The 72,089-nt window shown below is 41.3% G+C and overlaps 1 protein-coding gene, 1 long non-coding RNA gene and 3 other non-coding genes across 8 annotated transcripts; 2 read left to right on the plus strand and 3 right to left on the minus strand.

Annotated features, from left to right (window-relative positions):
- Window positions 1-2,472: 2,472 nt before the first annotated feature.
- TMPO (thymopoietin) lies at window positions 2,473-26,165 on the minus strand. Of its 4 annotated transcripts, XM_054207109.1 has the most exons (9): window positions 25,720-26,165; window positions 16,046-16,172; window positions 14,260-14,418; window positions 12,653-12,753; window positions 7,900-8,019; window positions 7,701-7,796; window positions 7,033-7,143; window positions 5,650-5,744; window positions 2,473-4,363 (listed from the first exon to the last, which is right to left on the minus strand). In XM_054207109.1, exons 1-9 carry the CDS (start codon window positions 25,960-25,962, stop codon window positions 4,069-4,071), a joined length of 1,347 nt encoding a protein of 448 aa, XP_054063084.1. In that variant the 5' UTR covers window positions 25,963-26,165; the 3' UTR covers window positions 2,473-4,068. The 4 variants fall into 4 exon arrangements, with proteins under 4 accessions (XP_054063084.1, XP_054063092.1, XP_054063102.1 ...); XM_054207117.1 differs by lacking the exon at window positions 7,900-8,019 and having other exon boundaries at window positions 25,720-26,163; XM_054207127.1 differs by lacking the exons at window positions 7,701-7,796; window positions 7,900-8,019 and having other exon boundaries at window positions 25,720-26,164.
- An 8,185-nt stretch (window positions 26,166-34,350) lies between these two features.
- TRNAW-CCA (transfer RNA tryptophan (anticodon CCA)) lies at window positions 34,351-34,422 on the minus strand. Its single transcript has one exon. It is a non-coding gene; the product is annotated as a tRNA-Trp (tRNA).
- Window positions 34,423-34,864: 442 nt separating this feature from the next.
- Window positions 34,865-34,936, plus strand: TRNAD-GUC (transfer RNA aspartic acid (anticodon GUC)). Its single transcript has one exon. It is a non-coding gene; the product is annotated as a tRNA-Asp (tRNA).
- Window positions 34,937-35,079: 143 nt separating this feature from the next.
- Window positions 35,080-35,151, minus strand: TRNAD-GUC (transfer RNA aspartic acid (anticodon GUC)). Its single transcript has one exon. It is a non-coding gene; the product is annotated as a tRNA-Asp (tRNA).
- Window positions 35,152-48,207: 13,056 nt separating this feature from the next.
- On the plus strand, window positions 48,208-53,465 carry LOC128904135 (uncharacterized). The gene is made up of 3 exons (XR_008464413.1): window positions 48,208-48,347; window positions 51,664-51,782; window positions 53,249-53,465. It is a non-coding gene; the product is annotated as an uncharacterized LOC128904135 (long non-coding RNA).
- Window positions 53,466-72,089: the final 18,624 nt, after the last annotated feature.

Raw genomic sequence — 72,089 nt, forward strand, 5'->3', positions numbered from 1 at the left:
AACTGCCATACACGTCCTCATCTGATAATCTTTTCTAATCTAAATTCTCCCCAGACATTACATATTTTTCCTCCATAAAACATTACCTTTTTTTTTTTCTCCTAAGTAACAAATAAAGAAGGCAGCATAGACAGAGTTTTTAACAGCAAATTACCAATGCTGACAAAGAATTTCAAAGGGAGGTGGGACAAAAGATCTGAGGAATTATTCCTTTACATATCAATATATACATAGTACTTATAGGAGTACACGCCACCTTAGGACTATTTTACAAGTTGAATTAACTTGTAGACCTTATGTAGTATGGACACATGCATGTATGTATACGTCTGTCGTAGACTGCTGTTGCACTGGTGCAAAGCAGCCTGGTATACTCCCTACAGCAGAAGAAAAGCAGAAGTCATAGAAAAGTTTTAGACAAACAGAGGTAGATTTATCAAACAGAGTAAAAGCTCTATTAACAGACAATGAAAGGTATGCTGAAACACCTAAGTTTGTAAACACAAGATTTAAAGTTATACATCACAACCCACCTCGTATCTATTTTGATCAGCCAGATGAAGTTTTTAAATTTTTTCTCCAAAAGCTTTTTCAGCCCAATATGCAACTTCAGCCATATCATAGGAAGCCAAAGATACCAGGTATAAGACATACCACACAATTTTACAAGCTTCACTTTCAATTACACATTTTTTCTGCTTAAGAGCCTTCCTTTGGAGCTCTATTATTTAAAGGCATGCTTTTTGTACTCAGCTTTTCTGATTTAACTCTGCACAAACTAGTTAACACTTTTTTTTTTTAAGAGATATTTTGACCCCAGAACCATTGAGAATCTAAATAGCAGGAATTGAGGACTTCAATATTATGAAGACTTTCATTAGTTGTGCCACAAGAAACAAACCAAAAACACACATAGGATCAAGCCTAGGAGACCTGAAAGTATTCTGTAGGGCACTAGCGAGCAGCAAGTAAACTTTGTGAAGAAAAATTTCCTTCACACTGTTTCCTACTTAAACACAAATCAAGACCTCAAAACACACACAGAATTTAAATTTAAGTTCCTCCATGAGAGTTTCTTGTCTCAGACACTAGGAAAGCTCTCACAGTCTTATCATGGAACAGGTGCCATAAAATTAAGGCTCAGTGCAAGTGATATCCTGTAGCGATTTGCAGCTAATACCAGACTCCTGAGACCGGGTTCACATTAAAAGATTAACACACAATTTAAAGGGAAAAGCGCAAGCTCTGTTACAAAGCTTTGATTCAGACAGGCAAATCAAGATCTGCCATGTTTTCAACCCAGCATTCTAAGCAGTATCACCAATCACAAGAACTAAACCCCCCAAAACAACAAATAAAACCACCCAACCCCACTGCCATGCCTATTAACTTACACAGGCATTTTCCCAGACTTTTTGTAGTCCTTGCTCTAAAAGGGACTTACGCAATATTTACTACATCAGAACTCATCTCATTTGCAACTGGAATTTGGATACCAATACCAGTCCACAAAATCGCTCTATTTCATGATTGGTTCTGAAAGTTTAAGCTGGCTCTGTCTAGAAGCCAAGATAAACTAATAGAACAAAAGTGAGATTTTTTTTTTTTAAAAAAAAAAAAAAAAGGAACACCAGTTCCTATTGCTTCAGCACTTTGATACAAAGACTACAGTATACTTCAGTGTAACTTGTAGAGCAGTATTTAGAAGGCTTTAAGCACATGCAACTATTCAGCTAGTAGCACTATTTCTACATGTGTTACTCTTAGAATAATGCGAATAGCTTTAGGAATGCTGGTAAAACCATATTTGGAGCTGGGGGAGGAAGGAAAAGAGGGAATAAAGAAAGATATTACTCTCAGGGCTATCTCACACCGTTAAATGCCTCAAGTCAAAGAAGCTCATTCATTTTGTGAAGATGCATTGTCTTCCAAATACAACTGAGCTACATGTAAGTTACTTTGAGGACTCACGTAGAAAAGTCTTTACCTTCTGTGAAGTAACACTGAAGTTGAGAGGATTCTCCAAAACAGTGCAAAAATGAAAGAATGACGACATTTAATTGCATTGCAGTTCAGTTTGGGTTTTTTTTTTTTTTTTTTTTACGATGCTAATAGTATCCCTGAAGGAGGTCAACTGAAAGTATTTCATGTAACTAGAAGAGAAAGATATATTTCATGTTAACACACATAGCGAAGTGGGGTGAAAGGTAATTTCAACTAAAAAGGAAGTTCCTTAAGCATTGAAAAGCAAATGAAAACTAGCTTCTCTCCCCGCTACCCCCCCCCCAAATTAAAGGTCTAACATAGGCTAAAGGATTATGGTGCAAACCTATTATTATAGTGCAAGTATGATGAATATTCTTCCCGCCAAGTGTTGACATTAACTGCTCTGGGTCTACCATCAGATTTTTAATTATGTTTTTTAAACATGGAAGACTGTAGCAGCACAAAATGATACCACCGATACATCAGTTGTCTTGCTTTCGCTGCTTTTCAGCAATGCATTTATTTTGATATGGAAAAATTGACACACATTAAAATCATTTTTATTTTTCTGCAATTTGACACCAAGTGAATGTCTTATGTTACAATTCTCTATAGGATGGACACAAGTTTAGCTATTTGGATTACTCAAAAAAGCAGATTAAAAGGAAAAATAACATTAGTCTTAACAGAACCCCCTCCATTGCTTTGCTACAAATTACCATGTTTGTCCCAAAGTTCACAGAAAGTAAAGCTTCCCCATAGCTATAGTCTACACAATAATTGTACCTAGAGTAAAAAGATACTATTAACTAATGTTCTCAGCTTTTTATAAGTAGCACTTTAAGAATAAGTAGTATGATTTATTGCAATTCTGTACCAAGCAATGAGACTGAACATCTGTATGCTGCAGATTAAAGCGCACCAAAATGTATACATTCACTTTAAAAATTGTTGCTTATCACTCTTCATTGGTAGTAGTGAAGTCAGCTGCCTGCTCAACTAAGTTACACAATATAGAGTGTTTCAGCATGCTTTCACTGAGAAAAATATTCAACTGCATGAAAGTAGTAAATCTCACCTTAGAAGATGAAACTGTAGCAGAAAATGCAGCAATGCCCTCTTCATACAAGAATAAAACTTCATATGGAATTTTCACACTTTGAGAGTACTTCTCTAAATGAATATTCAAAGATAATCACATAAAGCTGTGTTGGAAAGACCTCGCTTTTTTTAAAAAAAAAAAAGACAGACCACTGCTAAAGTCAGAATTTAGACTACTTCAGATAACAACCTTGACCCAAAAAAGTATTTTAGTAGCAAATTATATTGATGCAATTTTTATTTTCCACGCATTTTACTAATAAATAAGTTCCTCTAAGACATCTCTTGCCAATTAGATTTGTATTCAGCTCCTACAACACTGTAAGCACTAAAATGAAGATATACATTTAAATGATGTTACGCTTAAACAGTTACTAATATGATACTAAGACTTTTACAGAAACGCAAACAGGTTTACAGTTACATTTACTAAAAAGTTACAGTAATCTACAGAAAAGGTGATTGTTGTACTCTCTCTATATCCTAAGAGATCAAATTCAATTACATTGTTACTGAAAAAATGCATACAAAAATGCATTTCCCTTTATCACCTATGTTAAAATCCTCCGCCACAATAATCTAGAGACAAAAGTACAACTTCTTTTCTGTACAAAGGAAAAGCTTTAAAAACACAGCTTCACATTTTACTACATTTTTGCCCTTCTCAGCTTCCAAGTTCTTGCAAAAACAAATATACAGTTTCTCAAAAATCAATTTAAAGGATGTCCACATTAAAAAAATAAAGCCTACAAAAAGTTCAAAGATCTAAAAAAATGTTACTCCTATAGCAAAGTGGTCTCCTACTAGTCCAAAGTCCAGAAAGTTACTGATGTCCATTTAATATTATCTTGCTTCATTTATCCAATTTATCAGGTTCCAATCACATTATTTGTAAGAAGTCCTTGAGCCGATGAGAGGGCAGAAGAGTTCTCTACAATTAAAAACAGGAGATCGAATCAGGTGTGCCTTTCAAAAAGATACTCATTTGGCACCGTCCTGAGAGGGAGCATTCAGATATTTAGAGAAAGGATTTCCTTGATTAGTTTCCATAGACTGATAGACTAAAAACAAGAAGACCAAAACAACAACAAAGAAAAGAATTTTTATCCATAGGGGAATGGAGCGTTCTTTTTTTGTTGGTGGTTTCTCCGACTTGATGATGTTAGTTGAGGTATCATATTTTGGAGCATACTTAGAGAAGCTTTCCTCCATTCTGAAGTCACTGTGCTCTATAGGCCGGCTAGCAGCTCCTTTGATTGGCTTACGGCAGCTAGCACTGTTAATTAAAAAAATAAAATTAAAGTATTGCACATTTAAAAGAGCAATTTAAGGTATACAGGAAAATTTTAGAACTAAAATTTGGAACTAAAAGAACTAAAAATTGTTTCTAGTGAATGCAGTACCCGAAATACCTGTCTCAAACTCCAACATTCCTATCATTACTATTTTTAAAGCTACTCATTTGGTGTTCAAACAAACACACCTTAAAAAACCCTCAAATGACAATTTACTTCACCTTATCCACATAATCAATGGATCATAACTGGCAATAAAACTCTAGGAATTGTCTCTATCTACACCTTTAGTGATCACTTATGCAGCCCCAATTGAATTTCTAAACCTAAAGATTGTCCCTGGCCATCAAAATATCTACGGATGGCTAAGCCAATACAGAGGCATAAGACAAAGCAGTAAGGGTTAAGAAACCCGCATACACTGCCAAGTCTTTATATACAAGGAGTACATGTGCATGATTTTTATTTTAAAAAAAAAGTGGCATAGATTTAACTAGACTGATAGACTTCAGAACAAGAGCGAAAGCTGAATGGTGAGCACATACACCACAGTACTAGTAACTGGTACCATATATTCTTATGGTAAGACTTTATGCAATTGCAGTTTAAATTGCAGCTATAATCAATGTGTTGGGAACACAGGAGTTGATTTCACATCTTAACCATAGGGAAATTTTTCTCATATTCTCTACACAGGACAAAGTTTCATGAACTGCCTAATTATCAAAAGGGCTGTATTTAAACAAAACTTGAAACAAAGTCGCAAAAAGAAAAATTTAATAGCCCTTCCTAGATGCCATCCTTATTCATGCTGAGAGTAATCTTGACTACAACAGGACTGCTACTTAAAGAAGAAAATACGGTATTTAAAGATTTTTTTGGCTTTCAAAAAGAAAGCTCAAATCTATACTGGGAGATCTTCCCTTAACAGTAGGCTTAAAGCAGTTGCATCTAGTCAAAAACTTAAATATTGTGAGCCATTACCACAGAGAAGCTCTTCCCATTTAACTCCCAGCATCCAGAAATTCCAGTAATAATTCCTACTATAGTACTACCCTGTCCTCCAACCCCCAATTTAAGTAGAGACTGTTTTGTCTAACAAAACTACGTATGTAGAACAGAAGACCTAGGTGGTCATCTCAACTGACACTGAGCAAGAATGCAAAAAACTGTTCCTCCAAATCTACCAATATAATAAAAAAATACTTCTCAGCTTAAATAAGTTTACAAGACCAGAGAAACAAGCCCCCATAAACCTTAGAAATACCTAATTCCTGTAGGCGTTGACACTTCATAAGGGAACATTTCCTTAAGAATATCCCTTTCTACTCTTCGTTCTTCTGTATTCGTTTTCTCCAGCACCTAGGAAATCAAAAACAGTTACAGGCCTACCAGACCACAAACCAAAAAGCTCCCACATAGCTATCTCAGTGACCATAACCATATGCAATTTGTAAGAATGAATGAGTCACCCAGTGACATTCAAGAAGTTTACTTCTTGGGTTTTAGAAGTTAGTTGAACCTTTGTTAGTGGTAGCTGTCTGATCATTTTTGGTGTCTTAAAGCGTTCAGTGCTCTCCTCAGTTTCCTTTAAGATAAAGAACGGACTGTATAAATACAATACACTTGCCAGCCAATGATGTAGATGATCAAAAAAACTTAACCATCACCTCTATCATGGCCGTGTTGATCAGATCACAGGATTGGTTGTGGCCAACATGATTAAAGAAGCACTGATACGGGCAAACTGTCTCTTCTTGCTGTAATAAACAATGCCACGGTACCGCAGAATACTAACTGGAAAAAACTTATGCAGTTTGAAATAGAACATCGAGTTCTCCCACAGCCTTCTATTTGACAACTAAGTCTACACTGCAGTCACCTTATAAACAAATAAAGCAGCCCATTTCATACATCTCAGACCCACTGGTAGAGCAGGCTTCACCAGTGTTAATACAAGTTTCATCTACAGTAACTACATGAAGCAATGAATTCCATTTAAATTCAGCTAAGGATTATCTTGTAATGTTAAGTTTCCACAATATTGCAGTACTACATTCATACAGTACTACATTAATACATTACATACACTTGCAAGTGCTTTAGACAGTTCTCCAAGAGGTTTACAATTTTGACAGCTTGAATAAGTTCACAGCAAAAGAATTATTTTCCTTCTTGATAACGGACAGGAATCTACAAATGCTTTTCAAATTCAGGCTTTTGGTCTAAAAGTAACCTTACTCTTTGATTCCCTAAATTAAGGCACATTATGGTTTTTCAGGATAGGCTGATTTAGAAGATCAAAGGTAGATAACCCAATTTTGCTCTGTTCTTGAGTTATTCAAAGAATTTAAAAGAAAAACATTTACATTTTGTACCAAAAAGTAGCAGCACAAAGAGAAATAACAACCCAAAACATTATTTATTTATTTTTAATCCTAAGGCAAAGCAGGATCTCCACACACACACCCTCCCAAACCTGAAAGGGGAAGATAAAAATAATCTTATATTCTCTTTTTTATGCTAGCCTATTTTGACTAGTGCCACCTGGGCAGTGACGTCCTCCACCCCTTCCATAAGTAAGCACATGCACACAATAATCTTTTTCAGAGAGAGTAAGCAATAGCAATCTAAGTTTTAATTTATTTACTTCAGCTGTCATCAATGGTTTCTTTGGTGTTCTTCTGGGCATGTCTGAGAGTTCACTGATTGACAGTGTAGGAGCTGCATGCTTGAAATTTCCAGTCACCCTATTGACAACCTGCCGAGATTCAAAATTGTTCAAACTCAGAATCAGCCACAATATAAAAATAAAAGGAAGAAGGGGGCAGAACCAAACAAGGAAACCTTTACATGCATTGTATATATGCATGTTAGGAATTAACTCAAGGAGGTTATGCAACAGATACTCTGAAATAAGCATAGGAAACACAGTGCTTATCATTCCAAGTAGTTTCTTTTAAGCCATTTAGAAACATAAAAGCTATTTAGTTCACAAGTAAAGCCAAACTTAAAAGCAGATATTCTGCATGTACTTAAAGAAATTAAGAAAAGTTCTTTTAGAGTGGTTCTTCTCAACCCGCCCCCAGAAAAGGCATTAGATGAGACCTAGGTGTCTACCTAGTCCCATCTCAAAGCGAACAGCATTAGATACCAATACAGATACTGAATATGTGGTTTCAAAGACTACTGAATAGAAGACTGTTTTAAGGAAAGTATGACTATCTGTTTGAAACAGAGTGATTCTATGAGCAAAGATATATTACAGAAGAATACTACTTGCATGTTTTATTAAACATATTTACTAAGCATATTTACTAGGGTCTCGTTGCTTGCAGTCAATATAGTTTCAGCTATGGGAGTACTCTCTGTTATTACAGCATCATCTACAGGCAACTGCGCTGTAGCTTCCACCTGTTTGTTTAAAACAAACAAAAGAAAACAATTGAATAAAACAGCCACTGGGCCCTAAGAGTGAGAAAAAAAAGAATGTCTATTATAATAAGCCTCTCATCACCCTTTTTCTTGGTGTTCTTCTTGACACTCTTGTAGACTCCCTAGAAAATGCCTGCAGAGGTCCACTTTTTGAAGATCCACTTGTCCAGACAGTCTCAGTAACTCCATCTTGAGAATAGGTCTATTCAAGCATCAAACACATGATCAAATACGTGAAAGCCAGCTCTCAACACTGGATACCCACAACCAAAAGCCAGAATAGCATGCATACTCCAGAAGCAGTGTGTTTACAATCCAAAAAAATTTTGGATCCTAATACATTCAGTAATGAATAGCTAACTAGATTAGTAGTGTTGACCACAATACTTACATTAAAGCACATTGTTTTTCCAAATACAGAACTAACTAGATAATGCTCAACAGTGAAAACCAATAGTCTGCTCACTGAAATAACTAATGCTTCAAATAGTTACATCAAGTCACAGACAGCGGATATGCTAGCTTTCAGGAGCATTACATTACCTGCCTACACAAAAAAATTAATCTATGCACATAAGCAGAAAGCATCACCTTGTTCTCTACCCAGATAGGGATCTATTCTCCCACCATGAGATGGGAAAGGTTTAGGCACAATCACCTAACTTTCAACAGGAACTGATCTCCAGCCACAGCGGGCAGAGGGAGATGTTTTATAATCTTAAAAGTTTCCACATACAGAGATGAAACTCACAAAATTTTGACGTAACAGTGAGTTTAAATGATCAAGCCTGACACAGATCTTCACAAGTCTAAGTAACAACAGGAAGTCTTATAGCCATTAACAAACACAGATCATTCCCTACACCTTATTGCAAGTGTCATGCTCAAAGAAAAAATCCTCCTCAAAACTAATTCCAAACATAGACCCGGAGGGAATGGGAGATGAGGGCCTGCTTCTTCTAGATTATATACAAGATTTTTCTTTTTATTTGGTTAAGGTTTATTTTTAAACTTATTACTTTGTTAATACCGAAATCTTTGCACAGTAACACCTCATGCATTGATGTATTACTAAGTTTTTGGAAGTTACACTCAGTGCTGACAGAAGTTATACAGAGTGGTGCAACTGTCAGTTACAGGTTTAACAGCAGCAGTAACTTCAGTGGAACAATATTAGCCCCCAATGTTTTAGAAGAGCAGTGCAGAAAGTATTTTTTTTTTAATCGAGGGAAAAAATGTCTAACAACGCCCTTATCCATTCCCCACTTGTATCTTCAAAGTTACTCTAGTGAAACTAGCAGCTGAGCAGCTTTATGATTCTTAACATAAGCTGTGTTACAGCTGCCACATATCCAGCAGAGGGAGCAACAGTGTTTTGCTTTACTCCAAAGTCACTGAACTACTTTGAAAACAAAATGATGTATATTTATGAACAGACCTCAAGTCCAAACAGATTCAGATGTTTCATATAGAATTGTAGATTTCAGCGCAAGTCTCCAATATTCTTTTCCATTTAAACAGACTTCTGATAAAAGACTTCCCAACGTCTCTTTATATATTCACCAGACACTGGCTTCTCTTCCCTGTTAAGAAAAGCTTTAACCTGCAACCTTCAATCACGGCTCCCCACCTCACACCCATACACTTTCTATTTGAGAGGTGTTCTTCTTTAGAAGCTTGGAGAAAAACACTAATTTCAGAGTGGTTCCACTCAAACACATTCCACTCAAGAAAGTAGTTAGGCAATTCCCTCATCCCACTATTGGAGAGCTCCCCGTCCCAGGCTGTTTGACTAGGAACTAAAGTACTGCAATAAATAACTGCCTCTCTCCTTAGTTCTTCAGATGCTTGCCAGTCATGTGTTTTAAGTACCAAGTTTTAATTTTTTTCTTGCATGAAAATACTAGGAAAAAACCCAAAATCTACTGTGTAAGACCCATCCAGACTTCAGAAGAGCATATTCAACAGTCAAAATAACAAAAAACCACTAAAGAAACCCTACTAGAATGTCATACTCACACTTAGGGACCCCAACACCTGGTATATAACCAGAGAGTTACAATGGTGCAGTACACACGTACTAACTATTCAGCATGTGCTTTTAACCATCATTATTCACAAGCATTAAAGCCATAGATTATGATTTTCCCTCAGCTAACACTTACCAAGTTTTCTATTGGGTGCATGCCACATGAAATTTGTACACCAGCAGCTGCAATGCTGCATGTTTTATTTTTAAGAAGCCAAGCTATATAGATAGTCAAAAAATGCAGGTAGGAGTACAGGAACACAGCACATGCAGAATGTCACGATACAGTATCTCAAGGAGGGATAGTAGTTCTACATTACTCGGACTCCTTAACATTTAAGTTGTTTAGCCAGCCTCTTTCTGTCCAGTACCATCTACCATGAGGCCTTAGGCTCTGTTTTGAACTCTAACTATTTATCTGCCTGACTGGAAGGGGGCATTCAAATTAGGGTTTTCTTCCAGCTTTTCCAGTTCACTACAAGGAAGCAATTAAGCACAAACAGCCAAGCTCAAATTCATCTAGCCCTCCACTGCTAACTGACTGATAAGACCCATAAGCCTGCTCAACCTCTCCACCCAATTTCTTTTGCACCACCCTGCTTAAAGACTATCTATTTGCACTCTTTTCTTAAGAGAACTGCAACATCCATCCGTGCCAAATGACAGACAATCCTTTCAGCTGTGTATGCCTGGACTCACACTAGTGCTAGACCGGACCTAGAAGTTACTAACGCATCTGCTCACACCTCACTACCGACTAATTCAGACCCACCACTCTTCAGAGACTCATAATCTCTGAGCCACTGCCACGCAGTGCATGACAGCTGTGTATAATGCTGCAGAATGAGTACGGTCACCTGACACATTAGCTGCAAACTTAAGATCCAATTTCACAGGAAGAGGGAAAGAAAAAAGGTAACATTCCCCATCATCTACTTTTATTCTCAGCGCAAAATATATGTCTACACACATTTGCTAGCCAAAAACACCGAGCTGTTCTTGGCTTCAAGCACCTTTAAAGTTTTGTTGGTGGGAGGTTTCTTTTTTGTCTTGGGTGGGGTTTTTTGGTGTGCAGTTGTGGTTTTTTTTTTTTTTTTTTTTTTTTTTTTTTACACAACAGTCTGGAGTTGCAAGGCAAGATGTTTAAAAAGCTAGGGAGCTGGAGTTCCTGAACTAGCATCATTTTTGAACTAATTAAGTGATATTCCTTCAATTAACTAATTAATTAAAATATGCAAGTCGCAAAATATTGCGTCTATACGGCACATATAAGTATCCCTGAAGATTAGGAAGCTTTGTCTGTTGATAGCTGAATTATAGATGATCTCCAGAGGTCCCTTCCAATCCTATGATTCTATATACCTCTAATTACACTGAGGTTAGCAAGGATTTCCGTGTGAATAGCAATTTAGAAAAAATTTATGCTTAAAATACAAGAACCTCAAGATTCAGATTCCATTATAAAGACCAGCACGAGCAGAAGTTGCCTGAATAAATGAAGAAATATTTTATGTGTTCGACTATGTGTGTGTTGACTTGTAGAAGTGAAATCTGTTCAGCTTGTACCCTAAAAATCCAATTAAAAATAAGCAGAACTATTTATGGATCTCCATAACTGTGTTGTATTACACAAGCTCACACAGCAGCATGTTACCTGCTTTAAGAGACATCCATAGCAAAAGCACGTTTATACATACATACACAGTATCTAAATAGGAAGAATCTGGCTTTTACTGTACTATAAAGCAGTGAGAAAAGTCAGCAATACACTAAAATACATCAAGCTATCAACAGGTCAGATTTTGAGTTTCCTATACACGTCCTTTACTGTAGCACAACGCCACTACTTATTGGTCAGATGAGTAACACTGTAGAAGATCCTAAGTAACCTAAGATGGGGAACAAAGTATTTAGTGACACTGTCACATCACAAGGACAGATCAGCCACCAACTACCGAAGCCAGTATTCAGCCAGCAGCTTGAAAACCTCAGGTGCTTCTGTAAAATCCCTCTTCCACCAAGACAACAGAACTAATGTTATTTGTAAGTAAAGGACAAGTGGTACGTACAGCAAGATTTAAACTTGTTACTTATTTTTATTCCAGCAAATTAATCTCTACTGCTGCTACAAGCATAGTAGGAGGAAAAATATTATATAGATAGCTAGTGCATGTGTGTACACACACATAGAAACTTCTCTCTCCCTAAAACTATAGGGATATACAGAAGTACAGTACTTCATGTATTATATTTAAATCACAGTCATTGAAAAGATGTATTTAAAATGCATACACATATCTATATCAAAACAGATAGACAGGAGTATGATGTACATATATGTACTTAAAAACACTTCTAAAAAAACACACAAAAAAGCCGAAACAAACCCAAAATGTTTTCCAAACTTTTTTTAAAGAAAATAATGCTGCTTTTGTTGAATCGAGTTGTTTACAAACATCCAACAGGATGACATCAACCCATCTGACTTAACCTGTCAGGCTTCCAAAACTAAATATGTTAAGGTTGCCTATTATTTTTCTCTTAAGAGGTGCTAAAGCAGCTGACAAGCCAGACAAACAGCTTTTAGCAGACCATAATTTTGCATGTTATCAGACAGGCTAAAAACAGCAGCTATAGTTAATTCACAAGATTTTCATGCTGTATTAGAACAGGCTTTCCAAAATAACTTTTCAAAACCAGTACAGGCCACTTAGTCAAATGTGATTATGTGAAAAGTAGTATGGTGTTTAGTAAGCCCATCACCTGCAGTTAGTAGCCATTCCAGATACCACTAAATTAAACATACCTGGTTGTGTTCAACAACTCTTCTTTGTTTGAGTGCTACTGGAGTCTTCGTCCTGGCTTTCAATGGTTCTCTCTTCTCAAGCCTCAGCTCAGTCTTCGGATCTGTAACCAGTTTTAATATAACAAATTTCTAAAATACTACTGGTTGTTGTACTAGTTTAAATCAATCGTATTTTAATAATTTTAAGAGGCAACATGACTCTGTTATGAGTTAACATTTCCTTTAAAAGTTGTGAGATAACAGTAAGTTTCTCTATTGAATGCAGAAGAACAAAGACTGTTGAAGAATAACCTTAAAAACTACTTTAAAACACTGATTTTGGTTTTGTCCTAGAAATCGTCCACTTCAGATAAGCCCTGACCAATCCAGCAGTTCCATTTAGAAACTGGTATCAAGTTGCAATTACTTTATCCAAAGCACCATTATACTATTGATTATAGTAAGGGTAACAAAGCTTTTCAGGATTGTTTAGGCTGGTAGTTTCCTTTCCTTTAAAATAGGTCCTTTTATACAGAACTTTCTGGTGCAGAAGTGTGAGTGGCTAGCAGCAAGATTCTAAAATCCTAACAGCATTACACCAACACATTTAGAGTTTATTTAGGAAAACTTTTTTTTGCCAGGGGAGTGTTTGTTTACTTTGGTTGTTTTGTCCCCCCCTGCAGCCTTTGAACAGTCTGGTAATTAGAGGAAGCATACATAAGTATAAGGAGTATCTGTCAGTTGTGACTGGGCTCTTAGCTGTCCTAAACATAAATAAGTAAATCTCTAACATCCCCTCTCCATCTGAAAGTGCAAAAGATTAAAGTCCAAAACCAAGCCCAAATATGCAAGGGAGATCCATCAAGTTTCTAGCTGTATTTCAACTCTTTCTGTCCTATCCCCATGGAAGTTCCTTTAAAAAAAAACAAAACAAAACAACCAAAAAAACCCACCCACCCCCAAAACCAAACCACACAAAATAAACATCTTCTAACACTCCATTCAAGACACTCTCTTAAACCTACATTATTTTTACTTTTTGTAAGATGTATTATGGTCTGTTTTAGGTTAAACTTCCCCCACTCTTATGCTTTTTGATATAAACGATATTAAAATCGCAAAAACCACATCCAAGATCAATCAATCAACCCACCCCAAGCTAAATCCACAAGGAATAGAACATAGAAGGGATTGAGTCATACATCAGAGATATTAAGCAACATTTTAAAAAGTACAGAAGTTTAACAAACATTCATACACTATCCCACAGTAAAGACAACTACTATAAGCACTGTAAAACAAAATTGCACTTGCACTTAAAAGGTGAAGTGCAAAGAACACTGGAACATTTCATACACAGTTCTTCCTATCCAATTTACAGGCTTCAATCTGGGGAAAACGGACAAAAGGGAACAGTTCAGTAGCAAAAAAGTTTCCTTTCCCAGAACAGGCATCTGGATCACTGTGCTAGTACCGCATGATCAAGTACATGACTCACATGGTCTACAACAGTATCTTAAAGCCTCACCTAACAGCAAGATCATACCCTCTTTAGATATTTCTTCTACTGTAAATATCGCTGATGTGTAATTAGAATACTTTACACACAAGTTCCACCCAAGTCTTACCTTCTTCATTGTCACTGTACTGGTCAGAATCATTATTTCCGTTCTGTCTGGTGTTCTCAGCAGCTGAAGAAACCGCTGGGAGAGGCACTGGTGCCTTCAGTTCTGGACCCTGCTCCATCAGTTTCAACAGTTTTTTCTCATAAAGTTTCCTAGTGGTAGCTATAACAAGGAAGGATACATACTAAAGATATAGTTTTCATCTCCCCTGACTTGATTGCTAGGACTTGGCTGGTACATATTCCTTGGCAATCTCTGAACGTACATTTTGTATTATTAATCCGTCTGTATGGCCCAAAACATACACCTCCAGTATATAACTCTACCTCTAAAGCTTCTAACTTTTTGGTTTAAGAGAATTCTTAAGATAAACCCGGACCCCTGAGCACCCTGAAAGTTACAAGCATTTATCTATGGAAAGGGAACTTACCTGCTTCTTAGATGTTTTGTTTCATATGCTGCAATACACAAGTTGTTATGCCCTCACAAAAAAAAAAAATTGTGAGATTGATATTGCAAGGGCAACAGTTTCCATGCAGATTCTACTATTATCCTCTTAATCCCTTTACCCTGGAATTAATACCCCTTCAGTTTAATCTTTGCCCTGTTGGCAAGTTCAGTCCAATAAGCATCAGAAGAGGTGCAAGTACGCAGCAACAACAGAACTTCCTGTTTGCTGCATCTAGCAATCAGGTTGGCTCACCTGATCTAAGAGGACAGATGTTTAAAACTAGAAGGTATTAAGTCTAGCACATCCATGTCAAGACTGTGCTGGCAAAAGTCTGCAGAGCTGACCAGTGCCTGAGCTGTTAGCTGAAGTGGCAGACTCTCACAAGAAACAGAATCCATACCCTGTAAGAACTAACGCTTTCACTTAAGACAAAATTTGAACATCTTCCCAGTGGGCTGCATAGGTACTGGAATTTTTCCAAAAGACTTGAGTGCTATCCAGGAGGAACAGGTTGAATGGGAAGGCATACAAAAACAGCTAACAGAAAAGTATTACGCATATGACTTTGAATACACACAGGACTCCAGGCTCCATCCCTCTCACTTCCACCCACCCAGGATTTCAAGAACATTCCACAGAAGACTCCGCACACTACAGACAACCATCTTTTAAAAAAAAAAAAGAGTCATGAAATCAAAGTCCCTTGCCATTAGGCTAATGCACAATCTGAAAGGCAAGAAGCTTTGATCCCACATCACAGATGAGTGCCCAAGGCAGGAGATTAAGCTGCGGACAGGACTTCTCCTGACTTACGTTAGCATGCAGCATAGAACACTAGGTTCAAGGGGCCAGAAAAAAAAAAAAAACAAAAAAAACCAACACCAAAACAGCAAAGGAAAAACATTACTGCACAATGCGAGTAGGAAATTCTCTAGGGAAGGGGAAGTTCCATGTTCTCATTCTGCTCTCAGTGCTATTAGCTTATTATGTAAGCTGTATTTTCTATTTGAGCAGGCTCCAGATCTCAACCTCTGTATCAGAAGACCTAATTATCCCAGCACTGAACTTTAACTAATAGTTACACAGCTTCAGAACTGAAGTTGGAATATCTCCAGCTGGCCTAGACCACAAGAGGAACAAACTGTGGACTTGCCTACACTGCAATGCTTCTCAATGTAAATAGTTCAATGAAAACATCTTAAGTGGGAAGTAGGATTGTAACAGTATTGGTACTAAATTTAATAAGCAACTGTATCAGAGAAGCTTAGAGCACCCAGAACTGAGGTTTAGTGAAAAACACGTTGAAGAGATGAATATTTGCTAGTTCAGTTGACCTACCTACAATTGGGCCAGGATTCACTCCATACTTCACAAGTTGCTCTTGAAGATCTTCATTACTCATCTCTGTTATATCTAGGTCATCCTGCTCCTCTGGTCTGGGTTTGTCAGTCTTTTTCGTGGCCTTCTGTGAGCGTGCAAGGGAGACACAAGAGACAGAGCATTTCCAGTTATACAGAACACATCTTTTTCTTCTAAGGGAACAGGAAGATATGAGAGTTCTAAACATACAAAACCAGAAAAGTAATTATATTCTCCCCATACATCCCACATTAAAGGCCTATTTGAAACACTTCAAACATTTACACCTACTAAACTAAACAAACATGCACAAGTTTCCTACTTCTATAAGGAAATACTCATCACAAGCCTCCTCTATAGTTAAAAAAACCCAATCTTGCTCATTATTCTGATCCTTTGTTTTAATTTAAAGTTCAAGCATATAAGAGGATTTCTTTCCTATGGCTGGTGAGGTAAGCTTCTAGCCATTTGACAATCAATACTCTAAGCTACAAATACAGTGTTCCACTAGCATTTCTTCACATTATTCTTCTACCCAGTAGGTCAATACTTGCTCCTCTAATGACATGGAACAAGTTCTTCAGTATTCACACCCTCTGAACCAAGTTCCCAAAATCCCCATTCCCACTTACCCTGGTGTTCTCCGTAAAGTTACATGATGTTACAAATTTGAGTGCAGGAAAGGCAACACCAGAAGCACCCTCACACTTCCAAAATCCTGCCTGTTTGCTCAGGCCACTGCTACTGGAGCTCTAACAAATCCTAAACCCAACTCTGGCAACACTACTTGAACAGTTGGCAACACATTACCACTACATACAGATGGTTATCAAAATAATCTGCCAAGATGCTACTCCTAAATTAGCAGTTTCCACTATATCCAAACAGAGCAATCATAACATTTGTTCAACTTGGGAAGCCTTTGTTACTACAATAGACATTTCAAGCTCCAAGATCTGCAAGAGAGTGAGGAGGTAACACAGAAAAAATATGCTTAGGATCTGCTTGCTCTCAACTAAGTAAGATCTTGATACTGCTTTGAAATAAATCATATTCAGATCTCAAAGTTGTAGGATATAAACATATACAACTTCTACACTTAACGTTTTTCTCAACTTAGTTGCCTGAAGGACCTATCTGGGTTTTCTAGTACTTACCAAAGACTAAAATTCCAAATACAAATATGTTATAACACTCAGTCACAATTAACAGTTTTCTTTCTTGTTATACAGGGTCACTAAAGCGGCAGATATGACTAATGACAGATTTACAACTCACTTTATTAACTCGTTTATCACATAAAAATTTGTTTTTGAAATAACCGAGCTTACTTATCTAGTACACAAAATACAATCTACCTGCACCTATAGGAGACTTGTATTTACTTTTGAATGTGTTGGTCATAACAATATTTCAAGTTAAGTATCACATTAAAAAGAATTTCTTATTCAGTGCATTTTTTTCTGGACTACTGAACCATCCGAACAGTGGAAAAGAGTTCCAAAACACACGCTGGGCTTTCTTGTTGGCATCTGTTTAGACTATTGACAGCTCTGGTGCATGCACACATCACCAAGCAGATGAACTAAGATGTTACTTCCATATTGCAAAAGAAAACTACAACCATGGTACAGGAAATCAACATTCCAATGGCACTTAAAAGTAACTGCAATCCTAATTTAATGTATTTCTGCCTCTGTATCATTTTGAGGCCACAGAAGAAACTATAACAATATACACCAAAAGAATTACGCAGTACTCTACTAGACACTTCACAGAAGTCTTACCTACCAGAAAGCTAACTGCAACTAATGAGTAATACGATCCTCTAACATAAGTCAACTCACTTATCTCATAGTATCTTTGGTATTTTTTCTTCTTCCAAGTACCATTTCATTTTTTCCTGCAGTATTACCACACATTAAGACCATCAGAATAGTCAGTTTCAGCAGAGAAAAAGGGCAGGGAGGGGATGAAAAACTGAAGGTAATCTACAGTCTTCATTAATACAGCAAGATGCATTTATTACATTGTGTTCTGTGAAGTCTTCAACTTTTATTTTTGAACACCTATTCTCTTGAAGCAGAAGCAAGTGACTTCACCTGTACAAGTAGAAAGCTGCCATTTAACCACTCACTGGACAATAAAAAACAGTCCCTAGAAGCACAGGCAGGACAGAATAATTTGTCTCATACCTTGGTTGTGCTATGACAGCATTAACCTCAGCAACAACAGTAGCTTTAATTACCATCACTATTATACTATAAAGCACCACTACATTTTCTGTGCATCATGACAAGTTATCCATGGGACTACCATGTGAGACAGATCAAGAGCTAGCTTTAAAATCTACCATTGCAAATTAAAACTAAACAAAAAACCCACATACACATATTTTCCTGATCTGGTGACCATTAGGAAAATTAAAGCGGCTTACTGTGGTGCAGAGGTGAAGTGCTTAAAACAAAGTTGTGGTGAACACCAGGATTTACCAAAGTAAAGTTGGCGCAGCTAATCACTTTGCACATAATGTAAATATTCTTGCAACACTATACCCAGACCAATAAATCCTCATCTGAAGATCTTCTAATTCCATCCAGAGCTAGCAGCATTAAAAAAAATACTGCTGTTTTCTAGAAAACAGAAGATGTAAGAAGATCTACATATTTCATTTGAGAAATTTGTTCACATCAAAGAGATGGCACTTTGGTAGTGGTATCTGTCAGGCTTGGTTTCATATTAACTAGGACCCAACCCTTCAAACAAGTACTGAAGTGAATTATAAGCATGGGGCTCCCAGACAGCATTCTCAGTTCTAGGGCCAAAGGAAAACATGAGTATAAGAGAAGTTCACCTTCTCAGGGTGTCCTCTCTCCACAGCAAAAGGCTTTCACCTTCTTTCACTAATGAGAGGAGCAGAAAAGTGTACGGAATGAGAATTCAGACCTGCAAGCTACCCCCTACCTCATCTTCGGCATTCCCACTGAATGGATCCAACAGCCACAAACCAGTTTATCAGACAAAATTTACAACCACCTTTACTAGTTCTAGTACTACTCCACCAAACACAAGCGTAAGTAACATCTTGACGAAGCCACTAAATAATATAGCAGACAACTATTGGACATCACCAAAAAACGCATTTTCAAATACCAAGTTAAACGGCACCTACATTAGGACATTCAAGGACTTTAATCTCAAACAGGTGCAGCTTCATCACTAGAAGCAGAAAGGCTCAGGGCTTCTTTACTATTTCTCCGAATGAGATTAAGACAGGCTAAGAAAGCCCAAATCACACTAACAGAATGCTCTTTAATTCTCCAGTTTGTACAGTGTCATCTCTGGTAACAAATAGCAGTATTTCTCTTAGGGGAAGGGCAAGTAAGGGACTGCACATGCCAAGTCTCAATAATAGACTTATACTGTGAAATATAGATGTCTATTCCCCTTGCACTTTTTATTCTATCATACACAAGCATTTCCTTCAGTAGAATTTAAAAAGAAAAAAAACAAAAAAATCTTAATGAACTTTTTAACCTCCAACGCCTTTTACCAAAAGCTACAGGACAGACAAAAACAACAGAAAGGAAGTTATGCAGCAGTAATTCAGAGATATTGATGCACTCAACTTTCAGAATTCTCTACATTTTTGACCTTAGTAAATGCCAGACTTAGAATTTCCGAGCCTATGTACAGTAACAATCCTAAATTCTAAGATTAGGGACTACTTAACCTTTCCACCCCCTCTTCCCCCCAGACACTAAATTCCATGTTACTCAGTGAAGGGAATGGACTCTCTCTGAAAGCAAATGCTGCATAATGAAGAATTGTTTCCAGAGAACCTAAGTGAAAGACTAAAAATTCACAACAAAAACAAATCAAGAAACCAAACCAACAGATGGTCTCATGGCTCAATCAACTGAACACCAACCTGGAGATCTGGATTGTGTATGTGCCCCTGCTGAACAACTGACATGCACTGCTAGACAAAAATTACTTCAACAGGGTTATTTTATTTAAATAACTGCAGTTATTACACCAGCACTGTAACAAACGTTATCTGCCTAGTTCATGAGCCTAGAACTGCAGAAAGTCTGAAGGTGCAGAACAGCATGGCAGGACTTCTCACTGTAGCAGGAATTACACAGTCACCTCCCCCCTACTGCGCACAGCTGTCACTCAGACAGCAGATGAGTGCCACTTATAAGGCCATAAAGGTGTTAATCTGTATTCTGGGTCACATTTGTACAGCACATCATAATTAAGAGATACAGCCACATGGGAAACACTGAATAGATTCTCTTCCTTCAGTGGATAGCATATACGCTTTACATTCTCTCACCTATCCAGGTGTGCAGTTTCACCTTGTACACTCCTAACCTTCATAAACTACCAGCTTTACTATTACCTTCCCTTTTCCAATAGGGAAGGGGGTTGAAACCATACAGTTACCTTAGCTCCATATGTTATCACTGCCACACCATTCTGACCATAAAGAGTTGAAGTGAGCTCTTAATTTACTTGATTAAAAAACAAATAACATCTTTACTTGACAGGTATCTTCTATAAACTTTCAGACAGGCCTTTCAGGTCAAGATGCTCTCATTATACCTTCATTAACAGAAGTGAGAAGGAAACACCTGACTGATCTTTTTCAAATCACCACTTTAAAGGTCAAAAATATCACTCAGTGGTTTAGAAGAGATTAATCCAGGACATGAAATGTACCAACAAGCTGAGTCATAAAAACCTACACATTGTGAGCTCTGAACTGCTCCAGTTTGGCAACAATGTCAAAATGATATTTTTGGTATGTGCTTTAAAACAATGCTCCTGAAGAGGCCAAAATGCCATTTCATAGTTATTTTTCCTTTGAGCTATCCTGATATTCAGCTCATATCTAATCAGGACCAGGAGCATTCAGATGCAGATAGTTCCCCCTGCAGCAAAAAGGTGTCTCACATACCAGCCACTATCCTCACATACCACTATGCTAAATAGGCTTAGGAAAAAAAAGTTGCTCAAAAACATTAGTAGAGCTGGAGAAGCTGGCTCCTCCAGACAATGTTATCAGACTGCAGGCAAAATAAGCATGATTTTAATAGCTTTTCCTCTCCTGGTAAGAGTATATAGTCAAAGTAAGCCTGTTCCCATCCTCCCTCCTGCCCCAAAATAAGAGAAGTATTACATATAGAGAAGTGGCCATATTTAAAACAATACTTTCAAACATTTCAAAGGAAAGCTCTTTTTTAAAAAAAAATGTTTGGGCTAACAATCTTACTTTGGTTTAGTGAATTTTATGTATTTGACAGCATTTGAAGCCATCTTCTACAAAGCAGACTGAACTTTATGCAATAGGAGGGGGTTTTGCTGCATCACATTACAAAGCATAAAAACGTTGCCTGAGTTTCACTGAAGGTAAGTCAAATTTTACTACAGTAAAATAATTTTTTAACTTTAGGTGACAAAAAAATGCTAACTGCCTAAAGAGTTTGTTGTTCCAAAGTATGATGGTTTCAGGGCCTGAAAACAACGCAGTCAGAACAAAACCCCTGCAAGTTTTGATCTGCTCATACATGCATGTTAATCATCTGTATGTTCACTACTGTACCAGAATTAAAAGAAAACAACCACAAAACACAGGTCAAAATAAACCCAGATGCAATGGCAGCAGCATCACTATGGATGCATGACACCTGTCTCAGATTAACTTTACACCACTAGCATACTAAGGTTTTCATTTGTTCTGAGAGAGGTATAGGTTCTATGTAGTATCGTTAGGGCTGTGCTGGAAGACTGAGGGATTTAAAAGATATAATTTGTAGTAGAATTAAAACTACAGGGTTTTTCTCCTTGCTGCACAGCTTTTATCCATAGAAAGCGTGCACCTAAGCGAATTATCAAATGCCCAGAATGTAGAAAAAGAGAACACTAAAATGACAGTGTAGACAGTTTAAAATTACTAATGACTACAGCAACGTCAAAACATTGAAAGGACAGTAAAGCTAAACCAGGTCTCTTGATACTGTCAGTTAATGACTGCAACATGGATATTCAGAGTATATATACCCCTCGGAACTTGTTCCTCATAGCTGTCTTAAGACAAAAATACTGCTCTCCCCGCTTCAGCATCCGTAAGTCATCTGGCAGATCCAGTAAGGTACCGATACAGACAGAAGAGAACGCGCTCGTTCCCCCTCAAACCGAGCCCCCCCTTTCACTCCCCCACACTCGGAGGGTGCCGCGGCAGCAGCGTCCCCTGGCGGCCGGCCCTGCCGCTCTCCGCCGCACGGGCGGGAGCGCCGTAACCCCCCGCGGCGGCGGGCCGGGAGAGGGTCACGGCTCCGGGCACTCGGTAAAGGGAGGTGCGAGCGGGCCCGGGCTGGGAGGGGGGGGAAGGCTCAGCCCAGTAAATGCCTCCAGCGACTGACAGGTCGGGACCACCCTCACTCAGGCCAACATGTAATCCCGATTACAATAAATTTCTCCACACTAAAAGCCACATTAAACAATATTTTGTACATCTTTGATAGCCTATGCCCAGACTGCTTTCTGATTCTGACCCCAATCCTTTCAGAGGACTTGAGCAACCAAGACGATTGCTCACTCAAGTCACTTGGATTTCATCAGGCAGGCACACAAAAAGTTCAGTACTCACAACCATTGTCTCAGTATTGCTACGAATAAGCACAAACTTCAGAAAAAAAATAAATCACATCTCTCATGTATTGCTCTTCTCTATTCAAATTTCTTTGTTCCAAGAGTGATTCTGGCCCTTTTCTACCTCTCCCTCTACACATCCAGAGCTCATTCATCCATCCCAGGAGTGGGAACGAGTCTTCACTCCTCTAAATCAGTTTGTTTGGGTTTTTGACTGGGTTTTTTTGGGTGGTTTTTGGTTTATTTAATTTTTTTAAGAGTTGTATAATATTAAGCTATATCCAAAGAAATACCAAAAAAAAATTACGAAAGAACAGCAGAAAGCACATTAGGACAGAACCCTCCAAAAAGCAAACCTATCTAAGTGCTCTTTCACATGTTTCCACAAGTTAATGCTAGCCTTGACTGAGTCATCTGGATTTAAGATACTATTGCAATTTTCAAGTTAAGCAGTATTCAAATTTTTAGACTGATACAGGAAACACAGAATAGAGCAGCCCAAACTTTTTAATCCCACAGAAGAGACCTTTGTAATATAACAAAGTATTTTGCTGTTCTAGAAACATATTTAGTTTATTGCCTAAAAGTTTGAAACAGATTATTTATATTGTCCCCCCCCAACATGCACAAACCAATACTACAATTTCTAGGACCTGTAATATACATAAAACTGGAACTAATAAAGCATTGCAATTTTGTTACTCAGATCTCTACCTAACAACAGAAAACGAGACATGTTATTATACCAGTACATGTTAGAAAGTACTTTCATGCAGCCAGTGCAAATTGTTTTCCGGTCCTGTTAAACGTGCACATAAAAGGAATACTTAAGATAAAACAATGCAGTTACACACAAGAGTGAAAGACAGAGGATGCTGAATACACCTTTGTTTCCGGAGCCTACAAAGTGACTTACAGGAAATATGGGATTCCTTTATTTTATTCCTCTTTTCCATAATGCCTCGCATTCCCAACTTCCTCTCTTTGCCTCTTATTTCTAGTTTTCTAGGTTTGAGTGCTTTCCCTCCTGTCCTCCCTTTATCTTATCAAGGTATTTCACCTAGTTTTCATACCAAAGTCCCACTCCCCTGGATATCAGACTTCCTTCACCCTACATCTCTTTTTCAACTGTTTTGGGGGCAAGTCACTACAGAAACCTCATGTCACTCTTTTGGAAGGACAGCAGATCAGAGAAGCACCCTTATGCCAGAAGGCATTAACAGGGACAACAGCCACTCAAGCTACAAGCAGTTTCAGAACTACCTCAGTTGTACTATACAGAAAACAAGCACGCATCTGCTGAGCTTTTTTTTTTTAGGGGGGGGAGCAGGCAGAGGGGCATGTGGGGGGTGAAGGAAGAGCACATTGGCCCCAAATACAAGCAACTGTCACTAGAATATTCACTGAAGTTTTAGAAGTTATGCTCTAATATTAACACACAAGACTAGCAGTAATAGCAGAGCCTTCCAGACATTGTTAAGGAAAGTGTGAGAGTACCACCCATTCTGTAAACATAAAAAAAAAGTCACGCATAATTGTTTAAGCACTGGGGAAGGGAAAGGAAAAATCAGCCCTAGGAACTTCAGCAGTTACAAGACTTTCCTTCTCCTACAAGTATGAAACATATCAGATTCAAGCTCATCCTACTTTACTCAAAAGCACTTCATGAACGCTACAGGCAAGACCACTATAAGTCACAGAAGTGTCTAGTTCACTGTAAAATTTCTCCAGTGAACGCTAGTTAAGTATTTGAATTAGACAGACGTTAAGAAGAGGTAAATAATTTGCTTAGAAATCTCTTCCTCTTTTAGTTGCAGTTTTCAGTTTCTTAATTCAAGAACTGTTTGTTGGGGTTTTTTAAAGTATGAAAAACCTTCAAAGGAGCCAGTTTCTCTGCACTCTCTCTACAAATGAACTTTGAGAGATAGTATTTCAGATACTATCATTAAATACTTGTAATGTCACACACATTACAACTCCAGTAGCTGGCAATCATTACACAAGCCTTCACACAAGACTAGACAGCTTAGAATTATGAATGAAAAGATTGCTTTCTCAATATATGCAAATTTACAGACCACTTATAAAAATTAAAAAGGAAATCACATTTTCCGAAAGGGAAAAATTCCAAGTGGCATCAGCTCCTCCCCTTTTTCCTTACATGATAAAAGAAAGTATGTCTAAGAAAGCATGCAGCAGACCAACGGAACACGCAGCAGAGACACTTTGCTATAAAACATATGCTTAGAGGTGCGAGACAGCTACATTAAGCAGACCCTCTTTACACTCACTAAGCAGCCCACTTCATTAAACAAAACAAACGAGCTGTTCCTTCCCAACTTCATCCTTTCATCTGGGGGTATCTGCACAAAGCAGCGCTGCTTCGGTACAACCGAGACAGCTGATGGGAGTCGTCTTTCCAAAGTAAGTTGCAGCCTCGTGCAGAGCTTCTCCCGCTTTACTCCTCCAACCACCAAGCATTTCACTTACGAGACCGCCCGCCAAATCCGAGGGAAGCCTTCCCAGTTTACGGCCAGGGGGGACTGGATTGTCTCACGCTCCACGCGCGATCGCGCTGCCCCTCCCCGGCTCGAAGGGTCCCCTCCCGGGGCGCCCTGCGGCCGAGCCGCTCCGGAGCCCCCGCCACCGTGAAGCGCACACGCGGGAGGGGATCCGGAGGCGAAGCCGGCGGCTGCCCAGCCACCGAGCCCGCGCCTCCCGGTTCGCTTCCCGCCGCGGGGCGGCCGCCTGGCAGCGCGCCCCTGCCCCTCCGCCCCAGGCGGGAAGGACCGTCCCCGCCGGCCACGATCGCCGAGCCGGACCGCGCCTCAAGTAAGGCGGGAGAGGACGCGCGGGGAGCCGCGGCGCCTCACGCCGGTCTCCCACCAGCGTGCGGGGGCGGCCGGACCCATTCGGGCGGGAAAACGGGCCCGAAGCCGGCGGGAAGCCGAGGGAGCGCGGGCGGTGGCGGGGAGAGGGGCGGCGGTACTCACCCGCCCGGCGGCAGCGCCGCGGTTCCTGGCGCCGAGAGGCGTGGGCTCCCGCTCCTCGTCGCTGGAGAAGTCGGGCTGCGCGGCGGCGGCGGGCGGGTTGCGGGCGGTGAGGTGCTGCAGGTAGAGCTGCACGTACACGTCCTTGCGCTGCTCGCCGCCCGGCAGGCTCACATTGTTCGCGATCAGCTCGCTCTTCAGCTTCTCCTTGGTCAGCACCGACGGATCGGCCAGGAACTCGGGCATCGCCGCCGGCCGCCGCCGCTGCCCTCCCGGGAGAGGCACCAACAAAGCGCGGGGAGAAGGGGCGGGGGGGGGGAGGAGGAGAGGAAGGAGGAGGAAAGGGAGGAGGAGGAGAGGACTCGCCTGCCCCGCGCCAGAGCCCCAGCTCCACAGCGGGTGGACGCGCACACCGAGCGCTTCGCCCAGCCGGCAATAAGCCGCTCCCCGATTGGCGGAGAGGGGAACGACGCGGCCCTACTATTGGCTACCGGGCGAGAAAAGGGAGAGGCGCGCGGGACCCAGTAGCGTTAGTGCTTTGCGCGAGGGAGAGTAACGCAGTTTAAATTCAGCTCAGGCGGGAGAGGCGCGGGGGGTGGGGTTCGCGGGCGGCAGCGCGCGCTGCCTCGAGCGGCGGTAGACGCCCCTTCCCCGCCCCCGCCGGCGAGGCGGGACCCTCGTCAACGGCGTTTTTCCCTGTAACGCTGCCGGCAGGGTCTTCCCGGGGTCTCCCCGCCGCCCTTCCCGGCGATAAGGAAGCGGCAGGCTGTTTTCCTCTGGCGGGAGAGAAGGGGCGGGAGCACCCCGCTGGGGTGGCGGTTCGAGCCCGGCGTCGCGCCTCTGAGGTGACGGACGGTGCAGGAGCTCCCGGTAACCTGCTGTGATCCCGGTGACCTGCTGTGACATCTGCCACCCTCAGGCACCGGTTTGCCTGGCGCGATCGGCTGGCAGAGCTTGCCCGCCGGCTTTCCTTGGGTTTGCAGAGGCGGCTGCCCCGCAAGGGCGGGGGTTTTCTCACAGATTAACCGGACCTGCTGCTGTCGCCGGCCAGGGGCTAAACTTCACTGTAATACGTTGTCAGGCTTGAGAAGAAACCCCGCCGGGAAATTGGTAGCTAATCTGTTAGTGTGACTGTTGCCGTTGTGATCGCTTACACGTCAAAAAAAAATGAATAGCTTCTACAGTATTGCAAAATTTGAAGGGTGTGTAGTCATTTTATTGAGCTTTCACAAGTGTGTCCCTGCTGGGGAAGTAGGGCTGAGTTTAAGACTGCATGGTCTTTAAACAGGCCAGTTAAACCTTCCTGTGTTTACACACTGCTTGCTGGGAACACACACTGCTATAAATTTTCCTGTATTTTATGACGGGAACAGTTTAATATATAGATCATAAAATCATAGAATCATAGAACGTGTTGGGTTGGAAGGGTCCTTTAAAGGTCATCTAGTGCAACCCTCCTGCAGTAAGCAGGGACATCTTTAACTAGGGATCAGATTGCTCAGAGCCTCATCAAGCCTGGCCTTGAATGTCTCCAGGGATGGGGCCTCCACCACCTCTGTGGGCAACCTGTCCCAGTGTCTCACCACCCTCATTGTAAAGAACTTCTTCCTAATGTCTAATCTAAACCTACCCTGCTCTAGTTTAAAACCATTTCCCCACGTCCTATCACTACATACCCTTGCAAACAGCCCCTCCCCGTCTTTCCTGTAGGCCCCCTTCAGGTACTGGCAGGCTGCTACAAGGTCTTCCCCAATGCCCTCTCCTTTCCAGGCTGAACAACCCCATCTCTCTCAGCCTGTCCTCATAGGACATCTCGTGGTCCTCGGATCATCTTCGTGGCCCTCCTCTGGACCCACTCCAACAGTTCCATGTCCTTCTTGTGCTGAGGGTTCCAGAGCTGGACACAGTGCTCCAGGTGGGGTCTCACAAGAGCAGAGTAGAGGGGGGAGAATCAACTCTCTGGATCTGCTGGCTATGCTTCTTTTGATGCAGCCCAGGATGTGATTGGCCTTCTGGGCTGCAAGCACTCATTGTTGGCTCACGTCCAGCTTTTCGTTCACGAGTACCCCAAGTCCTTTTCCACAGGGCTGCTCTCTATCACATCATCCCCCAGCCTATATTGATAACGAGGATTGTCCTGACACAAGTGTAGGACCTTGCACTTGGCCTTTTTGAACTTCATAAGGTTTACTCGGGCCCACATCTCTAGCTCATCCAGGTGCCTCTGGATGACATCCCATCCCTCTCGCACGTCCACCGCACCACTCAGATCTGATCTGATCTGATTGATCAGATTTAAGCTGAGATATGATTAATCAGATCTTAGATCTGATTATATATCCTATGCTTTTGATATACTGCAGCATCAGAGATAAGAATTGAACTGTAAATATTTTAATTTGCCTATCAATCATGCACATGAAACAGGACTGTTAGCGTTTGGACCCACTCCTCTTTACATTCCAAAAAGAGTTTTCAATTGCTGTTGAGGAAAAGAATTTTCTCCATTTTGATTTGCTCCATCGCTAAATATGGTGGCTGTCATTTGTGTTTACCTTGCCATTACCACAGTATCAGTTAGAGGAAGGTGCTGAGGGTTATTTTCGTGGGAGGTAATTTCAAGGCAAATCAGGGATCCACCCACAAGAAGCCTGCTGCTTCCAACTGAGGAATTGGTGTGGTGTAACAAAGTAATTAATACAAGCGAGAAGTTTAGCTTGGGAAAGTTAATTTAGCTAGTAGCATAAATAGTGATATGAGGTGGCCACCGTTGGCAGTTCATTATAATTTATATCTAAAAGTATTCAGTTCTTGGTGCTGTATGTACTTTACCTGTTCAGTTTGTTAGACAGTGAGGCTGAACAGTTGGTAGAAACATCTTCCTTCCACTGGTAGCATATGCATACAAAGCAAATATTCATATACCAATGTGGATTGACTACCACTTGTAAACCCGAACAGAACAATTTAAATGGTTCTGTTCATTTTTCAGCATATTTTACACAAAGTTCTTCCTGGAAGATGGGTATCGCGTGACAAGTGTTTTGGAAATGCTTAAAGGAAATTTAATTCCTCTCCAAATGTGATAGTAATAACTTAAAGTGTAGATAAGTATGTTTCACCTTGAAAAGCCTCTAGGAGCCTTGGAAAATAGATCCTTTAAGAATTCATATCTTTCTCAGATATGAAACCAGTTGCAGACAGACACAGCATATTTCATAAAGGCAGCAGCAGAGAGATTCTGCAGCTGCTGTACTAATGTAAAAACTAACAACCTCTATTCATATCAAGTAAAAAATGTTTTAGAGCACTGTAAGGGGGAACTAGGTCTGTGAAATTTTAACCAGTTAACAGTGGAAATGCAATCTAAAAAATTGGTGCAGACACCATCAAACAGAGAAAAACGATACTATACTTCAGGCCTGAAGCTTGTTTTCTGACACTGCTTCTTAGTGGACTGCAGCCGCCATTTGCAACTCCTTGTACTGTTCGGAATATGGAATACAGTTGGTGCTCGCTTTTCTTGTGAGTGACCCTTAGGAGTGGAAAGAACGAGAACTGTTGAGCTTGAAGTCAGTTCATACCTTTCAACTTAAGCACGTTGATGGTAAATCTGGTTTTAATGCATTAAGTGTACCATAAAAAAATGCAACAGTAATATGGTATGAAGTGGTAAATCACTACAAAGTCACACTCCCAGTTCAGCTTTGCTCATAACAAATGGTTGGGTTAACTGCCTTTTTGTTGGATCTGTATTTTTTGTCTTTTTGCTGTCAGGCAGAACTGGTGTAGAAGCAAAAAGAGCGCAGAAACTCAGCATTGTATGTTTTGGCTATTTGTTCAAAATCCAATATAGTGGTGGTGTGGTTTTGGCCGGATTGGCCAATCAGAACGACAGATGGCCCTCCTCCCCCCCTCTCCTCAGAGAGGAGAGGAAGAGATAAGATTTATGAGTTTAGAAAAAGAACTAAACTACTTTAATGAAAATAATAATAAATAAGAAAATAGTAAATAATAATAGAATAATAAAAATTAAAGGAAAAAAATATATACAATATATACAAAACCGTAGCTCCCAGGATGACGATCGCGTCACCAGCAGACACAGGGAAAGTCCCAGACTGGAGTCAGCGATGGACAGGAGCTGAATTCCGGAACGAGAGTCAGGAATGCTCAGATCGGGATCAAAGGCAGATGAACAGCCAGGGTCCTCCTCAGATGTTGGCCATTGAAGAAAGAGCAAGCCAGCGCAGCCTTGCCCCTTTGATCCCTCAGCTTTTATACTGAGCGTGAGGCATATGGGACAGAATGTCCTGTTGGTCAGTTTTGGGTCACCTGTCCCGTCTGCTCCTCCCTACGGGTGGGACCCCTCTACGCTTCTCTGCTTCCGACCCTCTAATGGGGCGAACAGTGAAGTTAGCTGACCTCGGTTGTTAGAGCGATAAGCATAAGCAAGAGCCTCTGTGCATACCATCCCTTGGTATAATCAGGTCTTATCACTCTGAGAGTGAACAGTTTCTGAACAATATGCTGTTAATTTCAGGCTTTAGTCAGTTAGAAGAGGCCCAGCTAAAAAGTAAAATTACAAATCAGAAAATTGGTTCTGTTTTACCTCAAACCAGGACAAGTGGTTGTGGAACCACAGCCTCAGATTAACATTACTTACAGTTCATATTTACAGTCCATTTATGTTTTGAAAGTTATTTCTCCAACTACAGAAATATGCATTATCTTTTGTGAATTATTTTCTCAATTATATTTTTTCATGAACATAACTCCTTTGCACGGACACTGGACTCTCTTATTGGCTTACCTTTAGCTGCTTCTAAAGTGACAAAAGTTAAAAACGCATCATATAACACTTTAGTGTCATCCTATTTCAGAGCAGTAGACTTCTCTGGGAAGCAAAGTCCATAAAAAAAATCCTTGTCACACAACTGTCCTTCACTCCCTGGCTCTACACTTTTCATTGTCACTCCTTGGGAGGAACAGGCAATCTCCAGGCAAGGTAAAGACATGGAAAGTAACATGAGAAAGCACCAAAATATGCACATATATAATGATTAACACTGGGATCTGCAACTGTCACCTCACTTAGACCTTAATACAGCTGAGGATCTGCACCTTTACTGTTTGTTTTGTTTGAAGGAAAGCAAGCTTGCACTTTATAGCCTAATGCAGCAGTCAAAGGATGTAAGCCAAGGAGTTCATTATGAATGAGCTCAAAAGATCTTTCTGACGTTTTTACAGGGGGAAAAAAACCCCAGGAGGTGGTCCCATATGCCTATTAGACAACTTGCACCTTAAAGGTTGGAGCACAAAACTGGTTTTTTGCCATGCCTTCTGTGAAGCATTCCAGTACTTGAATCCCTAACAGTAAGTTCTAGTTTTCAAAGACCAGAGTACCTGCCTCTACCTGAGAAACGAGTAGTCACATTTTACCTCTTGTCAGTATAAATCGTGACAAGAAGAAAGTTTAGGAAAAAAGTGCAAATGGTGTGAGACTATGGCCATTTTCAGTGGTTGAAAGGCTGCTGTAAGCTTGCCTAAAAATGTGAAATATGCTGAAAGTAGAAGCCAAAAATCCTTCCTTTGTAGGACCCTCCCAAACGTCTGGAATTTGTTAGCTTTCCTGAGTGTGAGAAAGAGATTTTCAGTCATATAGTCATCTTTGACATGAAAACACTGAATGCCTTCTAAATTATCTCAGATTTCTGGCTTTGAGTTTCCCCAACTTCCCCTAACTTCTAATGCCACCCATAAAAACGAGACAGTAGTTTATGTTGCGCTACACTGAAAAAAATGAATTTTCTATACCTGTGTGTTCAAAAAAGTATTCTAAATTCAGTGGAGGGTTTGGATAACATTTAATCCATAATGAAGCATAGATGTATAATTTGCATTCACGTGTAACATTTGCCTCATAATACATAATAAAATTGTGAAGGCTATAAACCGATTCCTAGCAAAGGCATTTAAGGAAGTACTACAGACATGCCTTTGTCTTAGACTGCGCTGATATGGAAATCTTGTTAGCTAAAGGAAATGTAAAAAAACCTACATGAAGTATTAATTCAGTCTTGGTGCACAGCAAGTGTCACGATGAAAATAATACTCTGAGAAAGGCAACAGAAACTGGAAAGCATTACTATAATTAAAATAAGCATTTGCCTAATCATTATGGCACAGTGTAACTATACTTTCTAGGATCACTCGTTTCTTCTTCACATTCTTGATTAATTTAGAAAAATTAGGTGGCTTTTTAACAGCTCTCGCTTTCTTATCAGAAACATTTTTTTGAGCGTAAACCAAGTAGAAATGGCAAAGCAATAAGAAAAAAAGCGTGCCTTACTGTAATGGAGCATATTGCAACCCTTTTTGAAAAAGTTGCACCTCCTGGTGAATTTGCCAGCGGACATAGTTTTACCTGGGGGACAGGCCAGGCGACCACACTGTCACTATCACCCGCTGGGGAATGCTGCTGTGTCTTGTGCCGCCCGAGGTGGCAAACGCAGGGACAGGCTGTGAGCACAGGGGTGCCCAGCGCTGTGTCGCCCGTACCACTGTCCCCAGGTGCGGGTCTGTACCACTCAGTGTGTACAGCTGAGTGGTTGCACTGTGTTAAAACTTCTTACTGCTGACATTGTCATAGACAAAGGCCTGTACCCACAAGGACCAAAACCAGGAGTATCCGCTCCCACTTAAGTACAGTGACAGGAATGAAGTGAAAAGGATGGTTTACAGGGCACTTTCCCACACCAAATCATTTCCAAACAAGCATTATTTGGATATCTATTTTTATCATATACGGACAGAGATAGTGCAGAAGCTATATTTACCATATGTAAGCTATTACTTCAGCTCCAAGATTTTTTAACCTTATGTGGATTTAAGTTATTATCTATATTTAGCTAGTAATTATTTAATAAGAAAAAAAATCTGTGTTAAGAGATCAGTCAGGTTACAAAATGAAGTATTTAAAAGTAAGAAAGAGACAAAAGCGCAGAAGCGCACATTCTGTAGAAATGCTGGTGAGAGACAAACACCCACCAGTGTACTTGAATGCCTCAGAATTAATGGAGTCAACAAAAAATCTGTGAGATTAGAGAAAATTATTATCCCCATTTTACTGATAGGAAATTGTGAGGGTGACTTTGCACAAAGCTAAGGCTCATTTAAGTATTTCATTTAATTTTGAAACATCACTAGATTATTTTTATCTAGGCTCTCCCTCCAAAGAGCAACTGACGAAAAATTTAAGCGACTCATTGGAAGTTACGGTTGTTGAGAGGGATGATCCTGATCTCTATCCCATCCCAGGCTGTGTTCTCCTGACATTTTCTGTGTGTTGAATCTAGTAGTTGTGCCGCCAGATCTGCATGCTGAGCCGGCAGCTGCTGCTGCACAATGGCACAACGTGATCCAAGTGGAATGGGGGAGACAGGCGGGCACAGGACAGGGATGGACGGGGATGGACAGGGCAGAGCAAGACCCACCGTTTGTGACACCCTGCGCTCCTGTTACGTTAAGTATCGCGTGAAACCACACCTGGAAAACTTCGACTCCTATTAATACATCTTTTATCTTGTCATTAGATGAACTGCAGCCAGAGATGATATCTGGCAACGATCCCGAATGCTCCGAGCAGTGCACCTGCTCTGGTAGCAGTACAGGGTTGGAAGCAGATTGCCACCACTTCTTCACCCAGCTCCCTCTGATGGGTGGTAAAACAGAGGCATAAGATATTTTGTGGGACCAGGGAAACATCTAACAAATTGTGCATCCCATAAAAAATGCATCCATCTAACAGATTATGCATCCAAAAAAAAAAAGGACTAATCACATAAATAAAAAAAAAAACACATAAATGCTCAGTCAGCAGAGCACACGAGGCAGTCCTCTTTTATTCGTACCTGGTAAAATCCAAGTCAGCTGAAATATTGTGACCAGTTCTGGGCACTTAAAAATGCAACTCGTTTGGAAAGACTCCAGAGGCAAACGATACAAATAATCAAGAGGCCCAGCAAACACGGTCTATTGAGTAATAGAATGGCCACGGAGAGGCATAACGAATTTCAAATATGTAAGATGTAGCTATAAAAAGGAAGGGAATAAACTGTTCTCTAGGGCAGTAGCACGAGGGCTGGATTTAAGTTACGGCAGGGTAAGAGACATCAGGGTTAAACCACACATGGTCGCTTCATAACAGTAAGGATAGCAAAGCGCTGGAACAGAGCATTTAAGGAAGAAGCAGAATGTCTGTATTTGACAGGTTTTAAGGGTATATGTAACAAATATTAGCCCATAAAACCAAGAGTATTTATCTTAAAAAAATCCACATATTTTGATGACTCTGCTGAGGCTGGTTTCTAAGACTTCTGCATTGTCTTAATTTTTTGCCACGGATTACAACGCTAATAATTCTTACAAACTTAGAATCTTTTCTCTGGCATGTTTCTCGCTGTTTCTCAAATCCAGGCCCTTGGCAAGCTATTCTGTTTCCCTCCTAATGAAATTTCATTACGTGTCATAAGCTTTAGGAAAAAAAAAAAAGGGTTCATGGCCCTCCGTTTCCCCCGAGACGGAGTCGGCAAAAGGCGACTGAGGGGGAAAAAAAAAAAAAAAAAGAGCTGCTGACCCCGACGTGATTCGAACACGCAGCCTTCTGATCTGGAGTCAGACGCGCTACCGTTGCGCCACGAGGTCCTGCTGAGCAACCGTCTTCCCAGTGTTACAACTCGCCTACCAAGGGCCGCGGCCCGCGCCGCCCCCGCCCGGCACGGACACGGCTGGGGGAGCCTCGGGGTCCGACCGGGGCCGGGACCCTTCTCACCCGTGATGGCAACCGCAGACCCCGCGGCGGTCCCTCCCCCCTGCCACTGCTTCGTTTCGCGCCTTCCCGCGCAACTGCCTTAACTCGCACCCCCACTACCGGCGCCCAGCGGCAGGGGCCTCCCGCTCCCCCGGGCATGCCGGGCTCGCCTTCCGCGGCACTGCCGCCGCCGCATGCAAGCGCATGGGGCCCGGTTTCCGCTGCCCGGAGGTCGCCCGCCCGCCCCTTTACTGGGGCCCTTCTGTTACCAATGGGCATTGCGGCGTGTGGATTTATCCATAAAGGGAGATTCGGGAAACCAGTTACTAACGCAGTTCCTCGTTAGTATAGTGGTGAGTATCCCCGCCTGTCACGCGGGAGACCGGGGTTCGATTCCCCGACGGGGAGGTTGATGAACTTTTTTTCGCCGGAAAGGCGCGGCCCATGACCCCGCCTTTTGCCGCCGCGGGGGATCAACGGCCGCGACTCGCCCTGCCCGGGCAGAAGAAACAACAACAATAAAAAAAACAACACAACAGGCGAACGCGCCCCTCCCCGTCGGGGAATCGAACCCCGGTCTCCCGCGTGACAGGCGGGGATACTCACCACTATACTAACGAGGATTCGGGGGATGTCTGGGCCCCCCCCGCAGCCCCTCGCCAGGGAAGTGGCGGGGTGGGATGGAGCTGGGAGGCTCTCGGCGGGCAGCGTAGCCTCCCCATCCCCTCTCTCACCCCCTCCCGGTGGCCTCGGGGGGGCTGGGGCGAGCCCAGGAGCAGCCCAACGCCGTGCGTGGTGTGCTGCCCCCCGGCGAGGGGAAGGGGCCGTGCCGGCCGCTGCCGCCCCCTTGCAGCACGGGGGGAGGGCGGATGGAGGAGAGAGGCCTCCAGAGGGCTCGTGTTTGCTTGCGGTCTCCCGGCCCTGGCGTGGGGAGGCAGCCGTGTCGCGGGACCCCCCGACCCGTGTGGGTCAGTGTCTTCCCGCCCGCCCCGCCGCGGGGACGTCTCGGGACCCGGCGGCAGCGATCCGTGGCACCCGGGTTGCGCGGAGGGTGGCGGCCCGGGACGGGGAGGAGCAGAGCGGCAGCTCGGGTGTCTGCGGGTCCTTGCATCTCGTTCACGCAGCCCGTTTCTCTTGCCAGGAACCCGAGAAGGGCCGGAGTCAGCAGTCCTCGGGGCGAGGGGACTCCACCACCTGCTTCTGACCGACCGAAAAAGGGAAGGAGAGAAATGGAAACCGGTTACTTTGAGATTTGAGAGGAAAAGGCAGAAGGACACGTCCGATCAGCAGTAACGTGGTTGTAGGTCTGCATCACAGGGGCATTAGGCAGGACACTATATTTAATTTGCTAGCTTGGTGGATGAAGAATTAACGCCAGACATAAATGGGCGATTGGAACAACCGGTGTTCCCTTTTGAGGTATTTCTTTGGATAAAAGGACCCCAGCTGAGCTTTGTCAGAACAGGCATAGCTAAAGAACAAACAGCAACCTATACGTAGACATCTAAATATGGGACCTGTAAACGAAGCATTTTTAAAAATTGGCCTACTCATTTAAGCATTTGAATATAAACATGTCTTTCTCAGTGGATGCAGCAGATTCAGATTTTGTCCTGATGTGAAAAATAACAACTAAAGTCTCACAATAATTTCATTACTTGAGAGGTAGTGTAATAATGAGATGAACCCGTAGGGCTGTGATCAGGTGATAGGCTTTAAACCTCCCAGAGCAGGATCAAAACCAGTGCTGCTAGACTGGTCTGAACTTGCTGTGCGGGTTCAAATTTTATTCAAAAGATGTTGATGGTTCACTTTAAACTGAGAGACTCTCTGGTGGATCAGACATTGCCTGTTTGCATTTTGTGGGACCACTCACACTTAGCTAGTTCAGACCTTTTTGCCAGTCGCTTCTCAGTTCCTTCTCTTCCTTGATCCCTGTGGTCAGGTAGCTGAGATGTGACCGCTCATGTACATGGTGGTGATTGCTGCAGTCAGACCTTCCTTAGCTGCTGCTTTTTGCCTCCAAGCTGGTTTTGCCACAGGTTCTTGTACAGACCTCTCCTCAGGCTTGTCTTCTGCTGGAAGAGGACTTCTGCTATCTCCATAACATCTCTTGCAAATTTTTGGCATTGCTAAGCACTTTGAGAGTACCAAAGACAGACTCAGAACAAGTTGTGTAGGCATTTTGTTGTGTTCTTCACTTTGTCCATGAGGGCAAAACCAGATCTCACTGGGAGTTCTGGACCTGCCGGAAATATGGGGAAAGGCTATAGTGTGACAATCTCATGAAGCACTGTGTAGGTCCTTCAGCAAAGGTACAGGAGGACTCTGCAGAGCCAAAGCCAAGTCTCTGAATCATGGAATCATAAAATGGTTTGGGAAGATTCTCTAGTCCAACCCGCCTGCCATGGGCAGGGACATCTTCCATTAGATCAGGTTGCTGAAAGCCCCATCCAGCCTGGCCTTGAACACTTCCAGGGATGGGACATCCACAACTTCTCTGGGCAACCTTTTCTAGTGTCTCACCACCGTCATCATAAAGAATTTCTTCCTTATATCCAATTTAAATCTGCCCTCTTTCAGTTTAAACTCTTGCCTCTTTTCCTGTCACTACAGGCCTTGGTAAAGGTCTCTCTCCATTTTTCTTATAAGCCCCTTTTATATATTGAAAGGCAGCAATACAGTCTCCCTGGAGCCTTCTCTTCTCCAGGCTGAGCAACCCCAGCTCTCTCAGCCTGTCTTCATAGGAGAGGTGCTCCAGCCCTCGGATCATTTTCATGGCCTTCCTCTGGACCTGCTCCAACAGGTTTCATGTCTTTCTTGTACTGAGGACTCCAGAGCTGGACGCAATACTCCAGGTAGGGTCCCCCCAGAGCAGAGTAGAGGGGCAGAATCACCTCCCTCGACCTGCTGGCCGTGCTTCTTTTGATGCAGCCCAGGATAGGATTGGCTTTCTGGGCTGCAAGTGCACGTTGCCCTCCCACGTCCAATTTTTCATCCACCGGTATCCTCAAGTCCTCCACAGGGCTCCTCCTAATCATTTCATTACAGAGTCTGTACTGATATTGGGGATTGCCCTGACCCAGGATTGCACTGACCCAGGTTCAGGACCCTGCTCATGGCCTTGTTGAACTTCATGAGGTTCACATGGGCCCAATCCTCAAGCATGTCCAGGTCCCTCTGGATGGCATCTCTTCCCTCTAGAGTATCAACTGCACCGCTCAGCTTGGTGTCATCTGCAAACTTGCTGAGGGTGCATTCAGTCCCACTATCTATGTCATTAATGAAGGTATTAAATAGTATTGGTGCCAGTATGGACCCTTGAGGGACATCACTTGTTACTGGTTTCCATTTGGACATTGAACCACTGACTAACTCTTTGGATGTGGCCATCCAGCCAAGTCCTTATCAAGGAGGTAAGGAACTGAGGTAAGAATGTTGTGAGGGCCCATAGAGACCCTCTTTTAGACCAAAGAGAATCTAGAAGAAGAATAAGTGGCCTAACGGCCACCCAGTCCAAGAAGGGGGCATCTTGCAATATTATGAGGAGCTTGAATGAGGTTGCTAATACAGTTTTAAAACCATAGAACCATAGAATCGTCTATGTTGGAAGGGACCTTTAAGATCATCAAGTCCAACCATCAACCCAACACTGCCAAAGCCACCACTAACCCATGTCCCTCACGGCACTGGCAATTCTGTAGCAGAGCAGAAATACCTGTTCTGCAATTCTCTATTTTAGGGAAACCCTGAGATGAACCCCCCCAGAGTAGCATGATAGCTACTCTGCATCAATGGAGGAACACTGCAAGAAGAAAAGAAGAAACGCAGGACTATTGACAGCCAGGACAGGCTTTTAATTTCCCAGGTATCCTCTGCAAGGCCCCAGGATCAAATGACACCAAGTTTGCAACAGCTTCCTTAAGATGTTCTCTCCTTATATTTTCTTTCTGTTGTTTTTCTCCCTTTTCAATAGCTCAGTACATTGCTAAGGGTGTTTTTATCAGAAAGCAACTAGTTCAGTAATGAGAGTCCTTGGTCATGCTGACTGCTCTGCTTCTGCACACCCACTCCATTTCTGAGACAGCTACTACTGATGACATCGGCCATCTTGCACATTCTCCACTTCTTCCAACCAGGGCAACCCTGAAGCAAAAGTGCCAGTCAATATCCTGGCTCATGCTCTTGCACAACTTCCTCCCACTCCCCATTTGGCAGGGAGAGCAAGCATATCTACTAAAAATACCTACTGTGACCTGAGCTGGTGATGGCAATTCTTACATAGCCCTAAAGAAGTGTTAACCAACTGTCCTGCTACGGTGAAAACAGTGACCACCTTTGTTCTCTCAGTGAAGCCTATATGCACTTCCAAAGCCAGACTTTCAAAGGCATACTCTTGACTAAGATGACTTGTCTGCGGTTGCCCAAGAAGGGGAGAAAGAAGAGCCATTGAGGTATGAGTCAGCAAAGCGAGAGTGCTGTTTTGAAGTGGATGGACGATTACAATGCTGTAATGACTTCCAGTTACAGAGCAAATGCATTCCCTGCTGATTTGTCAGAGACGTGTACGCACAAAGCAGAACAGGTACTAGAAACTAGTATCAATGTTCCAAGGTCTGTGAAGTATCTGCCTTCTCCTCGGGACCTGCACACAGCTCTTCCACGTGTCTAACAACCTTGTTCCATGCTTTCCTCATCATTGCACCAGCTTTGTACTCAGCAATCACTAGAGACCTGCACCCTGGAGCAACAGCCATCTGCAAGAGGCCCTTTACGACCATAAGCAGGAAGGAGTAGGGCTGGGATCTAGTGCACCATTGTAACTGGAAGCTAGTTACCTCCCCTTCAACTTGCTTAACTTGCAACTTGTCCAGTTAAGTTTTGAATGTCATCATGGGTGGGAGATTCTGCAAAGTAGAACACAACAGCTCGTCCGTCCTTATTGTGAAGATTTTTTTTTTCCCTTGCATCTACTTGGAATTTACCGTCTTGCGACTTGATCAGTTGCCTCCTGTCATTTTGTTGTGCACCTACAAAAAGAGCCTGGCTCCCTCTTCTCTGGGCAGCTGAAGACAACAATTAGATCAACCAGTAGCTTTCTCTTCTTCTGGTTGAACAAATCCGGCTCTCTCAGTGTCTCCTTGCTTGTCACATGCTCCAGCTCCCTATTCGTTTAGTGACCTTCTGTTGAGCTCATTGCAGTCTGTCGATATCTTTCTTGCATTGCAGTGCCCCAGACTGTGCACGGTACTCCACACTTGCAAGTGTGACATAGGTGTGAGAGCAGCAATCACTTGCCTTGATCTGCTGGCTATGCTGTACTAATGGAGCCCAGTATATGATTAGCTTTCATGGCTACAAGAGCAATTGCTCACTTGTGTCCACCCTTGTTGTTCACTGGGTCCTCCAGGACTTTTTCTGCAAAGCTGCTGTTTACCCAGTCGTCTCCTGGCTATTGTGTGAGGTTATTCTGTCTAAGGTGCAGGACTTTACATTTGCCTTTGTTGAATTTGAAGACATTCATGTTGGCCCATTTCTCCAGCCTGTCAAAGTCCCACTAAATGACAGGCCTACCCTTGAGTGTATCAGTCACTCCCCTCAATTTGATGTCATCCACCTGTGTCACCTGCTGGCATTTATTTGCCTTGACAAGGAACATATATTGTTAGTGGCATGGTGAAGTTTACCACAGCTGATACCATCCTTGTCAGTGTGATCTGGGATGGATCCATGCTGTTGCAGCTGCTTGTACTTCTCCTGCCGCAGAGAACTGCCCTTGCTTCTGGCATTATGGTTGCTCAGGTGCAATGCCAAGACCATAGTTTCCTTTTGCAGATCAGAGACACAAACTATGAAGTGCAACAGTGCTGCCTTGGAGACACTGCCTGGTCTACCAGGCAGAAGGATGGGCTGCACAAAAGATCCTGACAGTGCAGCTGCGCTGGCATCCCAGAGTCCAGAAGCAGTGGATTTGAACACAGTGCGTGCTCATGGGTGACATTGGTACCAAGTCAAGATGCTATATCTAATTTCAGGTAGCCACTTAAAATTTGGCCATGTAATGGTGTCTTGAACTTACACCAGGGCATCTCTCACTATAAACTGCTTGTTGAACCGCACTCAGAAAATGATGCCTTCTTATTAAATATGTTAAGCTTTCTTTTTTCACATGAACAACTGGACTGATGACCATATTTTATACAAATAGGAAGCTGTTTGATATTGTGATTACTTTCTATTTTCTTGAGATACCTTTTGGTTAGCTTAAGATATATTCGTAGTTAAAAATATATCTGCTTCAGATTAGTCAAGGTGAGTACTGAGTGACACCTGCCCTGTGTCACCTCTAACGCACTACAGCCTTCTGGAGAACCTCCCTGATACACATGAGTTATTTTCTGGGTTTTTCAAACCAGAGTCCATGAAGCAAGCTGTGAAAAGCAAGCTAATCATCATAATTGCATTTAGATTTGTTGTACAAGGGTCTATAACCCCATCAGAAAAATGTTAGTGGTCCAAACTGAGAAAAATAAAAAAGCTACAGAAGACCACTTCTGTTGCCTCCTCTGCAGTTTATGGAGTGATCTAGAAAGTGTCATCAGGGGGAATGCGCTAAGTGCAGGACAAAATGTTGTTAGGGCAGCTCCTTGCACCAGCAGTTCCCTCCTAGCTGTAGTTGCCCCAATGACCTGGGTGGCCTGAAAGAGATGAGGACAGTCCTCAGAAGCAGCAGTTGCTGAGAGCTAAGTTTTGTGGGCAGTAAGTCAGGCCCTCACTTCCTTGCCAGACTGTAAAATGGCACAAGTAATTTCAGCCTAACGACTGTAATTTTATATTCGGAGGCAGCGGGAGGGGGGAAAGGGCCTTCTTTACCTGCAGAAATTAACACTTCTAAATCAATGTAAACATACAAACCCTAGATGAGAAGTGAAGCTCTTCACTGATGTGGTCTTTAGGATGCCCCAGTCCAGAAGAGCTCCTGCAAATTGAATACATTTGATTCTGATTACTCTTCATAGCTATTTTATATGCTCTTATTGCTGCCCATTGACACATATCCAACACTCTGTCTGCTCTTTGTGTTCTATTTTCCATTTATTTTTTGTCTGCACCCTGACTCTGTGAAGTTCACAGCACAGGCCAGTAAGAATGTATGAGTTATCAAATGGCATATTAAGTTACAGGGCCTCTTTCTGGATAGTTTTTGGCCTTATACAATTTCTGTCCAGTGTAATGGATTTGTTGTGCGGTCTGTATGCCTTAGTGATCTCTTTCCATGCTAACGTATTTTAATCAAGCCAAAATGAAGTTTTAGAAATTATTAGAAAAATCATTTTATTAGAAAAATCAATTTAACATCACTTAAGGGAATGGGTGATCAGACATCCCATGTAAAATCAACAGCTGAAGAGCTGAAGAAATTCAAGGTAAAGGGGACTGTGACATTGCATGTCAGTGCCTGCTGGATTAGTGGGAGGAGGGACTTAAGGGGCTTTCCCCTATTAGCATGCCTAGTATAGTTTATACAGTACTAAATGCAGCCGCACAGCTGGGCAGCTTCCTCTCCTTGTTGCATCATGTGAACTGTCTAATAAATAAAGCCTTTTAAAAACTCGTTGGAGGAATCTCAGGGCTTGAAAGTTTATGTCCTAAGACTTGTGAAACAAAATAGACATGAAGTGCCCATGCAGAACTGCATTTTCTGTTTAGGTAAAAAGCACTCTGAAAGAAAAGTTGAATAGTTGAATCTAGCCATTTCTGTTCCTATAGCATGGTCGAAATCCAATGGATACTCCCTATAAGAATGAGCTGCTTCTTAGAGGGAATCTGCATTCTGATCATTTTTCCCCTCAAAAGGGATTGCCAACCAAATTACTGAAGAGATACCATAAAAAAATGGAAAATTCAAAGCAGGAAAAGTGGAGGCTGGCTGGTTTTAATGAATAATTTCAACTTTAGAATAGTAAAAACTGATAGATGTCCTGCTTATAAATCAGAGGATAGGACTCAGTAATTAAAAGGAAGAAGACTGATCAAGTTTGTATGCAAAACACACCTCTTTTGGTGTATGAGATGTATCGTTTTGGAGTAATTTCAAATGAGTGTTTATGCAGCAAAGCCTTTAGAGACATATCAGGACACTGCAAAACCCGAATAGATTATGTACTAATGTAAGTCATTCCTGTGTAATGCAGTTCTGGATACTAGAATGTGCCTACCATATGACTACAAGAATAGTCATAACTTTCTAACTGTGATGAAAGATTGCAAAACAATTTCACCATTGGTCTGACTTGGTTTGAAATATGGTATTTCTTAGAATCTCAAAATTGTCAATAATTTACTTCAAAATAGACCAATCACGTAGTGCCTAAGAAGGAAAATTCTAGAGAAAAACATGAGAAAAATGAAATCCTGTCATGTACAGCTACAATATAACTATCATGTCTGACTCTTGCATCATATCAGTTCTAGGAGGAAACAACTGTCATTCAAAAAAAAAAAAATCATGAACCTAATAAAGCAAAATGAAGTGGAGAGACAGGAAAAACACGGGATAGCAAAACTCACAGAAAACAATACAGGCAAAAGCACCATAGACTGAAGTTACATATCCAAAAGAAAGATGTCATGAGATAGAGACACCACACAAAGGAATTATACTTTAAGGAGCATGGGGAGATATTTAAAGGTTTTACAAAACTATAAATGAGGGAATATGTGATGAATTTAACTTCATCTTAGAAAGCTGATCACCACAAACTTCTTTTTTGCATTCCAGTGCTCACTCAATATAGACATCATCGACAAGTGCAAGCCAAGTAATTATAATGGGGAAACTGGACATCAAAACCGAAGATGAGCAAAGGGAGCAGCTGCTATGAAAACCAAAACCTCTGTTCTTGCTTAAGGTATGAAATTAGAAATACACAAAAGATCCTGCAGAAGACTTAAAAAAAAAAAAGTATGCTCCCACATCAGAAGTCACTAATGCCCCAGACCTTGAATAGTGCACTACTGAAAAATCAGTGGGTAAAAAAAAATTCAGTGTGCTGAGCCAAGAATGAATAGAAGTCAGTTCAGTTTTTATCTAGTAGGTAACACAAGGGAAACTCACCTTGAAAACACTATCAGAACATGTCATGGGGAGATATTTAAAGGTTTTACAAAACTATAAATGAGGGAATATGTGATGAATTTAACTTCATCTTAGAAAGCTGATCACCACAAACTTCTTTTTTGCATTCCAGTGCTCACTCAATATAGACATCATCGACAAGTGCAAGCCAAGTAATTATAATGGGGAAACTGGACATCAAAACCGAAGATGAGCAAAGGGAGCAGCTGCTATGAAAACCAAAACCTCTGTTCTTGCTTAAGGTATGAAATTAGAAATACACAAAAGATCCTGCAGAAGACTTAAAAAAAAAAAAGTATGCTCCCACATCAGAAGTCACTAATGCCCCAGACCTTGAATAGTGCACTACTGAAAAATCAGTGGGTAAAAAAAAATTCAGTGTGCTGAGCCAAGAATGAATAGAAGTCAGTTCAGTTTTTATCTAGTAGGTAACACAAGGGAAACTCACCTTGAAAACACTATCAGAACATGTCATGGAAGTATAAAGGGAAATTTATGTATGTTTTGCTGCTTTTGTGAAGGTTTTGAGAAGTTTCAGCATGACAGACGGATATGCATCATTGCAAAATGCACTGATGACTCACAAAATCCAGAGTTTAGAAAACACTGTAGCTGAGAGAGAAAGCAGCATTGTGAGCAGATATTGAAGCAGCACAGTGCATCATCAAGGTACATTTTGTCTGTGAAAGCGTTTGGTATTAAGTAGAAAGCATAACAAATAACAGTCTGGAATCTTCTAAATGGCATCTGAATTAATGGATCTTATATGAACAATATAATGCCTGTTAGCAATCTTCCTCTAAGAGTTCGATTGGAGAAGGTTGAAGAAGATTGGAGAAGAGCTTGATGACTGTTTTGGAAGAAATTATGATAAATCTTAGAAAACTAAAAGTGCTAAGAATAGTCTCAGCAAAAGACAAAGTTGACAGCTCATTTATTTTGACAACCAAGCACTAGATCAAAGCTATCAGCACTTTAGCAATTTGTTGCAGTGCTGGCTTCACTGCACTCCTGGTCCTCCAGTCACCGCCATTTACCGCTTCATCGTGTTGTGCGTGAGGAACAGAAGAATAGCTCCTTTTCTGGACAAAAATATGGCTTGATGGGATAACAGTTTCCTCCCTCTTCCTTTCCTTAGGATACAAGGGCCACATGGCATGGAAGCCACATTCTTCTTTTCCTTACTCGGGGGTGTACTCCAATGATTGCTGTAGTCCATGTGCACATGAAAACCTTGAGAAACCCCAAGTGGTCCTCATGACTAACAAAACCCAGTAAGGCTTAACTGTCATTTCAATAGTTGGTTTTTATCTTTGCCATGTGTTGTACTATTAATCCTACTTCTGGCTTCTCCACTCTGCAGTCTTTTTGTCCTCCTTTTCACTATTCTTCCTCTCCCCCTCCCCTTTTTTTGTTTTACTTTTTCTCCTTAATTAAAAACAGGACGCCCCTTGTCTTGTCCAGGTCACGGAAGTGCAAAAGAGTCACCTGAAGGCTGGAGGAAATTGCTGGTCCTGTTCAGCCGAGCCAAGAGAAGATTATGAGCTTGGCTTCTTTTGCCCCGACACAATTTTCAGTGAGCGGACGAGCAATAGAAGGGAAGTGGATAGGTTTTTAGATTTAGCAGATGGAAGAAGGAAGATGGTACAAAATAAAACATTAAAAAGCCCTTACAGAAATTAATTGCCATTTCCAATGTAATTCATGATAGAGAAAAGCAAATGTGCGCATTCACCAGAGATTGTTGAAGATGTGATGGATGGTTAACCATCTTCCTCAACTGTAAAAGCCTGACACTTAAAAAAAGATGGAGAAATGAATCACAGTGCACTTTAAATTTGAAACGAGATGAATATTTAAAGTCAGTTGTATAGCCAAAACCACAAATGAGGAACTGTTGAGAATGGTGTGCTTGGAGCACAGCTGCTTGAAGTAAGAGCTTAACACTACCGTGTATCGGCCACACATTGCCTGACAATCACCAAATTACTCTTCATCCTAGTAAAATCAAAGAAAAAGCAGCAAAAGAAAAAATACCAGATGCATTGCTAGGTAGAGTCAGATTCAGAGAACACAGGACATTTTACAGCTTTCTCACAACTGATAAAGATGGGAGATGAGAAGGCGGCTGAGGAATTGATGTGGGGCAAAATGTGAAAGGACATATTGTCAAGGTGACAATAAACAATTAAAATAAGAGGATATTAAAGTGCAGTGCAATGCAAAATAATGTATCTGTTTCTGGGAAAAAATAGAAGCAAGTTTTTTTCCATTTACTTTAGTGTTCCTCATTATGTGTGATTGGAATGTGGAGATTTTTATTTCAAAAGGCACAAACACTCTGCTTCAGAACAGTAATCTTTATTTCTTTGCTGTCTGCTATTTTGCAAGATAATGATGTTTCTGTAAGTTGTTTTGTGGTTTGTTTTTTTTTTTGCAGAAGAACTAGATATTCAAATTTGCAATTGCATTGGCTCCCTCTGGTGGCATTCCAAAAAGCTCTACTTTATAGTCCAGTAAAACTACTGTTTCAAAATTAGCTTGACAGCAGAAATTTGAGGTTACTGTTTTATGAGGTTACTGTCTTATTAAAAATAGGAGAAAAAATATCATATCTCTTAAATCCAATTTATCTTACACAAAATGAGCTCATAAAATGAAATTCTAGCAATTAGCAGTCTGGGTCAAAATGGCTGGAGAAAACATCATTCATTTCCCCTCCCTCGCATTCTCTTAACTGAATTCATGGACAGCATTTTGCTAGTATGTGTTTGGAAAGGAGTTACAACAATGTCTTAACTATGGGACTGGCCTGTTTCACTTTGCAGCAAAAATCAATTAGTCTCTTACAGAAAGTTTTAATAAGAGAATTTCCATTTTGAAATTAAGGCGCTTGGCAGCTGTTGCCACTTGCATCCTGAGAGTCCTTGCCAGAGCTGAACCAGATGTGCAGTTAATGCCCATTTTTGTCCATTTGTTATTAATGATGAATACAGAAATGAGAGGAAAGAAAGGATAAAGAGGAGCAGGAAATGGGGAAGCAGTTAGATCATTTCCCCTATTTATGCATGTGGGAAGGACCCACATTTTGGGCATTTTTCAAAAGATGAAGCTAACCCTTTTGCCTGGAGTTGGGTAACTCTGCAGTTGCCCATTCTCAGTGTAGCAAGACTGACTGAGAGGAAGAAAATAATTAAAGTTGCATCATCATTGCATCCCAGTTCCCTATCTCTGCAGCATAAGTCCTCATTACTGAACATGGTAGGTTTCCCAAACCTATGAATGCTCCTGCCCCTTCTTTTAGTTAATAATAACAGAGAGTTCAAGGACTATTGCCTGGAAACAGAGAGGGAGAATATTTTTTGGTCAATTTGACTCTGCTGTATGAATATTCTCAGATTGATACACTGATATACTTTTAATTATATCACTTTAGAAACTATGAAAAGAAGAAGACAGGAAAAAGTCATTTTTTTGTGTAGATTAACTATTCACATTGGAAGAAATGATGTAGGTTTTCTGTTTAAATGGATGAGAGAGGCACAATCTTTTCCGACATAGTTTAGGAAAAGTAAAAAGGGAAATTCTAAAGATATTTTTTAAAACCATTGTTTTCTAAATGGCATGAAGACTAAGCTTTTTGACAGGACTTCAGTGCTAAATACCAATAATATTTTGCATTTCTGACAATATTCAGCTGAAGATATCAAATTTTTGCCAAGTTTGACACAGGCAAAATCCTGATCCTACAAACTCTTCTGCTTAAGCAAGAGAAGTTAAACAAACTTATTAGATAACTTTTTAATGAACTTACTGGGCTACTGAATCTGAAATGTCAGCTTTTCAGAATTATTTTAGACAGGTTATTTCAGGTTTTCAAAAAACCCACAACCAACAATACTATGGTAAGTAAGTACAGTAAGAGCTGTCCATCTGTGAATAGTATATATATTTATTTGTATACCACAGAATGAAGAATTCTCTATGATTCACTTACTAGTATATTTAAGCATAAAAGCTTGGCATTCTTAAGGCCTATTTACATAATTCTGCACACCTGCAAGTTCTTGGAACATTTATTTAACCTGTTAGACACACACCAGCAGATAAGCAATATATTGCATGTGTCAGCATGTTGTTCTAAAACCTTTAATATGAACTTTAGTATTTCTAAATCTTGTTTCTTCGTATCAGGAAGTCCTGTGTTATTCAGCATGTTCTTTACCTGACATTTCCACAATGTGTGTTTGTTTTACATCTACAACACCCACTAGCTTTGGACAATGCCTTTTTGTTTTTACAATCAATTGAACCAGTAATAAGTTACCATTTTTTTAAATAAGGCTAGCTTGCGAGTCAAGAAAGAATATAAGAAATTTCAGCCATGTTTAAAAGGCAAAAATGATTGCACTGTGCATTAAGAATGGAAAGTCATTCATAACTGCATCATATGATTAAAAGCTGAGCTTGACTATTTATAGCTAAGCACTGTCAAGAGCAATATGTGTTGATGAGAGAACCTGACTGTTAGTACATTCCTAGATGAGGTGCATGTTAATGAGGCCTGTACAGTGCAAGAAAAGGGATGAAGAGTGAAGATAATATTTAAAAGCCAGAAAACATGTTTAAATTGCTGAGATAGATACACAAACTATGAAATCGAAGGCAAAAGGAGCTGAAGTAGGTAAAATTTTTGCTCTCTAACTATTTGTAAAACAATTCTGCTTTCTATAGAGACATAAAAATGTAGGATCATAATGCTTTAAAAATTTACTTCTAACAAATAATTATAACTAGTATTTTATAATACTAATAATACTAATATATAATATTATATTATATATTTATAATACTACTAATAAATGAAAACCCTGTTGGTAAACAATGAGGAATACATTCAGAGTGTTTATTTTCCTGAAGGTATTTTCTTAAACAAAGGCAAGAAAGCAAACACTTTAGAGGGTGCTTACAGTGCTGAAACCAAGCTTTTTAGGTTTGCTTCTGTCTTAATGTGTCCTATATTAAGGATAATTTCAGGATAATTGGAAAGCATCAAGGCATTCGACTCTTAGGGGTGTGTTAGTCCTTAAAGCTGGGTGTGGAATCGCTTTTATGGTGCCCATCATCTGGTACAATTCCCCAGAAGATTTCAAAGTTGATGGGATGTAGCTTTGCAAGACTATTTAAATCAGTCTGGTAATCTGACTAAAAGATGTATATTCAGGGCTGAAGGTATATCAGAAGACAGATCAAAGGATCAATTGATCAATCTTCTGGTCATCACTTTTATTCAGCCAAAAAAATCCTTAGTTTGCAGAGAGTTCCTAAATTCTGACTGTCCCTGTAGAATAATATTGTATTTTCATAGGATGAAAGATTAAAATACCAAAATGATACAGTTTTTTTAGGTAGATGGATTGTGGATATCCTGTTACAACATGCATTCTTATCATACGTTACCTCCTGTAACTGCAGAGTGTAGCAATCTGTTTTCCCTGTTTGTAAGTGAAAGAACAACTGTATTCAAAAATTGGCACTACAGGGCCAGTTAATAGTATCCCTGTTCTCTTAACTAGAGACATGCTTGTGTGTAAAGTTTAGATCTAGGTCTGAGTTTCCCTACAATTTATGGAGGGACAGAAGAGCACTGCAGTTCTGCAGACCGGATGCAGAACTTCGGCTGAGATATTTGAGAGAAGGATGTTGTGGATAGATACATATCTCAGATTCGAATACCTTTGTGTTTCAGGATGCATTCAGAATTTGGGTGTTGCCTTGTGCTAGTTCCATATTTAAACTTCCTCTGTGGTAAAACAATGACTTAGTGGGAGATTTTAGTGAGTGAAATAAAGAGAATTCATGGCTTTTGAAAAAGACAAGGTAGTGAAAGCTCTGTTTATAGAGAGGAAAATATGCACAGAACTCATGGAAAGGGGATATGAATTTTGGAAAGCTGCAGCTACAGTTTCTGCAGTCCATAAACCACATTTCCTTCATGTGTTCAAATGATACAGCCAAGGGACGGTCACTGTGCAGCGTGCTCTCTCTCTGTGCCAGGTCACTTTCTGAAAGGGAAAGCAGCATGAAGTTACGCATCAAGAGCGGCAGTTTCACGGCTAGTCCTAGACGGTTGGATACGGTACAAAGAAAGGATGGGCATGGGTGATAGTATCAGGACAGTACAAGAAGAGCAGGCATGCCATGCACGTTGTCAAAAGTTTACTGGTCAGAGATCTGAGCAGCTCAGCTGGCTCGTGTGCCTACATTCATCTTCTCACTCTGCGGGCACATAACGGCGATGCCCAAATTGCAGTCACTTATCTCCTAACTGCAATACTTAATGAGCACAGTGTGAATACTCCCTCCCAGTACAGTCAGTATAGAGACAGAGACAGAATTTCAGTGTTAGGCCAGCAGAGAGTTATTCTGGGCTGCCTACAATGTCCAAAGTCAAGTGGGATAAAGGTAAGCTTGTTTGACTAGTAAATTATTATTCCTGCTTGTTTCATATACCCCTCCTTGCCACAAGAAGTTACTTCCTAAATTTTTTCATGATTTCAGCAACATAGAAATATTATCTACCCTGATCTATTTTTTTCTTTAATTTAGTTTGTCTACAGAAGATGGTCATACACAAAAGCTTTAATTGATATTCTTGGTATTTTGTTACTAAAGAGATGGTTACACTGGGAATGAAGATTGTTTTATATTGAAATGTATTTCATTAGGTTATTTAATTGATAGGTTTGGTGCTACCATAAGACAATTCCCAAGAAAAGGGAATGTTTTAACTTAATATCCTATGTATAAACATCTTCCAAGCCTGTATGGTAATTGCTCATCATTATGTCTGAAGCAATGGTCTTTTGGCAGAATCTTAATGCCTGTTATTCCACTGGGCAAGCAAAGACTCTGGTATTCACTTACTAAGTTATTGTCTTAATTCTTTGTGCCTGGGTGATCACAGAGAACATTATTAATAATAGATTGGAAATGAAGGATAAGAGGATCTATTCATCAAAGACCTTATCCAAAGGACGTATGAACTGGCTTGCTGAACTGATTGTTTTATGCAAGTGATAGTGTCATTTGTACAGCAGGTGCCTCATAGCAGCCACGGAAGAGTCACTGAACTGCATTGTTCTCAGATGTATGCATCGTACCATCTTTGCAAATTGTAAAAATAAATGTATAGACTACAAATACATTTTCAGAGATAAGACTGCTTTTCATAGATGAGACTGCTTTCAAGCAACTAAAGATGTGATATGATTTAATTTCATTACATGTCTAGTTATTCCTTGCTTCCTAAATGCAGATGAACTGGAATAGAGAAGAAGTTTGTAGCAGATATACATCAGAAGATAACATAAGAAAGATTCTAAAAGGTTTTGGAAGTATTTGTATTACGAAGAATTCTTCTATCATGCATATAGTTGACATAGCTGTGGCTCCTGGATTTTTCTGAAAGGGAGAGATTTTTCGTCCTCTTTTGAAGTGCCTTAAAATAGTTGACCTTTTATATATCCACTATTTGCTTTTCTACAGCCTGCAATGGGAGAGATTTTTTTTGTTGTGCTGCAAACAGCATTATTTTCTCCTAGACATAGCCATTTTAGAGGAACTCACAGGAGGAGTACCTCTTACAGGAGGAGGAGTTTGGAGAAAACATGGAAAAGTCAGACAGCTGCCACGTTGCAAGAGTACCCCATTTACAACTTAATTATTTAAGTTGTCCTATGAACCATTTCTCATTTTCCTGGAGACCCAATGTATTAAACTCCATGTTGGGTGGGATGGGATACAGAAGGTGGCGTGTGATGGAGAGCACAGTGATGTAAGCACATGGGGCACGTGCTTGGTGTATTGGTCATGGTACAGAGAACAGCTGAAGTGCTGCAGTTCCTACTACTTGTCAGGGCCTAATTTCAATGCAGGGACAAAGCAGATAACAACTACAATGCAATACCATTGCATTCATTTTTTTTTTTTCCAGGGCTCCGGGCCTGAAATACAGCTCCTACAGAGATCATCAAGGAACTGCATTTGCCTACATGACTGCAGAAGGTGAGAGAAGTTGTAGTGCTGCATTCCCAGTGAAATCCAGGAGCTAAGGTAAGACCTATCAAATAAGCAAACCTCATGCTAATATTTAACAGTTCTACAGTTCAGTTTTAAGAGCCTTTAGTTTTAAGACACCCCTCCTCGTTATTAGCTTACACAGAGGGCATCAATCACTGGGACTGAACTCAGTCTTGTGAAACCAGCAGCAAGGAGAACAGTAAAGCAGTATTTATTAAGAGAGCAGAGCAGAGGAGAGCAGTGTGGTGGGACTCAGATCACCAGCAGTGTTGGATTCACAGCAGCATGTGGCATGAGCAGCAGTTGACTTCATATTTGGAGATGGCCATGGAGAATTAAGATGAGAAGATGACAGTAAATACATTTTACTATTATTTGTGGTGTTTGCAGTGGCTTATATTGAACCTGAAACTTCCATCAAATGTGAAATTTGTATTTGAAAACTTAATGTGCAGAACAAGAACTCAGGCATTCAGTCAGCAGGATTGGGGATTCCATGGAAAAGCCATCCCTGCAACATGGCTGTATTTGACTGGATATAGGTATATAGATGATACAGATAAGAAGCTGTGTTTCACTGGATATTGTCCTTACTCCACAAGGGCAGGTGGCTCCCTGGGGATGGGGGCGGTGGCAGCACAGGGCTTGGCAGCCTAGGCTGGTCCCACTGCCCCAGCCAGTATCGGGGCAGCTGGGGACCATTAGAACAGCCCCAGCCCTGGGCACTGGCCATCTCTGTGGGGATGGGCCGAGGCTGTGCTGGGACATCAGCCAAGTGATGTGGGTCAGGATCAGGCCTGGTGAGGAGCTCTGCGGTCAGACACAGCACTGGGGTGGCTGGCCAGGGCCTCTCCATGCTGCTGTCTGGGGGTCTCTTCCCATGGACACCAGCAGGAAGGGGCTGCACTGGGTCTGTCTTGGCGCTGAGCCCTGCTGCCAGATCCCCAGGACAGGGGAGGATGCACTCAGGAGCCTTAGAGATATATTCAATAAAGGCACTACAAAACAAGCGTCAGCAGGGAACACAGAGTTTATCACAGGATTTATAATAATTGACAGGTAGGAATCATACCCTATGAAGGCTGTATGAGAGCTGCAGAGCAGGTGAGGAGACATTGTCAGCTGGGCCTGTTGCCCTAGCACAACATAAAGACATGCTTCCAGGCCATGAGCATGTCTCTGTAACTCATCCCTCCCTCTCTGCAGCTCAGACATCTGAAATGAAGGGTTTCTGTTTCAGCCACTGAAGGAGGAAACACCAAGACTGAAAAGAAGCAGCATCATTACACCTGCTGAAACTAGCACAGGGTTAGTCAACGGCTAATAGTGGGCAAAAAGTTCAGAGAAACCAAGGACATCAGGATGGGATCTAACATGCGCTGCCAGTCAAACTATCCAGCCACTCCCTTTGGGTGAATACTGCTGGGTCTGAATGATTACGTGATTTGCTGATGTAGATTCCTGGTCTTCAAGTATAACTGATGACATTCTTTTCATAGGAGAAAGAGAGATCAAGAAAAGAATGATTTAAGAACATGACGGTAAGTTTCGATTTTTTCTAAGCAGCATTACTGCAGAATATTAACTTGAGACAGAGACTGAGGAGATCTGAGGCCCGAGTGTCAGAAGTCAAAGATGTGAATGAAATGCACTCAACTTGTCATTAAATATTAATACCTCCATCAGGCAATATCAGGGGGTCTTCTGCCAACAACATTTCAGACCAAAAGAAAGGCTTGCATTGTCTGAAAATGTCTTGCTTTTTTCCAGCTATATGAATTGCAAAAATAAAAGATGTTACCTCTCATTACAAACCATGACACCTTGAGGCCTCATAAGAAAATTCTCCGTGACTGAAATGTTGGTTAAGTACATTTTGTGAAATGTATTCTGCTGCTAGCCATTGATTTTAATTGTATTTACACAGTGCTTCTGAAATGAAAACATTAGGGAGACAGTTCTCTGCAAATATGAATTTCAGCTCCCCACACCTTTGCATCATCTTCCTGACATACTTGGGAGAGCCTAAGCTGGTGGTTAGTGAGAAGAAAGAGATGTATGAACCAGAATATTGACAAAAATCATTGACAAATGGTCTCTAGTCAGAGCTCCTGAGGGACCACTGCAAAGTTGAAGTGTCCGTCCATGATGCTGAAATAAACATTGCAAGACTGAAGTGATCAGAAAATACAGAGTCTCACTTGTTTCCTTAAGAACAAAGAGCTCAGTGTCTCCTCAAGTGATTTTACTCATTTCTTGAGACAAAGAAGGTCTTGGTGCAGGACTCCTCCTACTTATAACACTATAAATCTGCAGAAAAAACAGCGAAATATGTCAGTCCTCAGAAAAACAGTTGCATCATCCTGCCATGCCCCTTGTACACGTAAGCATTAGGAGTCCCAGAGGTAACAATTAGATATGAATATCTGCAAATCTAAAATCTTCTCTCAGTCCCATGGCTTTTCTTCACACCTTTCCCAGCAGTATCTTTCCATACTCTTTTCCTAGATACATCCTGAGATTGCATTTCTAGAGTTGCAGGGGAGACACGCAGCATCCTCATCAAGTTTGTGGATTACACCACATCAAGGGGGCTGTTCAATACACTGGAGGTCTGGGCTGCTTTTCTGAGAGGCTGGAGGAACAGACCAACAGGAACATTATGAACTTCATGAACCTCAAGAACCTCAACAAGGACAAGTGCAAAGTCCTACACCTGGGAAGGACAAACCACTGGCAACAATACAAGCTGGGGACTTGCAGGCTGCGAGGAGCTCTGTGCAGAAGAACCTGTAGGTTCTGGCAGTCAGAAAGCTGAACATGAGCCAGTGTGCTCTGGCAGCAGAGAAAGCATCCTGATCTCTATTAACAGGAGCACAGCTTGTAGACTGGAGAAAGTGTTTATCTCCCTCTACCAGCATTCGTTAGATCACACCTAGATAGTACATGTTTTGGGCTCCTCAAAAAAAAAGACATTGATAACTTGAGCAAGTTCAGCAAAATGTCACCATGGCAGTCAGGCTGGAGGACCTGCCCTGTGAGTGGAAGCTGAAGGAATGGGACTTGTTCAGCCTGGAGAAGAGATGGCTTCAGGGGACCAAAAAGCAGGCTTCCCATACCTACAAGGAGGTGACTGAGGAGGTGGAGCCAGGATCTTCATAGCAGTGGATGGTGGGAAGCCAGGAGACAAGGGTTGTCAATCGAAACAAGAGAAGTTCAGACTGGATGTAAGAAAAAACATTTTCCCCATGAAGACAGCAAAGAAGTGGTACAGGACCCCAGAGAGACTGTGCAGTCATCATCCTTGAAGGTTTTCAAGATCTGACTGAATAAACCCCTGAGCAACCTGGTCTGATCTCATAGCTGACCCTTGTTTGGTCAAGAGCTTGGACCAGACAGCTTCTGAAGGTCCCTTCTAACCTGCATTATCCTCTGATCCTATGAAATTATTTCTGAAAACTTTCCTCCCTTCTCCCCTCCTTGGGTGACTTGAAGAGGGTTTAAGGGGGGTGAGAAGAGAAACTAAGAAACTAATGTTTTATTTCAGTAAATTACATTAAGATTTTATGATTAGGGAAAGGGATGTGGAAGTAGCAGAAACCACAGGAAGAGAAAGCATGGAACAAAGTATTTTGGAACAGAGTCTGTAAACAGTTATTCGTGTGAGCAAGGACTGACAGACAGCCCTGATTAGTGTACAACTGTAATGGAACTTCACTCTTTACAAGATCAAAATAGTAAAGTGCTCCATTATGGCAATTATCTATCAAAAGGTGAAAGCGCAATAGCTGAATTACTAAAATACTTCTGTGTTCATTAGCCTCATTATGTTGGAAATGTGTTATAGGGCACTATATGCTAATGCTGTACCTGACAAACAGAAAATATTAATGGCAATGATAGAAAGACAAATTATAAGGAAGCCAACCCATGTTCAGCCATTACAAATCCAAGTACACGATCAGCCTACAAATACTTATTGATTGTTCTGTGGTCAACTTCCAAAACCCTTTCATCTGATCCAAGTTATGAGGGGATTGAGGTCACGCAGCATCTTTCTCATGACATGGTAGATCAATAATATTCTACTCAGAACCAAGACTGAACAATTTTGATTTTTAACTTAGGGAAACAGACAGCTCTTCATTTGACCTCACAGTTCATTGGAAGGCAAATAAATGATCAAGCATTGTCAAGCATTCTTTGGTTAAAAGCTCTTTGTAGTCATATTTGTAAACTGAAAGACCCAAATAACTTGGATTGAACTGCAGCATTTTAACAAGGAAACTTTATAATATCACCTATGTACAGGGATGTGGGTCCCTGCTTTCTGTCATAAACATGTCTTAAGGTTTTGCATTTAATTATTTTTTAGATAACATTTTATTAAAGTAATTACTTCTGGTTCCGGTCAGGAAAAAGCCTTTACTCATCAGCTGCCTGTGGATTCAGACATGTTTTAAGAATTTCACCATGCCCCTGCGTGGCTGAGTCAGGATTTCAATATTCACTCGTGTCTGGGGAGAACAGAAGGTACGTATAGATTTTATCACCGTGGAATACGTTCCCTCCATAGTGGTACTAGTTAACAAGCTATAGGGAGGAAGGACTGTTCCCCAGCTCTTTCTCAAATCCTTCCAGGCAACTGCTTCCAAAGCTCTAGAGTCATTCAACACCTACATTCAGAAGATCTAAGGGTTCTAATTATAACCAGTTCTTCACCACTGACATAGATGATGAGGAGGAGAAAATGAGATCTCAGTGTGTTTCTTCTGTATTTTATTCACCTGCAGCGAGCATCAGAGAGATAACTGGCTTTTATTGATTGCATATGGCACCACTGTCTCAGGATACTAGGAAAAAGTTATATGAATGTCTGATCTGTGTAACCGATGTGTTCTAAATTTGGTGCTCATTTCTAGATTAAAGCCTCAGAACACAGATCTGCATGTACAAACTCTCCGGAGTTATCACATTTATGTCAAGAATTAAGCTGGTGTAATGCTGTTGCACAGGAAAAATTACACACTAGCTGTAGAGGAATAAAAACACAACAGGACAGAAGTGCGTAATAAAAGGAAAAAAATGAAGATGCAAAAAGGAATCGGTTGTTTGTGAGGTTAGGGGAATGGGGCTCTATGGCTAAACCCAGCTGGCCCGGAGGAAGAGAAAAATAGGGTAAATAAAAATATGTAGGAACAAGGCATTGCCCATTAAGTTTTAATACGATTTGGGCAAGAAAGCAGCAATGTTTAATAAGAATCTAATTAAACTTGAGTGTATTACCTGGCAGGGGCAAAGATATGTGAGGGAGGAGTTCTTAAATAACTAGCACATATATTCGCTGTTCTCAACAATGTATTTTCTCCAAGGAGAATTTCAAAATATGACACTGTTATGCCAACAGTCCTCCCATTTCCTGGACCAGATTTTCTTCCCTTTTTTGAATCTCTGCATGTTTTAATAGCTTCAAAAATGTTGCAAAGGGATAGTTAAATTGTTCAGTAGTTACACTAGCAGACAGTAGTTAGGAGAGATTTGCAAGCTGGGAGAAAGAAAACAAAAAGTCCTGAATAAAGAAAGAAAAAATAGCAACAGAGATCAAAATATGCTTTGGGAAAGCTGCTCTTTATGATTTTAGCAGGTGCAGCAAGTGATGTAGCTTTGCTGTGCAATGAGGATAAGATAGGCTGCTGTGCACAGTCCCAAAGGGCCTTGGCGTACGAGTGTCACCTAAGCAGCACACACTGCCTTGCCATAGCTTACAGGGATTGGAAGAAGGTGGTCTTGTGACAAACTTAAGGATGACGGAGGCCACAGAGGCTTATCACATTCCCTAGAAACTTTTCTAAAGAAATAATGTCACCAAAATGACTACTCTTGCCTTTAGACCAATGCAGTTTCTGTGGGCAGGCTGAACTACAGGATGCTTTGGGATAGAAAATTTCTCCTTATTTCCTTTCCCTACTGTTCAGCTGGGAAATTGCTCATTAGTGAGTACTAACACTGGCTTAAGCTTCCAAACTTCTCATAATTCATATCCTCTGTCCAGAATGTCCAAATGAGATTTTTGACCCTTTGGGAGCTCATGAGCTATTGAAGCGAAGTTGCTCTGCTGCTACTATGTTGTGTGCTGAGTTATGGGGTAGCACTGGCAATGAGTCTGTGCAGTGATCTGAACCCTCAACCACTGGAGCAATGTGGTGGGACAGACAATCCTGGGCCACAGAAGGATTCAGCTGTCTGTCTAACCCAGCCTCAACTGGGAGAAGGAGGCGGTGGTGCTTTGTGGATCTACTGTAACCACCTGTCTGTGGACCACTGCTGGATGTCCCTTCTCTTCAGCTGTCATGTTTCTCTTTGCAATATGGGGTTTTTGGCATGATGCTTGTAGGCTCTGAAAGATTAAGTACATTGAATAATGTATATAATAGATGTTGCATTTGATGAAAAAACCCTCATATGATATTGCCAATTTAAATTGCATTTATTTTGAAATTGAAAACAATTTAAAATGTTGGATGATTAGGATGCACTTTGTAAGAGTAGACTTTTGCGTATTATCCAAACTGAAAATGCCAGCACTTGGATGTGTAGTCAGTTAGTTGCAGAACTTGCAGCTATGGAATCAGAGCACTTCACAGAAATCTTTCAGAGTTTATAAATCTATATTCCAACCAGTGCCCTAGTAGCAGTCTCTCTGTGTTCACAGTCATAGGACCATATAAGCCTAACCTACACTTTTTGAGCCAATATGATACCAGTGCAGTTTCACATACTCTCAGCATTGGTGTGTGTTGGAGCCAAGGGCTGCAGTGGCCTTGACTGTGCTCCTTGTTCTGTGCAGGGTTGCATAAAACTGGGAGGAATCAGGATCAGACATTTAGCTGCTCTTGATGCATTTTCCCTCCCTTACATTCATGATGACAAGAATATAATCCACATGGCGGCCAGGTAGCATGAACTTTAAACCTTCCAGGTGTCCTTTTACTGTTTCTAAGACAAATAGCTCGTCAGAGTTTCCCATAAAAACTGCTCAAAAAAGGCATACAAAGAAACCATTGTAGTTGAAACAGGGAGGAAGATAGCTATGAATTTTAGAGTTCACTTTTAGGGGTCGAAATATTGTGACAAAAGCATTTAGGATGTAATTTGTGAAGAGAAACCAAGCTGAAGCGCATTCTTTGGGAAACAAGAGAAAACATTGCTCAAGCTTATTACTCAGGACAGATTACTAAATGTTTTTAGTGCGACTGTAACAGATCCTTTGACATTAGCAGACACATGTGCAGAATACCAACACCTCGACCTGGGAGATAATTAACAGGAAACGAAAATAACATGGCCAAAACCTGGTCCCTCTCTGCTGTATTGTATCATCCCTTCTGGGAGGCATAGGGTGCAGTAATATCAACAAGTATTAAGTTAGGGTTTAATCTCAAGCCTCCGGCTCTGCCAGCTTCTGCATCGCTCTATAAATCATCCTCTCTTCTTAGCAGAGCTTGATTGGGTATTAAGGATGTGTTTATATCTAAGCTTCAAAGTCAGCACTCGCTGATACAATTAACTAATCTACATCTCTCAAAGCTGAAGCTAGTTGTTTATTTTTAGGTAGAACTATTTTTCACCCAAAAGCGCTGATTTATCAAAACTGAAGTGTTTTGTGGGAGGATGTTTTAGTAAAAATTGAATAGAGGTGTCTGCTGAGGAGGCATGTGTGAGAGAGAACCTGCTAGTTTGACTTAGCAAGGGGCGACAACAAGTTGAGAGCCAGGTGTGTGGCTCCTTGCAAGCTCAGCTTCTCTGTTCTCAGTTTTTAAGTGTCTCATTTTAGGGCTGCCAGGAGCCAGCAATGAAGAAATCCTCAGTGTTCAGCCCTGAGCTGCCCAGCCACCCCAAATGTTGGTGTAGCAAGGCTTGAGGAACACGAGGGATCTTTGTGGAAAGGTAAAAGCACAGAGAGATCTGGACTTTTGAAAACTGTAATTTTGGAATTTCTTTGCTGTGACAACTTGAGTTTTAAGTCTGAAAGAGAAAAGGCTTTTCTACGTTCTCTCAGTGGAAAAAATCCTGTCTCTAGACAGACATTTGTATATCTGCAAATGTATGTATACAGCATTAGCTTCCCATTTCCTAAGCTGTCTCCACAGGGCTTCTTAAACCCTAACAGTTTCAAACATGGAAATACAGGTTCTGAGACACACAGCAGCAGTCATGAAGGCAAAATGCTAAGACAGCAGCATGGTATGAACTAGCCAAAGAGAAATTCCACATTGCAGTTATACGGCTTTATGAAACAAGTCTAAGAATGCATGCATTAGTAGATGCCATTCTCAGGAATTTGGGGGGACATACACACCCCTGTCCCACTCTTTCCAGCTCTGGTTTGCTGCATTTAAGACTTGCAGTTGCACCTCATTGTATTTGCCTTTGGACGAAGCACAAACAGAGGATCTGCTCTGCTCCCCTCAACAGTGACTCTAAAGATCTAGGGTCAGAAGCTGTGAAATAACTACTCTCAATTCCCTGAACAAGCTTGCTATTGAGCTGACTCCTTTGTTCTTACCCAGGGAGAGTACTCATCTCTCTAATTTCCTTGGCAGCCAAACCACAACCTTCTACTATTCAACATAGTCTGAAACTATAAAGCATTGGTTTGAATACTGTTTTATAGTGCGGAGTTAAATAAAAGAAAAGAGACACTGACAAAGGCAACCAAAGTACTTGTCTACGTAATTACACTACTATAATTATACTCCTAAGATAATACTTGTATAACTCACCCAGGATGAATGTCTTTTTTTTTCCCCTGCAGCTTTATATCTCTTTTAAAGCAATCTGATGATGTGAGTCTTGGCTAGACTACAGTATTGTGTTTGCCAGGACTTGAAACTTTCAGTATTTACGTACTCTGATCAGTAAAGAATGAAAATTTGATTGATACAGGATGGATCAGTGCCTCCTCTCAGACTTGTCTTCCTGTCCCTATGAGCACTTTCAATAGTGTTCAGCCCAGTCTGCTCTCTTGGTGTCTATATTCAAGAGGCCTCAGGACCTGGCCCCACTTCATCTAAAACTCCCTATTAACTGCCAGGAGGAAGACTGCAGTGGGTAACCTCAAGGGAGGAGCAACAAGTATCAGAAGGGGGCTGCTCACTTTCCTGAGCTGCTGGCCATTGGTTTACTCTAACCTCATATTGCTTTCCCAGTCATCACGACGTCATACTGAAAAGCCTGCCATGATTATCAGCCATTCCTTGGAGTATGCTGGGAAATAACATACAAATTTTAATTCTTGATTGGCCAAAATATGCTGGGTTGTACAGGGGCAAATTGGGAAGGAATGTGATAAAAATGCATGTGAAGAACTGTAGTTCCCAACACATGCTCCTGGCTTCTGATAATCTGAAGTTTATGAATGAATGTCCGAAGACAGAGTTTGTGTGGTATTAGTGTTTAAAATGAACAGTATTTCTGTCTTTTTATGAACGTAGAAGCCTGTTTGGAGAAGCAGAAGAGCATATAGGGGTTCATCATCTTTGGTCTAGATTTTTCTTCTTTAATAGGAATCAAAATTTCCATAGCTTGTGTCAGGCCATGAGATTCTTTTCTCAACCAGGATTTTGGAAAGCACTTATTCAGGAAATATCTTATCGTCCTTAAGGTTAATTATATATGGAATTTAATACTGGCATATCAGGAGCTAGAATGAACCTCTTTAAAGCTCAAAGGTGAATTTTAGATTTTATAACTTCCCTTTCTATCTTTCTAGTAATTAAATGATTCATTTTCATATTGCCCAAGATACTCTTACATCTGTTTAAGTGTTGTTACCACTGGGCTTTTACAGCTGAAATATTGTCAGTTGTATTCAAATTTGTGTTTAAATTTGGGATAATGAAACCACATGTTTCTGCGTTTTCCTTAATAGTGAAAGATATTTGACTCCCAAATTATAAAACTGTTGGGCCTATTTTACTATTTTAGTATCACCTGTATTCCCTTTTCTATCCTTGAATGCAAATAAATTTTTTAAAGAAAGCCAACACTGTGAATGTCATGTAACAACACGTGAACTTTGCACTGGAGCTAAATCTAATGTGGCGGCATTTCCACAGCTGTGGGAGAATCATCTAAAAAGGTTAGGCAGAACTACCATTTTTTTGGTTTGAATACGTAAAATGGATCTGTTCAGAGTCAGTGGACATCACCCCTTTTGGGCTTGGACTCACTGGACCATGTCCAAAAATCACTGAGGTACTTTCCTCCACCTACTTGTATCTGCCTGCGGGGACAGAAAAGTCTGTTTGCTGAGTACAGAAGCCAAGCAGTGTTAACTTAAAACTGGAATTTAAAACAGATGGTGGCCTACGTTGCCACTGACCTTCAGCACACTCTCATTACTCTTCTTGTCACCCTCACGCGGTGGTTGTGATGTGACCCAATGTACAGAACAGTTGCGTTTCTTTGTTTCGTGCTGTCCTCCCTGTCCGTCACATGTTGTCTCTGGTTTTATACTGAAATTTTCACCTCTCTGGCTAGGGCTGGCACTGTCGGTCAGTGTGGAGGAGCAGGGAGATGGCGCACGTGGTGCCTACCGGCGAGCTCTGGGTACGAATGGAAAACAGAGTTCATTAATAACACAATTAACATTTTGCCAAAGTGTTAGTAATGCAAATACACTATTTGCTCTCTATCTGTTTGTTATTTTTAGTATAAAGTCTTTCTTTTATCTGAGTCTATGTTCAAAGCCGCGCCGCACAGTTTAGGTGAGCGACGGCACCTGAGGCACCCGGGGAGCACGACTGGGCCTGCAGCCCGCCGGCTCGAGGCTGCCCGTGTTTTCAGCATACAAAACCCCAAGCTGGACCGCAACGGGGGGGGGTGGGGTGGGGAAATTATCACAAATATTAAACCGAACAGTTAATTTAGCCGTCAGATAATTTTGAGAGCTCCCCGCCTCTGCGTGAAAGCCACAGCTGAGGCTGGCTCTTTGTGGCGGCGTCGCAGGGTGTGTGTCGGGGTAGGGAGGACATCTTGCGGTCAGCCTGGAAAACTCGCCCTCTCCCAGCAGACAGGCGGCCCTCAGCTGCCACCGGGGAGATGGAGACACTCGGCGGGGCCCCCGCCTGGCCATTTTGAACCCCCCCAGATGTGCTCAGCCACGCTTCGCAGAGAGGAGCGGCTGTCCGCGACCTGGCGCTGCCGTCCGCTTGGTGAAGGGAGGCTGGCAGGGGAGCGAGCTGGGGATGGCTGTTCCCCGCTGAGGTCGGGGAGCTGCAGGCGCCCAGGGCTTCTGACGATCGTTGCCAGGGATTCATTGTCTCCTTAATGTACACCTGGGAGACACAGGCATCAGCCTGGACAAAATCTCTCCGTGCGGGGGGCCATTTTGTGTCAGCAGGGAAGTGGGCGCGACTGCAGCTCACATCGGGACACTGGGATAAAAGCCTGCATTGAAAATGCAACTGAAGCAGGGGAGTGGGACGAAGCTGCTGAAGCAGGATGCTCTTAGCACTCATTAATCAGAGCCTGATTAGCGGGATTATGACTGTGAACCAAGCGCGGGGCCTGCAGCATGGTCCTGCGGGCCTTACCCAGGCTGGCCTTGCAGGGCACTGAGCTGAATGGGGGGGCAGGCCGAAAGGGGACCAGGCTGAAGTTTGTTTAAACTCTTTCAGTTTAAACCCATTACCCCTTGTCCTATTGTTACACTCCATGCTAGAGTCCCTCTCCACCTTTTCTGTAGGCCCCCTTTAAGTACTGAAAGGCTGCTATAAGATTCCCTGAAGCCTTCTCTTCTCCAGGCTAAACAACCCCAACTCTCTCTGTCTTCACAGGAGAGGTGCTCCAACCCTCTGATCATCTTCGTGGCCCTCCTCTGGACCTGCTCCAACAGATCCATGTCCTTCTTATGTTGGGCGCTCCAGAGCTGGATGCCGTACTCCAGGTAGGCTCTCATGAGAGGCAGAATCACCTCCCTCCACCTGCCGGCCACGCTAATGCAGCATGCCCAGGGAGGGCTGAGCAGGTCCCAGGGCTGCCTGCCTGCAAAGCGGGATCGGAGCTAACAGTGTCACCAGTCTTTGGCGCTCATCCTGCCGTCCTCACACTGAGATGTGTCAGGCACTCGGCAGCATGAGGAACAGGAAGAAAAAAGCAATAATTTATCAGGGATCGGACTGTCATGTGTGTCTGCCTGGGACGTCCTCTGCAGAAAGAGGTTTGCAGGTACTGTTGCTACTCATGTCAGACACGCTGAACATCTGCTGCACAGACGTTGCACAGGGACTGGCACAGCACACTCATACTATGGGAAATCACCAAGATTTCTACTCACAGCTTTTCCTTTTGGATCACGTGCAACAGTGTGCCACCAATTCTATCTACCCAGACGCATGGAAATCCCAAACAGATACACCAAATCCTCAAAATCCACCAGGTAAGCATGTCCAGAGAGAAAAGGAGAATCTAGAGAAACACAGATGTCTGTTGGTTTTAATCAGGGCTACAGAAGGATGGAAGAAAAGAACAAAATGGAGGGACAGCAGTAAAAAGCTCGCTGGACTTTTCTGGGAGCAGGTAATAGGAAGCCTGGCTCTGTGCTTCAAAAGGTATTAGCTAAACCTGCACCTAGCTGTCTGTATGCTTTCTCCCCATTTTTCATATGCTGTTTTGGGTCAAGGACTATCTGCATTGTGTTTGTACAAAGTCTACCACAATAAGGCTGATTTTTATCTATTTTATATCTGTTTCTAAAAATAGATTAAGAATGATCAGCTGCCACATTTTGACCCTCTAGTGTAGAAAGGTGAGATCAGCCACATACATGAAGGACATGCTGACTGAACTTGGTAAAGTCTGCTTTTTATGGAACTGACAAAAACAAACATGGAACAAATGTAGAGCCTTGTGATTTATTTCAATTTAATTCTGTATATGGGATAAGCAGATGCACACTTGACTGTTTTAATCACTGCAGTCAAACATTTATTTTGATATATCAGCTTACTATAATAGAGGTAAATCTGTTGGGATGATGCTACATTAGGTCATTTGTTGTCCAAAGGTATTTTGTTTAAACTTCTACCCCGCAATCCTGTCTGAACTTCTTTGTGGCAAATCCCAAGATTGGGCAGACACTCACTGTACTGTACACACCTTTCATTTCACTGGGTGTTACCATCTAACCATTTCCTTGCGCTCCCCTGTGCCACTGCCTGCATTAACACGATGCAAACACTTGACCACGTAATTTTCACATTCTTATACAATACCTAACGCAATGAGGTCCTGAGGCTACAAGGCATTACCATGGTAGGGCAGAAGTAATTACAGTAACACCAGTAACACACTCACTGGCCATGAATTTTGCTGACATGATGTACCCTTAGCAGCACATCCAGCTCCTGCTGCATTGTGCAGCTGAGAATTGTGGACAGAAAGCGGAAGCCAGTCTTCTGATGGAGATTTCTGCTGCCTAAGAGACCACCTTGAAATGTTCATCCTTGCAGCTTAAAATAACTTGAACATTTCTTTAGAATTCTGTACAGATGTAGCTCAGTTGCTGAAGAAGTAGGAGCTGTTATTAATCTGTCTGGAAAAATATGCACAATAATACCAATGAAAAGAAAAATTCTGCTCGGCCTACTTCCATCCAGCATTCAGTTTCAGTAAATAGAACTAGCTTAAGGGAGACAAACAAGATTTGCCTCTGATACTGGTATGCATACAGGAACATGGGCGATTTTGTTTTATGACTGCATTTTTTTCTATTTCCTGTTTCAGTTTTTTTTTTTTTTTATTATACCCATTTTCTATTGCTGGAACTCCTTGTATGACATTGAAATGCAACATTTTCTTGGTTTGTCTTTGATCTTTGAATAGTAAGTTTTGAGTTGGGTTTTTAAAATAAGAATCTTTATGCGTATTTCACAGGTAGAAAGACTATCCAACTAACAAGCCCTTTGGCCTTATTTCAGTCCTAGTCGTCTATGTTCATCATTCAGTGGGTTCCCAAAAACCATGTGTGTTTTTTTCCATGATCAGAAACAATTTAAATTCCAGGACTGTTTTTAGTTTCTTCTTCCAGTGTCTGTATTTTAAACCATTTTGCTTCAGCCTGCACAGTTTTTTCTTCTTCTAGAGCAGGTTGTATACATTACTTTCCTCAGAGTGAGATATCCTGTGTATTTCATTATGAGATAAAATAAGACCAATCCACAAGCGATCTTTTGCCAAGGCAAGAAGGGCAAGCTGTAGCAGCTAGAAAAACAAATGTGAAAACAGAACCAAACTGCAAGGAAACAAACATTTTCCAGTTGCAGAGAACAGTAGTTTGTCTGGTAGCCTATTATTGTCGATATGCTAACATACAGAGCATATCTATCAATATCCACATATTTAACACATATCTAATCACATTTGCAACAGAAAATAGACTTATTTTACACAGTCATGACCCAAATATATCTTTAGGTACATCTGATACCTTGCTAAGTTCAGGAATGTCTTTCTTTGCATCTTACACATTCACACTAAAAGGAACGCATGAAATTTGACAGTTCTGTCACAAGTATTTTGTCACAGATTCTGTGTATTTTGTAATATATGTGGCCTGTGAATCAAAACTTGACAGCAATCAAATGTCTGCAGTGTACATTTGTATATAGTCTGAGTCCATGTGCTTTCACAGGAAAAATGTTGTTTCATACTACATTGCTAATCCCCCACAGGTAGGGAAATAACTACACTGATTTAGTTCACCCTTATTCTGACTTTTGTTATATCCATCCTGCAGCTTTTGCCATGCCTTGCCATCAAGCACAAGAGTCTAAAGCATGAAGTGATATCTGTGCCATGGCAGGTGTAGCTGTTGCAGTTGTTGACCATCCGATGTGGGAGCTGCTGTATCTATAGCATGAGTGGGCACAGTGCAGCTCAGGATATGGTATGATATGGTTTCCCAGCTGACGTGGTTCATAGCCTAATACATCAGTCTGTACAGTTTTAGTGAAATGGTAGGAATAGTTGAAGCTGCTATACCAGAGTCTGAAGTGCAATGGCTGAGAGCCAGCACACATCTGTGGGCAAGAGTCTCGCAGAAAGTTATGGGACAGAGATCTCTGAGACTGAAACTCCCCGTATATTGTGAATGAGAGCCCTTTGGTATGTTTGAATCTCCACAATGATTTTTCAGAAAATGTTTGCCATCGCTGCTGTTCCCAGAGTACTGCCTGCATGGGTACTGATGGCTGGAGAAGACCACTGACCAGGCTCTTCTCATCTGTTGGTGGTGTTAATGATATGTCATCAGAACTGTCTGGGACTGTTTTGTAACAAGCCACTGCACTTTAATACATTTGTTTTATTTCTCTGTATAAAAACCCCAATTTTTGAAATCAAAGCTTGCAGCCTGTTCCCCCATAATGTAAATGAATCACTTTGGTATTCCTTTTTAGATGAATCCAGCAGTTGTGATAATGACATTTTCGAAAGTGGCTGCTGCCTAATGCTGTGTAATTATTTTTAATAACGATTGATCCATAAAATAAAATTCATACCATTCTTAATACACATTCTGACTAGAAGCAGTGATGATGGTGTGTGTGCAGAGCACGCATATCAAGTGTTTGATTCTCGGTTTCATGGGGCATATCAAGCCCCTGGCTGGTGCAAAAGTAGGTATTCTCCTTTGGCTGCACTGGAATTTCAGTTGCTCTCAGCTGCACAGAATTCAGTCTATGATCCAAACAAGAGTCAGGCTCCAAAGCATATTATAGAAAATTAAAAGTAGAACAGTATTATGTGTGGATACTTTACTGTCTGTCCTAGACAGTGAATGAAAAGAAGTCACGAGGAACAGAGATAGTGTTGAAAATCCCCTGCTTAATACCAGATATGTTCTCTGTGATAAAGTAAAATGCAGTTCTGGTTAGTTTTTCAGTTGTAGGATCTTAGGCCAGTGTAACACAGTCCAAAAAGAATAAATTGTGGCATAGTTTGTAAATGAAAGGAAACATGTGCATAACTTTTTATTTATAAATTGTCTTCAAAAATTGAATACTCTACCTACTTGGTCAAACACACTTGGCTCAAGTACTTATGTACAGGACATGCCTGAAGGTATCTATTATTAAAGACAATATGAGGAGGTTAGGATGAGTCAGAAGAGGAAAAAGGCTTCTCTTTAGTCTTGAGTGAGCATAGTTCAAATAAAATAAGTACCTAAGAAAGCAGTATCTTTTTATACTGTGAGATGGAGAAAGAGAACATTCCTTTCAGCACTGTGAAATATTCGTGTCATCTGCTATGACATGGTACCTATGCAGGCATTTTATTAAGCAGTATCACTTGGCCACTGGGACAGTAATCTAGGCCGATTCCTGCCTGTTACTGTAATATTATTCAACTTGTGTCTTTTCACAAAGTCCAAGAATATCTTTTCTCTGTTGTTGTTCTTTGATGGAAGCTCCATTCTCCTAAAATCCAAAGATCTGCTGAATACGGGCATTGGTATTATTTTTAATTTATGCATCTGCTGGTTTATAAGCTGTTAAGAGGCATTGTACGTTAACTCTAATTTGGTATCTACGTTTCTTAACAACAGTCATATTTTAAAAGCGACCTGTTCTACTCATGAATACAATAAAGTATGCTTTCAAGAGCTGATAGGTGCATTGAGTTACAAAGACTTCTCTGGATTATGACATTTTCTTGCATTAGCACGTGAACTGCTTTCAGAAAGTTGACAGTTAAAAGGGATCAGTTCATCTGTGACCTACTGAGCATGCATGGGATCCAGCCCTTTGTTTGCAGGTAGAGGCTAATATCTGAAAGACCAAAGCACTTGAGGGACATTACCAGCAGAAGAAAGAAGGTGGGGTTTGTGCTTTTTTCTTTTTTTTGATGTTAGAGGTACAATGAAAGGAAACTAATACAGTGATAGAAAGTGTTGCATCTCTAACGTTACTGTTATTTCTCCTCTGCATCGTTCGGGGGGGCCTTTGGTAATGAGGGACCCTAATCCTGGAAAGCTCCACTCCAGCCTTTGTCCTTCTTTGCTGGGACGGTTGCTGACCAGCAGTCTCTACAGGTAAAAACATTGCCTGCAACTGTAAATGGTGGCTTTGTACCAACTGAATCAAGTCCCAGGGAAGAAACTCAGAATCTAAAGTCAACAAAATCAAATTTAGTAGAAGTAAATACAGAAGATGATAATAAGGTGAAATCAAGCACAAAATGGCCAATACCTGTCAAGATAGGAGAGCTGCAGAACAGGGTCTGGGGTTTATACTGGGTCACAAACTGAAAAAAAATCAGTAAGATACTATTGCATAGAAAATCAGTCTCCCTCTGGGATGTATTAGCAAGAGTGTCATTGAACTGAGCAGAATTTACTCTTTGCAGTGCTGGTGTGACATCATTTGGAGAGGTCAAAGCACCACGCATTAAAAGGAAGACATACTCAAAAAGGGCAATGAGAATAGTCAGAGATGTGTAAAAAACATTATCTGGGAGAAATGAAAGAAGAAAGGATTTGTTGCTTTCAGAAAAGAGGTAACTGTGATTGAGGAGACGTAATGCTGATAACATTTCGAGCCTGTAAAATTTAAAAGATTATTATTATTAAGAGTGCAGTGATTAATCGTTCCTTCTGCTTATCAGCATAGACCAAGAAAATTAGCAGATGAAGTTTCAGCAAACACTACTTTGGCTAAGTATTTGGAAAAAAATCCAGCTATGAAGGTGTTAATGTTCTGGAACAGTCTATGGAGCGATGTCTTCTACCCAGATTTTTCTGAGTAGGCTATATAAATGCTTGCCTCTTCATAACAGGAGGCTGAATAACAGGAGGATACTGGATGTCGTTAGGTCCTTTCCAGGCCTACAGTAGGAATGCCAGTAAGAACTGCAGGGTTACCTCTGCTACAAAAGTCTCTTCAAACTGTGAAGCTGCATCAGTGCATGGTATCATCAGGTCCTCACCTTGACATGGGCCACTGCATTGTATGCAGGGATACCTTCATGCTATGAAGTTTTAATAACCTTGGCGATTATGAAGGCTTTTCAAACTACCAGGGCAGCTCCCATGATAAGCACAACCTACAAAGAGCTGCTTGGTGGCACCCCACTTCTCTCCGAGACACAGCAATACTCCCCTGTATCCTCTTTCACACGGTTAGGACATGGACTTGCGGGATCTGGGACAAATCCATGAAAACAGGGACTGCCAGTGAATGTAACCATTGTTTCCCCATTTTGTCTGTGGCCTGACTCCCTTTTGAAAGCCTGCATCTGTTTTCCTACCTCCTGGGCTGTGTCTGAAGTAAATAGAGATGAGCTGAAGGACTTAATGCTGGCAGCCTGGAAGGCAAATAATTCTGTCCCTGGGACTGTAACCAGGCAGCTAGCCAATATCAACTTTAGTAAATCAGTAACACTCACTGCTCTCAGCAAAAATCACTTCTTTCTCTAAAAGACCGCATTCTTGGAAATCGACACTCAAAAACCCACTTAGGAACTTCCCAGACAATTAATTTACATCTCTCTGGCTTTTAACCTCGTCCCCCCACAAGTTGTTACAAAATTTGGGCTGCTCAAAAGACTGCTGTAGCAATCGTAGCAGGAAAGCTCAACACCACTAGGAGTCTGCACATAGCTCTTTTGAATTAATACACTCTTATTTTTTTTTTAATTTTTTTTTTGAGCTGAGGACAGAAGAATATGCAGTATTGTTTTGATGGGACATAATATATATGGGAATAATTTGTATGTAATGACAAACAGGCTCTCAAATCTGTTATTACTCCTGGTTCTCTGGCAGGCATAAAAGCATGCAGGGTGCTGCACAAGCAACGAAGAGGTTCAGATACATATTCTAAATAGCGTGTTGGAAATGGTAGGAAAGTCTTGGTGTTGCAGGGGCTCTGTGCAGGCGAAAGGTGACTTTTTAAAAGTCATTGTCCACACTTCTGCTGTCACCTGGGGATCCCAGGGCAAGTAAACTCTATAATCTTTGACTGACTCCTTAAAAGATAACGCTAGAAACTGAAACACACTATTTCATGCAAGAAAGGTTTCCTACATTTTGGCTTTAGAAAGTCTGATTGCTGAAATGCTGCTTTCATACAGCCTTCTCTTCTAAAAATTGGTTTTCCCAAAATGATCCCAAACTTTCTGAAATAACCTGACAAATCCTAATTCCTGTAGAACTTTTTTTCTCATTTTTGGTGTTATCATTGGTAAACATACCTCTAGTCTGGTATTAAGTGGCAAACTTTTGACATACTTCTAATAACTTTTAACACCTGCTTTTTTTTCACGGCAGAGTAAATCCCGCTGAAAAATATTTATAGTGATCATCATTTCAGATGCCTTTACAGTAAGTCCAGAGGACTTAAGAAAAAGTGTTGATCTTTTCTGTGGGCCTCCATAACTGCAGAGAGTCTGACTGCAATAAGTCACAGCTCCCAAAGGGGCTTTATATAGATTCAAATGCAGAGAGAGCAAAGATAAGCCCAGAAGCTAAAAAGCACTGAATCCTGCCTTAAAATTAACAATCGCAAAAGCTGTGTCTATTTAGAGCTTTGATTTGACTAAGTCTCTCAAAGCACAGATCAATCATAGGCACGGTAACGAAGCCCATCACCATAATGTCTAAGTGAGGATGGTTATCCCAGTCTCATTGTTCCCCGCATTAGTCTAGAGATACGGTGGGATCAAGCTCTCTTGTTAGACTCTCAGCCATTCCTCCCTTTGTATCTACAAATGACAGACAAGGGACAGAAACAGATACGTCTTGGAGTCCACAACAGCATATCAATATCCCAATCTGCATAGCACACAACAGGGGTCACCTTGCAGATGGATTAGCGTGCCAGCTCCCTGTTGCAGCTAGGTAATACAATGAGTTACATAAAAGTTAATTAGCAAAGCAAAGAAAGCAGAAAGCCCAGAAAGGGTCCGATGATTTCTTTAAATACTATAATCCTCTGATGTTCTGCAGGTTTACAGTGAGACTTATGGATTCCTCTTCTTTATGTCAGAGGGTTACTGCTTGGTGAATTCGACTCTTTACATGCATAGCTGTATAATCTATAAGGCAATTTATAAGACAGGGTAATGCTTCCCGAATCAGTCCCAGAGCTACCTGTTATTTAGTGTCCTTTTTATTTATTCCATGAAGGTAGCATTTAATAGGACTGTCAGACTGCTCCTGACTTTGGCTAGCCAGGGCAGATCTCCAAAAGGAAAAACTTGGAACAGTTTGGGAGTACAGGCCTATTTCAAAGCTTTTAATTCCTTTGTTTTACTTGCCTGAGTATTGCAATCCTATAG

The sequence above is a fragment of the Rissa tridactyla genome, chromosome 1 (genome assembly GCF_028500815.1).
Source record: "Rissa tridactyla isolate bRisTri1 chromosome 1, bRisTri1.patW.cur.20221130, whole genome shotgun sequence".
Taxonomy (NCBI): domain Eukaryota; kingdom Metazoa; phylum Chordata; class Aves; order Charadriiformes; family Laridae; genus Rissa; species Rissa tridactyla.

Coding starts and splice junctions, on each gene's coding strand:
- TMPO (XM_054207109.1), bottom strand. CDS start 25,962: ATGCCCGAGTTCCTGGCCGATCCGTCGGTGCTGACCAAGGAGAAGCTG. Junction 16,173..25,719: donor GCGGCGCTGCCGCCGGGCGG/GTGAGTACCGCC, acceptor GCACGCTCACAG/AAGGCCACGAAAAAGACTGA. Junction 7,797..7,899: donor GAAGAACACCAAGAAAAAGG/GTGATGAGAGGC, acceptor TTAAACAAACAG/GTGGAAGCTACAGCGCAGTT.